We start from the raw sequence: 72,089 nt of genomic DNA, 5'->3' as shown, positions 1-72,089 counted from the left end.
ATCAACCCTCAAGTATGTGAGCACAGAATATTTTTAGAAGAGGGGGCAAGACCTGTCCGTCAGCCCCAAAGAAGATTGAATCCCACCATCTTGGAAGTTGTCAAAAAGGAAGTGACCAGACTATTAGAAGCAGGTATCATATATCCCATTTCAGACAGCGAATGGGTAAGCCCAGTACAAGTGGTGCCCAAGAAATCTGGAGTCACTACAGTGAAGAGTGAGCATGGAGAGCTCATAGCAACTAGACTTCAGAATGCTTGGAGAGTCTGCATTGATTACAGGCGTCTCAGCCAAGCTACCCGTAAGGATCACTACCCACTTCCATTCATCGATCAAATGCTGGATCGCCTGTCAGGTAAGTCACATTATTACTTTTTAGATGGTTACACAGGTTATTTCCAGATTCATATAGCTCCTGAGGATCAGGAAAAGACTACTTTTACATGTCCTTTTGGGACTTATGCTTATAAGAGAATGCCATTTGGCTTGTGCAATGCACCAGCTACCTCCCAAAGGTGCATGATGAGTCTTTTCTTTGATCTTATTGAGGACTGTATGGAAGTTTTTATGAACGATTTTAGCGTTTATGGTGATTCTTTTAGCCTTTGCTTAGATGGATTATCTAGAGTATTAGATAGATGTGTTAATACAAACCTTGTATTGAATTTCGAAAAATGCCACTTTATGGTAAAACAAGGGATTGTATTAGGACATGTGGTATCTAATAATGGTATTTCTATAGACCCAGCAAAGGTGAATATTATTTCTAGTTTACCTTACCCCTCTTCTGTGAGGGAAGTCCGTTCGTTCCTTGGCCATGCAGGTTTCTACCGGAGATTTATTAAAGACTTTAGTAAGGTGGCACTTCCCTTATCCAGATTACTGCAGAAGGATATCGAGTTTGAGTTCAGTGAGGATTGCAAACAAGTGTTTGATAAGCTGAAGACTGCTCTAACTCAAGCCCCAATTGTGAGAGGACCAGACTGGAGTCAGCCGTTTGAAATCATGTGCGATGCTTCCAACCATGCAGTAGGAGCAACGCTGGCTCAGCGCGAAGGTAAAGATCCTTTTGTTATTGCCTATGCGTCTAAGACTTTAGACACTGCCCAGTCCAATTATACTACTACTGAGAAAGAGCTTCTTGCTATTGTTTTTGCTCTGGATAAATTCCGAGCTTATTTACTTGGTACTAGAGTAGTGGTGTATTCAGACCATGCAGCTCTAAAGTATCTATTAGCTAAAAAGGAATCCAAACCAAGACTTATACGTTGGATACTGCTGTTACAAGAATTTGATTTAGAAATAAAGGATAGGAGTGGTAATCATAATCTAGTAGCAGACCACTTGAGTCGCCTTGAACATATTAAGGATGATTCTACTCCTATAGATGATAATTTTCCTTTTGACAACCTGCAAGCAGTATCTGAGGTAGTCCCTTGGTATGCACCTGTCGCTAATTATTTAGTTAGCCGCACATTTCCTCCACATTTTTCTAAACATCAAAGAGACAAGCTGAAAAGCGAGTCTAAATATTATATATGGGATGACCCATATTTATGGAGATGTGGCGCTGACCAGATAATTAGACGTTGTGTGCCTCAATCAGAATTCCAGTCCATTTTAGAGGCCTGTCACTCATCTGAGAGTGGATGACATTTTGGCCCTCAAAGAACAGCTAGAAAGATCTTAGACTGCGGATTCTGGTGGCCTACTCTTTTTAGAGACACTGCTGAGTTTTGTAAATCCTGCCCCCATGCCAGAAATTTGGTAATATATCCAGGAGGGATGAGATGCCTCAACAATATATGCTTTTCTGTGAAATTTTTTATGTTTGGGGCTTTGACTTCATGGGTCCATTTCCAAATTCTAATGGATATTTTTATATATTATTAGCTGTGGATTATGTTTCCAAATGGGAGGAAGCAATTCCTACCCACACTGATGATGCTAACACTGTTGTTTCCTTTGTGAGAAACCATATTATATGTCGCTTTGGATCACCACGAGCGATCGTGAGCGATCAAGGCACCATTATTGTAACAGGAGACTAACAGGATTGATGAAGAAGCATGGGATAATCCATAAAGTTGCAACCGCTTACCATCCCCAAACTAATGGGAAACCCGAGGTGTCAAACAGAGAAATTAAGCGTATCTTGCAAAAGATAGTAAAGCCCCATAGAAAGGACTAGAGCACCAGGCTACAAGATGCACTGTGGGCATATAGAACAGCATACAAGACACCCATTGGAATGAGTCCCTTCTGCTTGGTTTATGGAAAAGCTTGTCATCTCCCAGTTGAAATAGAACACAGAGCCTTCTGGGCAGTTAAGGAGTGCAACATGGGAATTGAGAACGCCGGAGCTGAAAGGAAGTTGCAACTGCAAGAACTGGAGAACCTTCGCCTAGAAGCTTGTGAGAACTCCAGAATATACAAGGAAAAGATGAAGGCTGTACATGATCAGCATATCAAGAAGAAAGAGTTCCAACCTGGAGATTTTGTCCTCCTTTACAAATCTCGACTAAGGCTCATGCCCGGTAAGTTGAGATCAAAATGGGAAGGTCCATACAGAGTAGAGAAGGCTGAACCATAAGGAATTTATCACCTAAGCCATCCTTCAAGCTCTGAACTTATTAAGGTTAATGGACAACGCCTGAAGCTGTACCGTGGTGAGAAGGTGCAGAAAAATAAAGAACTGGAAATCTTCCGTTTGGAAGATCCCCACATCGCAGCAGATTGAGCTAGTGAAGCGTCCAACTTACAGACATTAAAGCAAAGTGCTTGGTGGGAGACAACCCACCACGGTATGATCGTTCTTTTCTTCACTTTTAGTTTTTCTTCTTTAATAACTCTTCTCTTTATTAGTGCTTTCATGCTCTTTCATTTACATGTCTTTATATTTCTTTTAAAAAAAAAAAAAAATTTCGCCACGCGACGCGATCGCATCAGCGACGCGTCCACGTCGCAAAGGGGGTGGAGAAAACAAATAAACAAACAGAGAGTCCGGCTGGAGCGTGGCTGGAGGCGTGCCAATGGCACAAATCGGCCCACGCGACCGCGTCCCTGACGTGTTCGTGTCGCATGGGAATCATGGCCTCCCATGCGACCGCGTGCCCCACGCGGCCGCGTGCCCTGAGTTTTTGACGTAAAAGGGTGCACATCCACATTTTGTGCGAGCGTGATGCTGGAGGCACAATCCTTGTCACGCGACCGCATCGCCGACGTAGCCGCGTCACCCATTTTATAACGCACACTCATGCGATCGCGTGACCCACGCGATCGCGTCACCCCAATTTGGCAATTAAATTAAAATGAACAGAGAGTTGTGCTGGAGCGAGGCTGCACTCGCGCCAGCAGCGTAACATGGGTCACGCGACCGTGTGACCGACGCGATCGCGTCCCCCTACCTGACGCGCGCCTACGCGAACGCGTGCCCCACGCGGCCGCGTCGCATGCGCCGCACAGCTCAACCTAAATTGCCAATTATCTTATCTTTCTCTCTTTCAAATCCTAATTTTTCTTTTCCCTCCTTATTTCTTCCTTCCCCTTTCCCCTTTCTATCTCACCTTTCACTTTCTATCCCTCTCACCACCATTAACAAGGTTTTACCTTCTTCTTCCTTCTTCTCTTTTTCCTATAATTCTTCTTATATTATGTATATATATTATTATTTTCTTTTTCTTTTCAAATTTTTATTTTTCTTCTTCTTCTTTTCTTTTCTTTACATGGTGTTAGAAACTTTTTGAGTTATCATCCCTCATTATATGCTTGTGGATTATTGCAAATTGTTTGACAATTATTCTTCTCCTATTTAAGGGATTGCTTGCATGTTCATCTTCATATTTTCTATACCCTATTCACCATGCATGCTATGTGTTTGTGAAAAAGCTCATGTGGCATTATGCACTTCTCTATGTTGCTATACTATTCAATGCTTGCTTTTCACAACTTTTCCTTATTATTTTATTAATTGAATTCAATTGTCAATACAAACGTGATGGTTTGTTACGAAGTAATGCTTGGTCTATGCTACTCATGCCCTTTGCCAGCATGCCAATAAACACCTTGCATTTACTTGTTTTTATCTGCACTAGCTATTTTCCATTGATGGCTTTCCATATGTACTCGAGAGCATGTGTTAATGTCATCTACATTTTACTGTGCATCATTCACCTTCTTTTCCGTTTCCTTCCTTGCTGTATTTCTCTTTCAATTTAATTTTCTTTCTCTTCCCTTCTTTCAGGATGGCCACCAAGAAAGGAAAGGAGAAAGCAACTTCCAAACCACCAGCAAGAAGAGGAACTAAAAGAGCATTAGTGGCAGAGCCTTCTTCCACCGCAGTCAAGCCCTCAACAAAACGAGTTAAGAGGATAATAAAGGTTGACGAAAAGGATAAAGCCTTTCCAGCAAAGGACGCTACGCGATTTTCCAATCGCTACTGTGAGAAGATGTTCCCTATCTTGGCAGAAAGGAACTATAACAATGAATACCTTCTTATCCTCCCGTCCAATATTGCCACCTTTGTTGATCCGCAAATTGAGCGAAGACAATGGGGTTTCCTACGGAGACAGCCAAGGCAGGTCAATCTTTCTTGGGCAGTTGAGTTCTACTCCAACTTCTACATGCCGACCCTGCAGTTTGTTTATGTCCGGCAGAAGCAAGTTCCCATCACAGAAGAGGCCATTCAGCAAGCTCTGAGTCTTCCCCCTATTCCAGCAGGAATGAACGCTTTTCAAGAAGCCACCCTTCAGCGCCAGATATACCAATTCAACTGGGACTCCGTTCTCGGAGTCATCGCCTTACCTGGCAGCCGTTGGATCTACGGATACCACCGTACCTGCCCTAAGGGAATCTTGGCTTCAGCACTTACCTTGGAGGCTCGCGTATGGGCGCAGATCATGTCCCATTACGTCTTTCCGAGCACTCATGAGTCCTCCTTCACTGCGGACATGGCTGTTCTACTATGGTGCATCCTTACAGACCAACCTCTGTATCTCTCAAGACATATCCGGAATGCTATGGAACATGTACAAATTGCGGGCAACTTACCTTTCCCCGCCTTGGTCTCAGCAGCCGGAGTCTCCTACAGAGTTGGGGACACCAAAGCCATGCTTCCACGGGATGATCAGTATGTCCCTAACGGGAAATACCTCAGACTCTCAGCAGCCACTACAGGCCTTCCTACTGCTCCAGTTGAAGATAATCCTTCTTCAACACCACAAGCATCTACAACTGAGAAATTGCTCCAGCAGATAATCGAACGGTTGGATCGGCAAGAACAGAAAGCAAAGATGCGAGAGCGCCGTAACGAGCGCCGATTCAAACACCTCAAGGAGCTACTCAAGGGACACTTCAGAGACTCAGACACCCCGGACTCCACTTTCTTTACCAGCACAGGGAGCCATGACGGCCCCGACTGTGGAGATACTGCTACCAGCCCACCCCTGTTCCTGACAGATGGCACCGAGGACGGTGCAAAGCCTTAAGTGTGGGGAGGTCGGTCAGTACCTGACTTCCGGAGGTAATTTCTCTTCTCTGGCACCAATAATTAGGATATTTTAGTTAGATTTTCTTTCCTTTATAGAATAGAATAAATTGCATAGGTTAGGATAGTTGCATGCATGTTCTACTTGATTGAAAAGACAATAAGTGTCTTTTAAAAATCTATCTTTGGAACAAAATTTCACTAATTTTCCAAAATTTTTATGATAAATTTGCTTGAGTTGTATTTGGAACATGATATTTGAGTTAAAGAACACACAACCTGTGAAAGATTTGAGCCTTTATGAATGGTTACATTATTTAACCATAATTATTTCATTCTTGTGTGTTTACTTCTCTATGATTGTAATCTATATTTTGTTTTATCTTATATGTCCAATAGTTATTGTATTTGCATGCTTGCACATGATTGAGGCCATTAATTGTTTAAACTCACTCATCCAAATTAAGCCTACCCTTTTCAATTACCTTTGTTAACCACTTTGAGCCTTTAATTCCCATTTGTTCGATATTTTACCACATTACTAACCTTAAGCCGAAAAATAATTGTATATCCCAATTTGAATCTTTGGTTAGCTTAAGATAGAATTGTGTGTGCTAGTTAAGTATGGGAAATTGTGGGAACAAAAGTTGTTAAGGGAATGTGTCATAAAAATTTAAGGGGAATTTGGATACCTACTCATGTGAAAATATAAGAATGAAAAATCTATGTGCATTGATAAGCTTTATTTATTCAAAATAAAAAATAAAAAATCAATAAATAAGGGGACAAAATTACCGCAATGTTAAATTCAGAATTCAAAGATCAGTGAAGAACCAAAATATAAGTTGATACATGAGTATGGATTGAAAAAGGGAATTCTGGGTAGCTAGGTATGAACTTTAAAGACGACATTAAGTGTATACAAGTTATGTTAGAGCTTGGGTTAATTAAAGATTCAATTTATTAGCTCACTTGACCAAATATACACCCCCACCTATACCTTAGCCCCATTATAACCTTGGAAAGACCTCATGATGTTTGCATTGGTATATTAACTATTGTTGATTGGTTAGGAGAAGAACAAAAGTTAGAAAGCATGATTAGAGAAGGATAGAGTGACCACCCTATACACTAGAAATTAGAGCATACATACATTATCAGTGAGGGTTCAATACTTGAATTTTCAAGTTCCCTGCTTTCATGAGCTATCTTCTTGCACTTTTATCCATTTTATTGTGTAATGATAAAATTAGTGGAATTTGAATTGTAATTGTTTTGAAGAGCTTATTTACTCTTGATCAAGTGGATAAGAATCATATAGTTGCATTTATTTATATATATATATGGGTTTGCATTGCATTTCATGAGTTTCTACATGTTCATACTTATTTCCTTATCTCCTTCAATTAAGCATGAGGACATGCTAATGTTTAAGTGTGGGGAGGTTGATAAACCATTATTTTATGGTTTATATTGTGTTTAATTGTGTGGTTTTATCATGATCCTTACCCACTTATTCATTAAATTAGCATGCATTTAGATTTCCTTCCTGAATTTATTACATGTTTGAAAACTGCTTCCAAAAGACTTTAATTATTTACTTTTAATTCTCCTTTATTCCATTCGACGCTGTGATCTGTGTGTTGAGTGTTTCAGACTTTACAGGGTATAAATGAGTTAGAGATTGGAAAGGAAGCTAGCAAAAATGGAAGGAACACAAGAATTTGAGGAGATAACCAGCGAGAAGTGACGCGGTCGCATGGCTCACGCGACCGCGCGAAGGAGAGCAAATCGCAGCGACGCGGCCGCGCGGATTGGAAAAGCTCTGGCGACGCGGTAGCGTGGACGACGTGAACGCGTGGCGAGGAAAAGCGCAAATGACGCGTCCGCATGGATGACGCGATCGCGTGACATGTGCGATCTGCATAATCTGCAGAATTCGTTGAGGGTGATTTTGGACCCTATTTCGACCCAGTTTTCGACCCGGAACAGCAGACTAGAGTCAGAGAACATGCAGAAACAAATAACACATTCATTGAGAGACAGTTTGAGATCTAGTTTTTACTCTCTTAGGTTTTTCTCTCTAGGTTTTAGAATTTTAATTGGTCTTAGCATTGGAACATTGAGAAGAGTTATTTTTCCTCATCAAGACTTCATCATTCTAGTTTGTTTTCTTAACTTGGTTTCATTCTTCCATGTTCCTTGTTTTGTTCAATTTTGTTATTTGAATACTTTTATGATTAATTAATTCAAGGATTATTTCTTTTTAATTCAATTTCAACTCCAATAATCATGTCTTCTTTTAATTCCCTTTCATGTGTTATAGATTCTTTATGTACAATGCGTGAGTAGTTTCCTCACTTGATGGGGAGTTGATTAAAAGGAATTCTTGAGTTGGAAGGATTGAAAAAAAAATTTGTAATTGGGTTAAATGTTGGATTGCTATCCTGTCACCAACGCCAATCCCTTTGAACTAAGTTGGTTGCAACTTGTGAACAGATCTGGCATTCTAGCTTGTTTGACTTTCCCTTACTTAGTAAAGGATAACCAAACAGAACAACCATTAATTATAAATTAATCTTACAATCACTCCACCAATAATAGAAATTCTAACCAATCAACTCCCAGTCAAGGCTTTTATTCATATTATTTAACTTTCCTCAATTTACATTCCAATTTACTTAGCTCAACTTCTTGGAACATCTGATTAATAAGATAGCACACTTTCCTGCAACTCGTTGGGAGACGACCTGGGACTTAAAACTCCCAGTAATTTTTAATTTAATTCTCTGTGACATATTTCTAAATTGATAGGCAGATTTTCGGTGAGTTAAGAACTATACTTGCAACGTAACCATTTTAATAATTTTTAATTCACCAGCTTTTGCGTCTCATCACTCCCAAATCACACAAAGCCTTCTCAATGGTGATGTCTCTTATGATGCAGGGAATTTGGAAACTCCCTGGGTCCTTCAGCTTTTGAGGCAGCTTCTTCTGTATGATGGCGCTGCATTCTTCAGTAAAAATTATGGTTTCTTTTGCTTCTCAGTTCCTCTTTTTGGTTATAATCTCCTTCAAAAATTTAGCATAGAGTGGCATTTGTTCTAATGCCTTAGCAAATGGTATGTTGATTTGGAGCCTCTTGAAGATCTCTAGGAACTTAGAAAACTGGCCATCCTTCCCATCTTTTCCCAGTCTTTGTGGGTATGGTGCCTTTGGCACATAAGGCTTCAAGACTGATTTTGGTGGAGGTGGAGCAGGGATTTCTTCTTCATCTTTGTTACCATGCTTTGCTGCAACTTCTTCATACTTGTCTTTGCTTGGGGTTCCTTCTTCTACAACCTTCCCACTTCTTAGAGTAATGGCTTTGCATTCCCCTCTTGGGTTGGCCATAGTATCACTAGGAAATGTGTGTGTGGGAAGTGGGATTTGCTTGGATAAAATCCCCACTTGTGCTTCCAACTTTGAGATTGCTGTGCCTTGATTTTTCAGATTTGACCTGTATTCCTCTTGATTAGCATCTATCCTTCTATCAGTTTGTGCTTGTCTGTCCATGAGGGTGGAGACTGCTCCTGTAATTTGTGAGGATAGTTGTGCTATTGCAGCTTCCATCTTCTCAAAGTTGCTCTTGATTTCACATGGTTGCATAGTTGAGGATGGTGCATCTTGGTTGAGGTTATTGTGTGTGGGCTGGTTACTATGGTATGATGTATTTTGTGAGTTATGGTAGGGTCTATGGCTCCCTGTTTGATGGTTAGGGTTGTGGTTGAAATGCTGATTTGATGAATAAGGCTTGTTGTGGTCCTAGTTGTGGTTTTGTTGATTTTCCCACCCAAAGTTTGGGTGATTCTCCAACCTGGGTTGTATGTCTTAGAGTGTGGGTTATATGGTGGTCTGGATGAATTGTTCACATAATTTGCTTGTTCCCAGTTACCTTCAGATCTTGGTGTATTCCCTTCTTGTTGGGGAGTTTGGTCCTGAATAACTGAGGCTTGGTTAGCCTCCATCCTTTTTGTTAGAGCTGTTATTTGAGCTGCAAGTGCTTTGTTCTGAGCTAACAAAGCGTCTACAGTGTTGAGCTCTAGCACTCCCTTTTTCTGAGTCCTTTCTGATGTATAGAAATACTCATTTTTAGCTACAGTTTCAATGACATCTATGGCCTCTTCAATGGTTTTTTTCTTGTTGAGTGAGCCTCCTGAAGAATGATCCACAGCCTTCTTTGCTTTATAGGATAGTCCCTCATAAAAGATGTGTAGTTGTACCCATTCATTGAACCTTTCTGGTGGACATCTTCTTGTCAGATCTTTGAATCTCTCCCAGGCCTCATAGAGTGTTTCTCCATCTTGTTGTCTGAAAGTTTGTACCTCAGCTCTCAGCCTAATGATTCTTTGTGGAGGGTAAAATCTTGCAAGGAATCTGTTCATGACCTCCTCCCATGTAGTTAGGCTATCCTTGGGGAATGATTCCAACCACTTTGTTGCCTTATCTCTGAGTGAGAAAGGGAACAAGAGTAGTTTGTAGATGTCAGAGTGTACCCCGTTGGACTTTACAGTATCACATATCCTCAAGAATGTGCTGAGATGTTGATTAGGGTCTTCTTGGGCACTTACTCCATATGAGCAATTGTTCTGAACGAGTGTGATGAGCTGAGGTTTCAGCTCAAAATTGTTGGCATGAATTGTTGGCTTTAAGATGTTACTGCCACAATTTCCTGGATTTGAGTTGATGTAGGAGCCTAAGACTCTCCTCTCTTGCCCATCATGATTTACTGGACCTTCTCTGGCATGGTTGTGAGCTTCTTCTTCATGATGGTTCTCCATGTTCTCCTCCATGTTTGTTTCAAAATACTCTTCCTCTTCCTCAGCACCAACAACTCTTTTCCCTCTTGCTTCCCTCCTTAATATAAGGAAGGTCCTCTCAGGTTCAGAATCAAAGGAAGAAGAAGCCCAGCTTCTTCTACCTGTCATACAACCAGCAAGGCAAAACAAGAGAAGAAAGAAAAAAAATTAAGTAAGGAAGTTACTCATGTTAGAGTGAGTGTTAGTGTGAATGGTGTAATTAATCATACAGTTAGAAGAGTGAAAATACGAGTGATAAAATAATCAAAGAAGAAAGAGATAAAACTCAAAGAAAAATAAAAAAAATGCTAAAAAAAATAAAATAATAAAGAATTTAAATTGCTTAATCTAGCTCTCCAATTGATTTAATCACTGTCAAATTTAAGCCAATCCCCGGCAATGGCACCATAAAACTTGATGCGTCGAATTCACACCCCATTCAAAATTGGTGAATTAGTCCTTTTGGCAAGCGCACCAAAATTATCGTCAAGTAATAACCCACAGTGGAGTGGGATCGTATCCACAGAGATTGGCAAATTCGAGCAGTTTTAATCAATTGATGAATTAGTCAAGCGGATCAATAGGTTGTAGAGTGCAGAATTGTAAATGACATAAATGTAAATGACTAGAATATAAAGAAAAGCAATAAAGTGCAGAAATATAAATGGCAGAAAGTAAAGTGCAAAATCATAAATGACTTGAATGTAAATGGGAATGGGAAATTGCTGAATGTAAAATTAAGCTATAAAGAAATGGATAGATAAGAAATGGATAGATAAGATTGGGAGATGTTGTCTCTTTGAATCAAGTCTAGCTTATATCCTCTTCAATCATGCAACTCATTGACCTCTTGGCAATCATGATTGATTGAGCCCCAATCCCTTGGTGACTCAATCTCTCAGATCTTGATCAATAGCCAATTCCTTGGTCTAATTGCTCATGAAGAGAGATATGCTTGGTCCCTGATTATACCACAGACCATCATAAGTCCAAGTAGAGGGAGGATTACATGTCACATATCCAAACACCAAAACCCAGATTCTACTCTAGTGTGAGAAGGGATTTCAAGCATGGTTTCATGTTTCCTTTCCCAAGGTTCCTATGAAACCCAATTGCATTCAATCTCTTTCCCAAGATAATTGAACACTAAGCATTACGAACGAAATTCCTTCTAGCAAATCAAAGAGAAGATGAAGAGAAGAAGGATTTCACTATCATTCATCCATTAAGTACAACAGAGCTCCCTCTCTCAATGAGAGGGAAGTTAGCTACTCATAGCTCAAAAGGTACTCAAAAGTGAAGTGTAAAGGTGGATCTAAAACTGACTGCTTAACCCCCTTCTTTAGTACTCCTTGGGGGTATTTATACTACTCCTAGTAAAATAAAAGAATTACAAAAGTAAAAAAGGAAAATTATATTTTGGAGGGAAAAGAAAACACTCAATAAGCATGACTTCCCAGCTGGCGTGTGGCTGGCGTGTCACGTGTTCTTCATTTCCAACTTCGCGTGCCATACCTAATCCTTCAAGTGGCACACTCGTCCCTCTTTCAACCTTGGCATGCCATGCCTTCGAGCTCATGTGGCACGCCATAGTGGATTTCTTGTGTTGACGTGCCACGCCTTCGAACTCAAGTGGCACGCCCCTTGCCTTTCTCACTTCTCTTTGCCTCTGGAAACTTGTACTGGCGTGCCACGCCCTAGGTCTAGCATGCCACGCTGGTGCACGAAATTGTGATGTCCAGGCTCGAACAATCCCTGGCAACGTGAGCAACTTGGTACGCGTAATCGTGATTACACTTTAATTATGTAAAATTCATGGCTCTTTCTTTCCCTAGCAATGGTGCCAAGAACATGGTGCCAATACCATGGTTCACAACTTCGATGCAACTAACCAGCAAGTGCACTGGGTCGTCCAAGTAATACCTTACGTGAGTAAGGGTCGAATCCCACAGAGATTGTTGGTATGAAGCAAGCTATGGTCACCTTGCAAATCTCAGTTAGACAGATATAAAATGGTTATGGTGTTTTCGAATAATAATTTAATAAAATAGGGATAGAAATACTTATGTAATTCATTGGTGAGAATTTCAGATAAGCGAATGGAGATGCCTTCGTTCCTCTGAACCTCTGCTTTCCTGCTATCTTCATCCAATCAGTCTTACTCCTTTCCATGGCTGGCTTTATGCAAGGGCATCACCGTTGTCAGTGGCTACATCCCCTCCTCTCAGTGAAAAATATGCTCACATTCTCTGTCACAGCACGGCTAATCATCTGTCGGTTCTTGATCATGCTGGAATAGGATTCACCCTCCTTTTGCGTCTGTCACTAACGCCCAACAATTGCGAGTTTGAAGCTCGTCACAGTCATTCAATCATTGAATCCTACTCGGAATACCACAGACAAGGTTTAGACTTTCCAGATTCTCTTGAATGCCGCCATCATTCTAGCTTACGCCATGAAGATTCTGGTTAGGAGATCTAGGAGATATTCATTCTAGCTTATTTCATGTAGAACGGAAGTGTTTGTCAGACACGTGTTCATAGGGGAGAATGGTGATGAGCGTCACACATAATCATCACCTTCATCACGTTCTTGGGTGTGAAGGGATATCTTAGAAGCGAAATAAGATGAATTGAATAGAAAATCATAGTACTTTGCATTAATCTTTGAGGAACAGCAGAGCTCCACAACTTAATCTATGGAGTGTAGAAACTCTACCGTTAAAAATACATAAGTGAAAGGTCCAGGCATGGCCGAGATGGCCAGCCCCCTAAAACGTGATCACAGGATCAAAATACAATCCAGGATCCAGGATGGTCAAAAAGACTAGTAAAAGGCCCTATTTATAATAAACTAGCTACTAGGGTTTACATGAGTAAGTGATTGATGCATAAATCCACTTCTGGGGCCCACTTGGTGTGTGTTTGGGCTGAGCTTGAGTGTTGCACGTGTAGAGGTCTTTCTTGGAGTTGAACGCCAGCTTTTGTGCCAGTTTGGGCGTTCAACTCTGGTTTTGGCTCCTTTTCTGGCGTTGGACGCCAGATTTGGGTAGAAAGCTGGCGTTGAACGCCAGTTTACGTCGTCTATTCTTGGCCAAAGTATGGACTATTATACATTGCGAGAAAGCCCTGGATGTCTACTTTCCAACGCAATTGAAAGCGTGTCATTTCGAGTTCTGTAGCTCCAGAAAATCCACTTTGAGTGCAGGGAGGTCAGAATCCAACAGCATCAGCATTCCTTCTTCAACCTCTAAATCTGATTTCTGCTCAAGTCGCTCAATTTCAGCCAGAAAATACCTGAAATCACAGAAAAACACACAAACGCATAGTAAAGTCCAGAAATGTGAATTTAACATAAAAACTAATGAAAACATCCCTAAAAGTAACTAGATCCTACTAAAAACATACTAAAAACAATGCCAAAAAGCGTATAAATTATCCGCTCATCACAACACCAAACTTAAATTGTTGCTTGTCCCCAAGCAACTGAAAATCAAATAGGATAAAAAGAAGAGAATATACTATAAATTCCAAACTATCAATGAAACATAGCTCCAATTAAATGAGCGGGACTTATAGCTTTTTGCCTCTTGAATAGTTTTGGCATCTCACTTTATCCATTGAGGTTCAGAATGATTGGCATCTATAGGAACTTCAGATTTCGAATAGTGTTATTGACTCTCCTAGTTCAGTATGATGATTCTTGAACACAGCTTCTTTATGAGTCTTGGCCGTGGCCCTAGGCACTTTGTTTTCCAGTATTACCACCGGATACATAAATGCCACAGACACATAATTGGGTGAACCTTTTCAGATTGTGACTCAGCTTTGCTAAAGTCCCCAATTAGAGGTTTCCAGGGTTCTTAAGCACACTCTTTTTTTGCTTTGGACCTTGACTTTAACCGCTCAATCTCAAGTTTTCACTTGACACCTACACGCCACAAGCACATGGTTAGGGACAGCTTGGTTTAGCCGCTTAGGCCAGGATTTTATTCCTTTAGGCCCTCCTATCCACTGATGCTCAAAGCCTTGGGATCCTTTTTATTTGCCCTTGCCTTTTGGTTTTAAGGGTTATTGGCTTTTTGCTCTTGCCTCTTGGTTTTAAGAGCTTTTGGCTTTTTCTGCTTGCTTTTTCTTTTTCTTTCTATTATTTTTTTTTTCGCCTATTTTTTTTTTCTGCAAGCTTTGTTCTTTGCTGCTTTTTCTTACTTCAAGAATCATTTTTATGATTTTTCAGATTATCAAATAACATGTCTCCTAGTCATCATTCTTTCAAGAGCCAACATATTTAACATTCTTAAACAACAACTTCAAAAGACATATGCACTGTTCAAGCATACATTCAGAAAACAAGAAGCATTGTCACCACATCAATATAATTAAACTAAGTTCAAGGATAAATTCGAAACTCATGTACTTCTTGTTCTTTTGAATTAAAACATTTTTCATTTAAGAGAGGTGATGGATTCATAGGACATTCATATCTTTAAGACAAAGTTACTAACTACTAATGATCATGTAATGAAGACACAAACATAGATAAGCACATAACATGGAAAACGAAAAACAGAAGAGATAAGAACAAGGAATGAATCCACCTTAGTGATGGTGGCGTTTCCTTCTTGAGGAACCAATGATGTCCTTGAGCTCTTCTATGTCTCTTCCTTGTCTTTGTTGCTCCTCCCTCATTGCTTTTTGATCTTCTCTTATTTCATGAAGCATGATGGAGTGCTCTTGATGTTCCACCCTTAATTGTCCCATGTTAGAACTTAATTCTCCTAGGGAGGTGTTGATTTACTCCCAATAGTTTTGTGGAGGAAAGTGCATTTGAGGCATCTCCGGGATCTCATAGTGATGAGCTTCATACGCCTCTTGAGCTCCATAAATGGGCTCTCTTGCTTGCTCCATCTTTTTCTTAGTGATGGGCTTGTCCTCTTTAATGAGGATATCTCCCTCTATGTCAATCCCAGCCGAATTGCATAGGTGGCAAATGAGGTGAGGAAAGGCTAACCTTGCCATAGTGGAGGACTTGTCAGCCACCTTGTAGAGTTCTTGAGGTATAATCTCATGAACTTCCACCTCTTCTCCAATCATGATGCTATGGATCATGATGGCCCGGTCTATAGTAACTTCAGACCGGTTGCTAGTGGGAATGATTGAGCGTTGGATGAACTCCAACCATCCTCTAGCCACAGGCTTGAGGTCCAATCTTCTTAGTTGAACCGGCTTGCCTTTGGAGTCAATCTTCCATTGAGCTCCTTCTACACATATGTCCATAAGGACTTGGTCCAACCTTTGATCAAAGTTGACTCTCCTTGTATAGGGGCGTGCGTTCTCTTCCATGTTTGGCAAGTTGAACGCCAACCTCACATTTTCCGGACTAAAATCCAAGTATTTCCCCCGAACCATTGTAACATAGTTCTTTGGATCCGGGTTCTTACTTTGATCATGGTTCTTGGTGATCCATGCATTAGCATAGAACTCTTGAACCATTAGGATGCCGACTTGTTGGATGGGATTTGTTAGAACTTCCCAACCTCTTCTTTGAATTTCATGTCGGATCTCTGGATACTCATTTCTTTTGAGTTTGAAAGGGACCTCAGGGATCACCTTCTTCTTGGCCACAACATCATAGAAGTGGTCTTGATAGACTTTGGAGATGAACCTTTCCATCTCCCATGACTCGGATGTGGAAGCTTTTGTCTTCCCTTTTCCCTTTCTAGAGGATTCTCCGGTCTTAGGTGCCATCAATGGTAATGGAAAAACAAAAAGCTTATGCTTTTACCACACCAAACTTAGAGTTTTGCTCGCCCTCGAGCAATAAAAGAAAGAATAGATGAAGAAGAAGAAGAAATGGAGGAGAGAGAGAGTGGGAAGTGTTTCGGCCAAGAAGGGTGTAGAGGGGTGTGTTGTGTGAATTTGATGAAGAATGGTGGGCTTTATATAGGGAAGGGAGGGGGGGTTAAGGTTCGGCCATATGGGTGGGTTTGGGTGGGACATTGGTTTTGAATTTTGAAGGTAGGTGGAGTTTATGAGGTAGGTTTATGGGGAAGAGTGGATGGATGTGAGTGGTGAAGAGGTGATGGGGAAGAGAGTTTGAGGTGATTGGTGAAGGGTTTTTGGGGAAGAGTGTTTATGGGGAAGAGTGGTGAGAAGAAGTGAGTGGAGGTAGGTGGGGATCCTGTGGGGTCCACAGACCCTGAGTGGATCCTGTGGGGTCCACAGATCCTGAGTGTTCAAGGATTTACATCCCTGCACCCATTAGGCATGTAAAAATGCCTTTGCACCCAACTCTGGGCGTTCAGCGCCAGGTTGGTGGCCATTTTGGGCGTTCAATGCCCATTTGTGTGCCATTTCTGGCGTTGAACGCCAGAACCATGCCTGTTCTGGCGTTCAGCGCCCAGAAGCTGCCCATTTTGGGCGTTCAGCGCCAGAACCATGCTCTGTTATGGCGCTGAACGCCAGACAGATGCTCCTCCAGGGTGTGATTTTTCTTCTGCTGTTTTTGATTCCGTTTTCAATTTTTATATTTATTTTGTGACTCCACATGATCATGAACCTACAAAGACATATAACTAATAAAAATATAGTTAGATAAATAAAAATTGGGTTGCCTCCCAACAAGCGCTTCTTTAATGTCAATAGCTTGACAGTGGGCTCTCATGGAGCCTCACAGATGTGCAGAGCTTTGTTGAGACTCTCCAACACCAAACTTAGAATTTGGTTGTGGCCTCCCAACACCAAACTTAGAGTTTGACTGTGGGGGCTCTGGTTGACTCTGCTTTGAGAGAAGCTTTTTCTGCTTCCTCTCCATGGTTGCAGAGGGAGATCCTTGAGTTTTAAACACAAGGGAGTCCTCATTCCATTGAAGGACTATTTCACCTCTGTCAACATCAATCACAGCTCTTGCTGTGACTAGGAAAGGTCTTCCTAGGATGATGGATTCATCCTCTTCCTTTCCAGTATCCAGGACTATGAAATCAGCAGGGATGTAAAGGCTCTCAACCTTTACTAACACGTCCTCTACTTGTCCATAAGCCTGTTTTCTGGAATTATCTGCCATCTCTAATGAGATTTTAGCAGTTTGCACCCCATAGATTCCCAGTTTCTCTATTACAGAGAGGGGCATGAGGTTTATTCCTGAACCAAGGTCACACAGAGCCTTAAAGAGCATGGTGCCTATGGTACAGGGTATTATGAACTTTCCAGGATCCTGTCTCTTCTGAGGCAATGTCAGTTGATCCTGATCACTTTGTTCATTGATGAACAAGGGAGGCTCAACTTCCCAAGTATCAATGCCAAATAGTTTGGCATTCAGCTTCATGATTGCACCAAGAAACTTGGCAGTTTGCTCTTCAGTAATATCCTCATTCTCTTCAGAAGAGGAATACTCATCAGAGCTCATGAAGGGCATAAGGAGGTTCAATGGGATCTCTATGGTCTCTAGATGAGCCTCAGAGTCCTTTGGTTCCTCAGAGGGAAGCTCCTTATTGATCACTGGACGTCCCAGGAGGTCTTCCTCCTTGGGATTCACGTCCTCTCCTCTCCTCACAGGTTCGGCCATGGTGCTTATGTCAATGGCCTTGCACTCTCCTTTTGGGTTCTCTTCTGTATTGCTTGGGAGAGTACTGGGAGGGATTTCAGTGATCCTTTTACTCAGCTGGCCCACTTGTGCTTCCAGATTTCTAATGGAAGATCTTGTTTCATTCATGAAACTTACAGTGGCCTTAGACAGATCAGAGACTAAGTTTGCCAAATTAGAAGTGTTTTGTTCAGAGTTCTCTGTCTGTTGCTGAGTGGATGATGGAAAAGGTTTATTATTGCTAAACCTGTTTCTTCCACCATTATTAAAGCCTTGTTGAGGCTTTTGATCCTTCCATGAGAAATTTGGATGATTTCTCCATGATGAGTTATAGGTGTTTCCATAAGGTTCACCTAAATAATTTACCTCTGCTATTGCAGGGTTTTCAGGATCATAAGCTTCTTCTTCAGAAGATGCCTCTTGAGTACTGTTGGATGCAGCTTGCATTCCATGCAGACTCTGAGAGATCATACTGACTTGCTGAGTCAATATTTTATTCTGAGCCAATATGGCATTCAGAGTATCAACTTCAAGAACTCCCTTCTTCATAGGCGTCCCATTACTCACAGGATTCCTTTCAGAAGTGTACATGAACTGGTTATTAGCAACCATGTCAATGAGTTCTTGAGCTTCTGCAGGCATTTTCTTTAGGTGAATGGATCCACCTGCAGAAGTGTCCAGTGACATCTTTGATAGCTCAGATAAACCATCATAGAATATATCCAGGATGGTCCATTCTGAAAGCATGTCAGAAGGACACTTTTTGGTCAACTGTTTGTATCTTTCCCAAGCTTCATAGAGGGATTCACCTTCTTTCTGTCTGAAGGTTTGAACATCAGCTCTAAGCTTGCTCAGCTTTTGAGGAGGAAAGTACTTGGCTAAGAAAGCCGTGACCAGCTTATCCCAAGAGTTCAGGCTGTCTTTGGGTTGAGAATCCAACCATAATCTAGCTCTGTCTCTTACAACAAAAGGGAAAAGCATGAGCCTGTAGACTTCAGGATCTACTCCATTAATCTTAACAGTATCACATATCTGCAAGAATTCAGTTTAGAACTGAAAAGGATCTTCAGATGGAAGTCCATGAAACTTGCAGTTCTGCTGCATCAGAGAAACTAATTAAGGTTTCAGCTCAAAGTTGTTTGCTCCAATGGCAGGAATGGAGATGCTTCTTCCATGTAAATTGGAATTAGGTGCAGTAAAGTCACCAAGCATCTTCCTTACATTATTATTATTTTCGGCTGTCATCTCCTCTTCCTGTTTGAAAATTTCTGAAAGGTTATCTCTGGATTGTTGTAATTTAGCTTCTCTTAATTTTCTCTTCAGAGTCCTTTCAGGTTTTGGATCTGCTTCAACAAGAATATTCTTGTCCTTGCTCCTGCTCATAAGACAAAGAAGAGGGCACAGAAAAAATAATAATAATAATATGGATCCTTTATACCACAGTATAGGGATCCCTGTGTGAGTAGAAGAAGAGGGGGAGTCAAAGAATGTGATATAATGGAAGAAACACAACTGTGAGGAGGGTTGAGATGTGAGATGAGATGTTAGTAGATGAATAAATAAATAGAATAAGATGGGAGAGGGAGAGGGAGAATTTTTGAAAAATATTTTTGAAAAAGAGTTAGTGATTTTCGAAAATGGTTTTTGAAAAATGTTAGTATTTTTCGAAAATTTTTAAAATAAAAAATAAAAATAAGAATAATTAGTTAATTAAAAAGAAATTTTTGAAAAAGAGGGAAGATATTTTCGAAAATTAGAGAGAGAGTTAGTTAGGTAGTTTTGAAAAAGTTAGGAAACAAACAAAAAGTTAGTTAGTTAGTTGAAACAAATTTTGAAAAGATAAGAAGTTAGGAAGTTAGAAAAGATATTTTGAAAATCAAATTTTTGAAAAAGATAAGATAAGAAGATATTTTTGAAAAGATATGATTGAAATTAGTTTTGAAAAAGATTTGATTTTTAAAATCACAATTAATGACTTGATTCACAAGAAATCACAAGATATGATTCTAGAACTTAAAGTTTGAATCTTTCTTAACAAGCAAGCAACAAACTTGAAATTTTTGAATCAAAACATTAATTGTTATTGTTATTTTCGAAAATTTGATATAAAAATAAGAAAAAGATTTTTGAAAAATATTTTTATAGTTTTCGAAAATAACTAAGAAAAATGAAAAAGATTTGATTTTTGAAAAAGATTTGAAAAAGATAAGATTTTTAAATTGAAAATTTGATTTGACTCATAAGAAACAACTTGATTTTAAAAATTTTTGAAAAAGTCAATCCAAATTTTCAAATTTGATGAGAGAAAATGGGAAAGATATTTTTTTGATTTTTTTGAAATTTTTATGATGAGAGAGAAAAACATGAAAATTATGCAATGCATGAGAATTTTAGATCAAAACATGTGATGCATGCAAGAATGCTATGAATGTCAAGATGAACACCAAGAACACTTTGAATGTCAAGATGAACATCATAGACACAATTTTGAAAAATTTTTAATGCAAGGAAAACATGCAAGACACCAAACTTAGAATTCTTTAATGCTTACGCACTAAGAATTCAAGAATGCATATGAAAAACATCATACAACACAAAACAAAAAATCATCAAGATCAAACAAGAAGACTTACCAAGAACAACTTGAAGATCATGAAGAACACTATGAATGCATGAAATTTTCGAAAAATGCAAGATGCACATGCAAATGACACCAAACTTATGACATGACTCAAGACTCAAACAAGAAACACAAAAAATATTTTTGATTTTTATGATTTTCTAAATTTTTTTTTTGGATTTTTCGAAAAATTAATTGAAAAAGAAAAATAAGGATTCCAAAATTTTTAATATAAATTCCAGGAATCTTGCATTCTTAGTCTAAAGCTTCAGTCCAGAAATTAGACATGGCTCACTAGCCAGCCAAGCTTTCAATGAAAGCTCCAGTCCAAAACACTAGACATGGCCAATGGCCAGCCAAGCTTCAGCATGTAAATCAGACATGACATGCTTGACATACCCTACAGTCGTATAACAGCTGATGGTTGGAAGCCTCAGTCCAAAAGAATTTAGACATGGCTTTACAACCAGCCAGGCTTCACATGCTTCATGAAACACTAGAATTCATTCTTAAAAATTTTGAATCTAAAATTTTTTTCGAAAACAGGTGAGAAAATTTTGAAATATTTTTGAAAATTTTTTTTTTTGAAAAGAAAACAAGAAAGAAAATTACCTAATCTGAGCAACAGGATGAACCGTCAGTTGTCCATACTCGAACAATCCCCGGCAATGGCGCCAAAAACTTGGTGCTGTTGCCGGATCAAACTTGGCACTAATGTTACCGGACCAAAAGCTTGCCGAAAACTCGAACAATCTCCGGCAACGGCGCCAAAAACTTGGTGCACGAAATTGTGATGTCCAGGCTCGAACAATTCCTGGCAACGTGAGCAACTTGGTACGCGTAATCGTGATTACACTTTAATTATGTAAAATTCATGGCTCTTTCTTTCCCTGGCAATGGCGCCAAGAACATGGTGCCAATACCATGGTTCACAACTTCGATGCAACTAACCAGCAAGTGCACTGGGTCGTCCAAGTAATACCTTACGTGAGTAAGGGTCGAATCCCACGGAGATTGTTGGTATGAAGCAAGCTATGGTCACCTTGCAAATCTCAGTTAGACAGATATAAAATGGTTATGGTGTTTTCGAATAATAATTTAATAAAATAGGGATAGAAATACTTATGTAATTCATTGGTGAGAATTTCAGATAAGCGAATGGAGATGCCTTCGTTCCTCTGAACCTCTGCTTTCCTGCTATCTTCATCCAATCAGTCTTACTCCTTTCCATGGCTGGCTTTATGCAAGGGCATCACCGTTGTCAGTGGCTACATCCCCTCCTCTCAGTGAAAAATATGCTCACATGCTCTGTCACAGCACGGCTAATCATCTGTCGGTTCTCGATCATGCTGGAATAGGATTCACCCTCCTTTTGCGTCTGTCACTAACGCCCAACAATCGCGAGTTTGAAGCTCGTCACAGTCATTCAATCATTGAATCCTACTCGGAATACCACAGACAAGGTTTAGACTTTCCGGATTCTCTTGAATTCCGCCATCATTCTAGCTTACGCCACGAAGATTCTGGTTAGGAGATCTAGGAGATATTCATTCTAGCTTATTTCATGTAGAACGGAAGTGTTTGTCAGACACGTGTTCATAGGGGAGAATGGTGATGAGCGTCACACATAATCATCACCTTCATCACGTTCTTGGGTGCGAATGGATATCTTAGAAGCGAAATAAGATGAATTGAATAGAAAATAGTAGTACTTTGCATTAATCTTTGAGGAACAGCAGAGCTCCACACCTTAATCTATGGAGTGTAGAAACTCTACCATTAAAAATACATAAGTGAAAGGTCCAGGCATGGCCGAGATGGCCAGCCCCCTAAAACGTGATCACAGGATCAAAATACAATCCAGGATCCAGGATGGTCAAAAAGACTAGTAAAAGGCCCTATTTATAATAAACTAGCTACTAGGGTTTACATGAGTAAGTGATTGATGCATAAATCCACTTCCGGGGCCCACTTGATGTGTGTTTGAGCTGAGCTTGAGTGTTGCACGTGTAGAGGTCTTTCTTGGAGTTGAACGCCAGCTTTTGTGCCAGTTTGGGCATTCAACTCTGGTTTTGGCTCCTTTTCTGGCGCTGGACGCCAGATTTGGGTAGAAAGCTGGCGTTGAACGCCAGTTTACGTCATCTATTCTTGGTCAAAGTTTGAACTATTATACATTGTTGGAAAACCCTGGATGTCTACTTTCCAACGCAATTAGAAGCGTGCCATTTCGAGTTCTGTAGCTCTAGAAAATCCACTTTGAGTGCAGGGAGGTCAGAATCCAACAGCATCAGCAGTCCTTCTTCAACCTCTGAATCTGATTTCTGCTCAAGTCCCTCAATTTCAGCTAGAAAATACCTGAAATCACAGAAAAACACACAAACTCATTGTAAAGTCCGGAAATGTTAATTTAACATAAAAACTAATGAAAACATCCCTTAAAGTAACTAGATCCTACTAAAAACATACTAAAAACAATGCCAAAAAGCGTATAAATTATCCGCTCATCACACGCCCTAGGTCTGGCATGCCACGCCCTAGGTCTGGCATGCCACGCCTTTGCTTTATGCTTGGCTAGGCTTCTCTGGAAAGTTGAACTAGCGTGGCACGCGCAGGGTCTGGCGTGCCACGCCCCTCTTATGGATGAGTGGTTGCTCTGTTTGGCGTGCCACGCCACGAACTCAAGTGGCACGCCCCAATACTTCTCTTCTGAATGACACTTGCGTGCCACTCCTGGCTACTCAAGTGGCACACCTAAGTGAAGAATGGTGAATGGCGTGCCACGCCTTCAATACCAAGTGGCACGCCCCATGTAATTAGCATCCATCATCCTCTCTGGAAACTTATACTAGCGTGCCACGCCCATGATCTTGTCTTGGTTCCAGTAGTTGGCGTGCCACGCCTTAGCCTTCAAGTGGCACGCCATAGTGAAATGCTAATGTTGGCGTGCCACACCTTCGATACCAAGTGGCACGCCCAGTCTTCAATTGCCTTCAGCCCCTTCTCTGGATTGTTGTACCAGCGTGCCACGGCATGCTGCTCAAGTGGCATTCCCATGGGTTTATGAACTCTTCAAGCTTGGCGTGCCACGCCTGGGTTCTCATGTGGTATGCCTAAGTGACTTCTTGGGACTGGCGTGCCACACCTTCGACACCAAGTGGCACGCCATAGTGAAGGTTCTTCTTTGGATGGAGAGTTGGCATGCCACGCCCTTTTGCTCAAGTGGCACGCCCATAGTGGTTGATGAGTCAGGCGTGCCATGCCCAGCTTGGCGTGCCACGCCCTTTTTGTGTCCTCCATTGTAGCTCTCTGGAAATTTTGTATCAGCGTGCCATGCCCAGTCTCTGGCGTGCCATGCCATATGCATGCTTTGAATCTCTTCTCTGGACTTTAGTACTGGCGTGCCACGGCAGTGCGTTTTTGTGGTGTTTGCTTCAAATGTCATGCCAGTTTCACACGCCCAGCTTCCTGTTTGTTTTCTACCCCATTTTTGATGCTTTTCTCACCTAAAATTCAGCACAACTCATCTCAAAGTAGTGTACCATAATATTCATCAAATAATGCATGAATTGTACTGATCAAATGAGATTTATGCTCTTTTATGGTCTTCTTTATGCAAGAAAGAAGGGTAGATGATGCAAGTCATCACCTAGGAACTCAATTCTCAAGCCAAGGTGTGAAAATCTACTCAAAACTTAAGGTTGGCATTTTCACAAACACCTTGTGTGCACAAAAGTAAAACATAGAAAATTGCAAGGAAAATTGCAAAACTATAACTAACTATCAACAAAATCAAACATAAACAAGCAATCAAACATAAAGGAAGCATGAAACATAAAATTAATTGATCAAAACTACAAGAAACACAAAATTGCAAATATGAACAAGTAACTTGAACCAAGAGAAATTGAAAGTAAAAATGCTTGAATTAAAGAGGAAATTGAGAGTACATACAATTAGAGATGACCTCCCAAAATGGCCCAAAAGGCCTCAGAATTTGAGAAGCACGTGCATCATTAATGAAATCACGTGTTGGGACCTGTGCGGACGCACAGATGCATGCGTCCGCACACTTGGCTGAATGTTGACCTGTGCGTATGCACAGGTGCGTGCGTACGCACACATGGAAATTCTTGCTTGTGCACACGCACACTTCGCTGTGTGTGCTTTTCCTTGTTTTCTTCATGTTTTCTCCCTTGTACATGCTTTCTTCCACTTTTGCCCATCCATTCTTGCCCTCAAGGCCTGAAATCACTCACAAACCATATCACGGCATCAAATGACATAAAAGTGGGATTAGAAATCACTAATCTAAGCATTAAAATGCATGTTTTCACATTTAGGATCAAGTTCGGGATCAAACACAAAAGTATGCTATTTTGGTGCTTAAGTGTGAGTTCATGTGCTAGAATCCATCCAAATTGAGTCAAAATATACCATCAAATATGGACTCATCAATTCCCCCACACTTAAACAATAGCATGTCCTCATGCTAAACTATCAAGGAGAATGATCAAAGGGATAATCAACTTATTAAATGCAACTACCTATATGCATGCAAGTATGTAAACACTATATATTGATCTATCTATCTATCTATAGCATCTATATGAAATTGGTGAAAACAGACAATCAATTTTCCAAGCAAGTATGGACAAATAGGGCTAAGCAAGGATATAATCCAATACATCCAAAATCTAAAGAATTGAATACATGATAAGAAGTACGAAAACATAGAATTGAGTAATTGAAGCCTCATTAGGTGTGTATACACTCTATTCACTCGATGTTTAGGGTTTCAATCACTCAAGTCTACTCTAATCATGCTTTTAAGGAATTGCTTTTCATCTAACAATCAACAACAAGTGATGCATGAATGCAATCCTAACCTTCCATCATTTCTTTTCACTAACTCATGTATGCTTGTCTCATAAACATCACATATGCAATTCTTTATTTATTTCTTTTCACCTTAGGGTAACCTTCATCCCCTTTTTATGATGAAGGTTTTTTTTTAAGAATTGCATATGATCAAGTAGCTCATACATGAATGTTCCCATTTCCAGAATTTTTTCAATAAATACCCAAATTAAATATTTTCATTCATTACCAATGTTTCCCAAAGATTTCCCCCACACTTAAATGATACACACTCCTCAACCTAAGCTAATCAAGGATACAATCCAAGGTAAATCATAATTTTCAGCTTAGGGTTGTGATGTGGTGATATTGCAAACAATGGGGTCAATTAAGGCTCAAATAGGGTTTAACAATGGTAAATGCAAAAGGGTAGGCTATATGGGCAAAGTGAGCTTTTAAACAAGAAATGGCCTGAATCATGCTCAATGCAAATCAAAACATCAATCATTGGAAATAAAGAATTAAGCAAAACCAAGATTGCAATCATAGAAGAGACATATCACACAATGAACAAAATTAGTGGTTAAAATGTGTAACCACTGAATATAGCTCAAAAACTCACAATGTAATTGTTCTTTACTCTTCTATGTTCCAAAAAGAAATCATTCAGGAAAGTTTGAAAAGAATTTTCTTAATCAATTCAATAGCATGCCCTTGAAATAAAATTCTTGGAAAATTTGTTGTTTTTCACCAAAATTATTTCCTATATGTATGTCTGATGTGATGGATGCAAAAATTTTTCAAAATTTCCTAGTTCTTTTCCTAATTTTCAACAAGCGAAAAGATAACTAGGCATATGCGATTCACATCCTCCAATCACAATCCATATCTATACTATATAGCAGCAATATAAGGATGCAATATATATACCAAAACTAGAAATGCAATGCTAAAAATAACTAAAAGCAAGCTAATATATATATACATCAAAGTACTAAACAGTTAGCAAAAAGTAAAGCTGTCAATATCCACAAAAGCATAATAAAACTGAAAATAACTAAATGAGAGTGTTCGGAAAGAATATTTACACCCAAAATTAGAAGATCCTCCCCCACACTTAAGTTATGCACTGTCCTCAGTGCTCAAATGAATCAATCGAGGGAGTCAAGCATGTGAAGCTCCACTGCCTGGCGGTGGTGGGTGGTGATGACGCTGGTAGACAATGAGGGTGCTGGATAGCTGTGTGGTGGTCTGTGATGCTGGCTGGTCAACTGCCTGGTCAGCTATCTCAGCTCTCGGCTCGGCTACAGCTGTCGGCTCATCAACTCTAGTCTCCTCAGCTCTCTCAACTACTACCTCCTCAGTTGTGGGCTCCACCAGTCTCTGGTCTGGGTGCTCGACTACCTGGCTAGCTTCAGCTGCTAGCTCCTCAAATGCAGGCTCCTCAGCCTCTGGCTCTGGTGTATCTGGAGGAGGTGACCCAGGGTCTCTACCCTCAAACTTTGCCACTATCCACTGGAAGCGGCGATCGTTGCGGCGCTCGGATCGGTGGATGGCCTGAAGGAGCTCCCGGCACAACTCATATGGTGTCTGAGGTCGGGGTATGGGTGCAGGTGCTGAAGGAGGTGCTGATGGCTCTGCTGCTGCTGAAGGAGGCTCAGTAGTCTTCCTCTTCTTCTGAGGCAGCCCGTCATAGTCTCCGTATGGCAGAAATGGCTGCTTACTGATGTAGACAGACGTCCGGTCTGTCAAAGGTCTCTATACACCAGATAAGGCTGCTAATTTGGTGATGAGTGATGGGAAGGGAATGTTGAATTTCTGCTATTGGTTCACCTTCGTCATCTACTCTCTGATAAGGGGAAGAACAGAGATCCTCTTCCCCTCCAGAATGGCCCGCAGTAAAACTGCCACACGAATTCTGATATGTGTGGCATGCGTGCTCGGAATGATGTAATCGGCAATGATCTGCTGCCAGATCCTTGCCTCTGGGTTGAGGTCCGTGCACGCAATGCTCAAGGGTACAGGCTGCTCTCCCTTGCTGTATTTCCATGTAGCCTCAGGCTGGCCAATCTTTTTCAGGACCGCATCCAAAGAAATTTTGCACGCTGTCACGTCCGTCATTATTTGAGTGTAAGCGTCCCTACCCGGAGGAATATGCAGAATATCTATGAGGGCCTCTAAAGTAGTATTAGAGGTGTCCAAGGTGACACCTCTTAGAAAGACATTTTGGGCATCCCTTTTGAGGAGATTGGCGTAAAATTCCTTGACCTAGTGTTCATTTACTTCCACCGGGTCGGATTTTATGAATCCCCAATGATAAAAATTTATTCTGTCAAGTATCGCATCCACATATTTCTCGGGCAGGTTTAGCTTCCTCTCATAATAAAAGGCGCGCTTTTCTAGCTTCTTATATTGTTCTTGGGCCTCAGAATTAATGAAAGTGTCCGGTTGGTCACTTGGCAGCACGGGAGGAGGACGAACCAAGGGATTGGCTTTCTCCTTTCCCTTGCGGGGCATCCTGAAAAAGACAAAAATAGAATACAGCTCAGAGAACAGATAAAATCACAGCAAGAAGAAGGATATAATCAAACAATTCAATTAAGAGCCAGTCAGATAAATAAATACTCAATTAGGAAAAACATGTGTAAGACAGTAGAATGTTCAAAAGAGAATGCATTTTCCCAAAATCAAGCAACCTAAGTAACAAATGAATGCGTGAACAAACAAAGGAAGCATGTATATGACTTAGGTGCATTATGTATGTGAATTGAGTTCAAAGAGATTGATTAGTGCCATTGTGCCTTGGAAATTGGAAGAGTTTGGAAAAATTAGCACAAAGGGCAAAAATCAAAGTCAGAGTGAAAGCTTGCACTTATCCATGTTGAGAAAGTAGGAATTGATCATATATACATAGCCTTTTGTCCAAAGCAGTGCTTGATTGAAAAACAAAGTGCATTGCTCAAAAACCTCAAGGAACAAGTGGCTAAGTCTATGGTCATTAATGTTAAACACACTTGGATAAGCATTTGATCAATTCACATAGAAAGCGATGCATGTACTGCTGCCAATGACACCAAACAGATTTCAAAATTGGAAGTTTCAGGCTGGCTTGGTGTTTAAGCAAAAGGGAATGAGCAGTAAGTACATGTTGTAGCAAATTAGCATGCTATGCACTTGCAAAATGCATCAAACATAATGAATTTCAGCTTGTAATTGCAGTTCGATGTGTCCGTGAGAATAATCAAATAAGTGCTCAGCTAGCAATGCATCTAGTGGAATCTAATATGCATAGGAACAATGAACACCAACAGAAGAAACAAGGCTATAAATTTCAATTTCAAAATGGTGTTGAAGCATGTATAAGGCAGAGTGCATAAACAATTCCATCTCAGGTAGCATTTATATTAAGCAGAAAGTCGAACTATATGAAAATAAAATGCCAAACGGAAGCAAAATCCAAGCTCTTATGCTGATCAGACAAAGAAATCAGACCAAAAACTTCATTAAGGTATTTCAACAAGCATAATATATGCAAAGGATGTGCAGACTATAGTTCAGCATTCATGGCAGTATTAACAGAAATAGTAGGTACATGTTATACACAGCAACATTCCTAGTTCCAGAAAAATCTAAACAATCATCCAGCATCAATCAGCATTCAATCCTCAAAACAAAAGTCATCTAGCCTATAACCACCTAGTTACTAAAACAAAATTCAAAAGCAGAATTAAAGAGCAGCACTAAAAAGAAGCAGTAAAGAAAATGCAGCAGAAAAGAAATGGAACAGGGGAGCGGAAACAGGGGTCAAACCTGCAATATAGAGGGGGAATGGGAGCAGATGGAGAGGGAGAAGAAGGGTGTGGTCGTGGTGGCACAGAAGCTCGCCACCACTAATGGCTGGTCACCGGACAGGCCGACGTGGCCAAGGGCTGGAGGCTGCGCGGTAACAGAGATAGGGAAGAGAGAGAGAGAAGAGAAAATGTAGAGGAGAGAGAGAAGAAGAAAGAAAGAAAGAGAGAAAGAGAGAGAGTGTGGTGGCGAGGGCATGGTGGTCACTGGCCATGTGGTGGCGTGAAGGGACGAAGGGCTGAGAGGGGTTGGGTGGTTTCAGAGAGAAGAAGAAAGGTTTGGGGGGGTTGTGGTAACTGAAGCGTGAGTCCCCTTTCTTTTCGAATTAACGTTCGAAAAACGACCTGTGTGGACGGACACAAGGAGAAAGAAAGGGTTATGTGCCTGCACGAGGTCGTGCGGGCGCTACAAGCAGAAGGTGGAACGTGGCCTGTGCGGTCGCACACAGGGTGTGCGGACGCACAGAAGAGGGAAAAGGGGACCTGTGCACACGCACAGCCTGTGCGTGCGCTGCGACCAATGGGTGTTGTTCAAGCTGTGCGGGTGCACTGAGTGATGTGCTCGCACAAGTGACCTGTCTCTTTCTTTCTTTCTTTTTGAGCGTGTGCGGACGCAATAGAAGGGAAAAGAAAGTGGTGAGCACACGCACAAGCCATGCGTGTGCTGCGAGCAGTGGGAGTGTTGAGGGTCGTGCGTGCATACGCTGCTGTAAAAGGGAATTAAAAGGGAATTATAAATAATTGTAAATTAAAAGGGAATTATATATTCTAATTAAAAAGCCTTGACTGGGGGAATGATTAATTGGAAGTTCTATCCTTGTTGGAACTCTCTCAAGTGTAGTATAAAGAGGTTGTTATTTTCACTTAGTTAACCCTTACTAAATAAAGGAAAGTCAAGTGATTGAGCTAACTCTTATTCACAAATCCTAGTCCTCTCCCTTGGGAAGGTCTAGCATTAGTAAATAGAGAATTAGCCAACAACTTCCAATTTAACTAATCACTTAAGCATTCCAACTCAAGTGTCTCTTTTTAATCAACCCCCATATCAAGTTGGGAATCTACTCTATTGACATGAAAATTAATTGCATAGAATTAAATAGGGAATAAAAGGAAGACATGATAAACAATAACTACAATTTAATTAAAAGTAAAAGTAATCTTTTGCATTAATAAATTCTAAGAATAATCCAATTATAACTCTAAACAAGAATTAAGAATATGGAATAATAAGAGAGTAAGAAAACAAATTAGAATAATATCTTCAACGGAGGTAATGACTCTTCAATATCCAAAGCAAAAGCATAAAACTAAGAATATGTGAATGTAAAAGAAAACCTAGAGGAGGAGTAATTTCTCTCTAGATTCAGATCTAAAAACTAAAACTACGCTAATGAGAATCTGTGTTGAGTCTCTGCATGTTCCCTGGCTCTAGTCTGTGTTTCTGGGCCGAAAACTGGTTCAAAACTCGGCCCGAAATCGCCTCCAACATTTTCTGTTATTTCTGCAGATCGCGCATGTCACGCGTATGTGTCAGTCACGCGTGCACGTCGCTGTTGTCTTGGCGTGTCACGCGTGCGTGTCATCCATGCGCACGCTGGTGCAAGAAATTGTGATCTCTGAAACGGCGCCAGAAACTTGGTACGCACGATCTTAATCTCAATTATTTTTCAAAACTCCGCACAACTAACCAGCAAGTGCACTGGGTTGTCCAAATAATAAACCTTACGTGAGTAAGGGTCGATCCCACGGAGATTGTCGGCTTGAAGCAAGTTATGTAATTCATTGGTGAGAATTTTAGATAAGCATATGGAGATGCTTTGCTCCTTCTGAATCTCTGCTTTCCTACTGTCTTCATTCAATCATTCATACTCCTTTCCATGGCAAGCTGTATGTTGGGGGATCACCGTTGTCAATGGCTATCGTCCATCCTCTCAGTGAAAATAGTCGAAGTGCGCTGTCACTGCACGACTAATCATCTGTCGGTTCTCACTCATGTTGGAGTAGGATCCATTGATCCTTTTGCGTCTATCACTATGCCCAATGATAGGATATTTTCGTGGAAAAAACCGAATTTCTCCAAAACACCCAAACTTAACCGGCAAGTGCACCGGGTCGCATCAAGTAATAATAACTCACAGGAGTGAGGTTGATCCCACAGGGATTGAAGGATTGAGCAATTTTAGTTTAGTGGTTGATTTAGTCAAGCGAATCAAGATTTGGTTGAGAGATTTGTGATTTGCAGAATTTAAATTGCATAGAAAGTAAAAGAAATGGGTAAATTGCATGAAATTAAAGAGAACTGGAATTTAAAGTGCTGAATCTTAAAGAGCAAGAAATTAAATGGCAGAAACTTCGAACGCAAGAAATGTAAATTGCAGAATCTTAAAGTGCAAGAAATGTAAATGGCTTGAATTGTAAAGGGAATTGGGAATTGGGTTTGTAGAAATTAAACAAGGAAAAGTAAAATTTCAACAAACGGAGAAGTAAAGGATGACTTGGATTGAATCGGATCTAAAACAGAAAAGTAAATGAGCATGGAGAGCAGTAAACAGAGGATGTAAAATTTGAATTCAGATCTCAGGACCCAAGAGACTAGAAAACCAAGTCTAGATCTCAATGCCTTCCTAGATCCAACAAGCACAATTGCAAAGGAAATTGTAAATTGCAAAGAAATTAGATGAAGAAGCAAGTAATCGAAACTGAAATTCAATTAAGCAGAAAATTAAACAAGCTCCTAAGGTGAAATTGAAATAGAATTTCTTCAATTCTCCACCCAAAATCCAAGACAAGAAAAGTGAAGAATGCTGGGCAAGAACAAGGAAGAAGAGAGATCAATTCTCCTCCCAAATTCTCTTGAATTAAAACAACAATGCTAAGAAGTGTAAAAGTGAGCTCTAAGCAAACCGAAAAGAAAACTATTCTGAAAAACTAAAAGGGAAGCTCTCCGAAAAACTTAAATCCTATGCTATTTATACACTTTCTTCAAATGGTCTTCAAGCCTTCAATTGGGCCTTTGCTCTTAATGGAATTGGGTTGAGAGAGGCCTTGGTTGATTGCTCTTGGAGTTTGGAGAAGAACCGAATTGAACCGGGTTGGAATTATGAAAGCTTGAGTAAAAGTTGGAGTAAAAGTTAGGGGCTAACTTTTGCTCCAACTTTTCACATCAGCACCCTTCCTTGCTGATACCAACGTTGGGGCAAAAGTTAGGGGTCTAACTTTTGCTCCAACGTTGGCCTCCCCTTGCTTATTCATGGCGCCAACGTTAGCCAAAAAGTTAGGGGCTAACGTTGGCGCAAACTTTTGCTAGTCCAGGGAGTGTTTTTCATGCGCCAACGTTAGCCAAAAAGTTAGGGGCTAACGTTGGCGCAAACTTTTGCTCTCCAGGGTGTTGATTTGTGATGCCAAAAGTTAGCCAAAAAGTTTGAGGCTAACTTTTGCTCCACCTTTTGCCCAAAAGTTTGCACAAAAGTTTGAGGCTAACTTTTGGTCCAGCTTTTTGCTCCCTGGTTCATTTTCAATTAATCCAAAAGTTTGAGCTAAAGTTTGAGGCAAACTTTTGCTCAAACTTTTTGTCCTCTCTTTCTCCTAGCCATTCCTTCTTGCTTCAACCTTTCTCCAAGCTTTCTTCACCTATCATTAATCAACCAAACACATCAAAGCTATGCTCAAAATCATGAGATATTCATTCTTTCATAATATGTGACAATTATAGCATAAAACCTCATGAAATTGCATGAATTCATACATGGTTGATTAAATCAAAGGAAATATGAAAATCTACCCAATTGGCTTGCTTATGGCTCAAGAAAGTGCATAATTCAATTGAAAACAAAAGAAAAAGGCTAGTGAAACTAGGCTAAGATGACTTGTCATCACCCAACACTCGCGAGTTTGAAGCTCGTCACAGTCATCCCTTCCCAGATCCTACTCGGAACGCCACAGACAAGGTTTAGACATTCGGATCTCAAGAATGGCCGCCAATAATTCTAGCCTATACCACGAAGACTCTGATCGTAAACCAAGAGGCTAAAAGATATGCATTCAAGCTTGTTTTCATGTAGAACGGAAGTGTTTGTCAAGCACGCGTTCATCAGTGAGAATGGTGATGAGTGTCACTTGATCATCACATTCATCATGTTCTTGTGTGCGAATGAATATCTTAGAATAAGAATAAGCTTGAGTTGAATAGAAAAATAATAGCACTTTGCATTAATTCATGAGGAACAGTAGAGCTCCACACCTTAATCTATGGGGTGTAGAAACTCCACCGTTGAAAATACATAAGTGAAAGGTCTAGGCATGGCCGTGAGGCCAGCCTCCAAACGTGTACAATGATCTATGATAGCATAAAATTGATCATGGATATAAAATAAATCACTAAAAGTAGTTTTTATACTAAACTAGTAGCTAGGGTTACAGAAAATAAGTAACTATGTGTAGATAGTGCAGAAATCCACTTCCGGGGCTCACTTGGTGTGTGCTTGGGCTGAGCATTGAAGCTTTCACGTGTAGAGACTCTTCTTGGAGTTAAACGCCAGCTTGGGTGCCTGTTTGGGCGTTTAACTCCAGCTTGTAACTCAGTTTTGGCGTTTAATGCCAAAGAAAGTTGGCGTTTAAATGCCAGTTTGCGTCATCAAAACACGGGCAAAGTGTGGACTATTATATATTTCTGGAAAGTCCAGGATGTCTACTTTCCAACGCAATTGAGAGCGCACCAATTGGGTTTCAGTAGCTCCAGAAAATCTATCTCGAGTGCAGGGAGGTCAGAATCCAACAGCATCTACAGTCCTTTCAGCCTCTGAATCAGATTTTTGCTCAGGTCCCTTAATTTCAGCCAGAAAATACTTGAATTCACAGAAAAATACGCAAACTCATAGTAAAGTCTAGAAATGTGAATTTTGCTTGAAAACTAATAAAAATATACTAAAAAGTAGCTAGATCCTACTAAAAACTACCTAAAAATAATGCCAAAAAGCGTATAAATTATCCGCTCATCACAACACCAAACTTAAATTGTTGCTTGTCCCCAAGCAACTGAAAATCAAATAGGATAAAAAGAAGAGAATATACTATAAATTCCAAAATATCAATGAAACTTAGCTCCAATTAGATGAGCGGGACTAGTAGCTTTTTGCCTTTGAACAGTTTTGGCATCTCACTTTATCCTTTGAAGTTCAGAATGATTGGCATCTATAGGAACTCAGAATTTAGATAGTGTTATTGATTCTCCTAGTTCAGTATGTTGATTCTTGAACACAGCTACTTTATGAGTCTTGGCCGTGGCCCTAAGCACTTTGTTTTCCAGTATTACCACCGGATACATAAATGCCACAGACACATAACTGGGTGAACCTTTTCAGATTATAACTCAGCTTTTCTTGAGTCCCCAATTAGAGGTGTCCAGAGCTCTTAAGCACACTCCTTTTGCTTTGGACCACGACTTTAACCGCTCAGTCTCAAGCTTTTCACTTGACACCTTCACGCCACAAGCACATGGTTAGGGACAGCTTGATTTAGCCGCTTAGGCCAGGATTTTATTCCTTTGGGCCCTTCTATCCACTGATGCTCAGAGCCTTGGATCCTTTTTATTTTACCCTTGCCTTTTGGTTTAAAGGGCTATTGGCTTTTTCTGCTTGCTTTTTCTTTTTCTTTCTTTTTCTTTTATTTTTTTCGCCATTTTTTTTCTGCAAGCTTTGTGTTCACTACTTTTTCTTGCTTCAAGAATCAATTTTATGATTTTTCAGATTATCAAATAATATTTCTCCTTTTTTATCATTCTTTCAGGAGCCAAAAATTTTAACATTCATAAACAACAAATTCAAAAATATGCAATGTTCAAGCATTACATTCAGAAAACAAAAAGTATTGCCACCACATCAAAATAATTAAACTAATTTCAAGATAGAATTCGAAACCATGTACTTCTTGTTCTTTTGTAATGAAAAACATTTTTCATTTAAAAAAGGTGATGGATTCATAGGACATTAATAGCTTTAAGGCATAGATACTAAGATACTAATGATTATGTAATAAAGACACAAATAAAACATAAAGCATAGTAAACGAAAAACATAAGTAGACAAGGAGATTAAGGAACGGGTCCACCTTAGTGAAGGTGGCTTCTTCTTCCTCTTGAAGAACCAATGGTTCTCTTGAGCTCCTCTATGTCTCTTCCTTGCCTTTGTTGCTCCTTCCTCATAGCTCTTTGATCTTTTCTAATCTCATGGAGAATGATGGAGTGCTCTTGGTGCTCCACCCTTAGTTGTTCCATGTTAGAACTTAATTCTCTTAGGGAGGTGTTAATTTTCTCCCAATAGTTTTGTGGAGGAAGGTACATCCCTTGATGCATTTCAGGGATTTCATGATGAGGAATTTCCTCATGCTCTTATTGAGGTCCATGAGTGGGCTCTCTTGTTTGCTCCATCCTTTTTTTAGTGATGGGCTTGTCCTCTTCAATGAAGATGTCTCCCTCTATGACAATCCCAGCCGAATTGCAGAGGTGACAAATGAGGTGAGGAAAGGCTAACCTTGCCAAAGTGGAGGACTTGTCAGCCACCTTGTAGAGTTCTTGAGGAATAATCTCATGAACTTCAACTTCCTCCCCAATCATGATACTATGGATCATGATAGCCCGGTCTATAGTAACTTCAGACCGGTTGCTAGTGGGAATGATTGAGCGTTGAATGAACTCCAACCATCCTCTAGCCACAGGCTTAAGGTCATGCCTTCTCAATTGAACCGGCTTGCCTCTTGAGTCAATTTTCCATTGAGCTCCTTCCACACATATGTCCATGAGGACTTGGTCCAACCTTTGATCAAAGTTGACCCTTCTAGTGTAGGGGCGTGGGTTTTCTTGCATCATTGGCAAGTTGAACACCAACCTTACATTTTCCGGACTGAAATCTAAGTATTTCCAACGAACCATTGTAAGCCAATTCTTTGGATTCGGGTTCATACTTTGATCATGGTTCCTAGTGATCCATGCATTTGCATAGAACTCTTGAACCATTAAGATCCCGACTTGTTGAATAGGATTGGAGAGAACTTCCCATCCTCTTCTTCTAATCTCATGTCGAATCTTCGGATACTCATTCCTTTTGAGCTTGAAAGGGACCTCAGGGATCACCTTCTTCTTGGCTACAACTTCATAGAAGTGGTCTTGATGGACCTTTGAGATGAATCTTTCCATCTCCCATGACTCAGAGGTGGAAGCTTTTGCCTTCCATTTCCTCTTTCTAGAGGTTTCTCCGGCCTTAGGTGCCATAAATGGTTATGGAAAAACAAAAAGCAATGCTTTTACGACACCAAACTTAAAAGGTTTGCTCACCCTCGAGCAAAGAAGAAAGAATGAAGGAGAAGAAGAAGAAAAATAGAGGAGATGGACGGAGAGGGTGAATTCGGCCAAGGGGGTATAAGGTGTTTGTGATGTTTGAAGTTGAAGGAGAGATGATAGGTATATATAGGAATAGAGGGAGGGTTAGGTTCGTGTATTTGGGGTTGGATTTGGGAGGGAAATAGGGTTTTGAATTTGAAGGTAGATGGGGTTTTGGGGAAGAGTGAATAAGGTGATTGGTGAAGGATATTTGGGGAAGAGTGTTATGAAAAGGTGTGGAGAAGAGAGAAGAAGAGGTGGGGTAGGTGGGGATCCTATGGGGTCCACAGATCCTGAGGGGTCAAGGACTTAGCATCCCTGCTCTATTTAGGCGTGCAAAACGCCCTTAGAGTGCACTTCTGGCGTTAAACGCCAGGTTGCTGCTTGTTTCTGGCATTTAACGCCAGCTTTTCTCCCTTTCTTGGCGTTTAACGCCAACTTGGTGCCCTGTTCTGGCGTTAAACACCAGTCTGGTGCCTATTTCTGGCGTTAAACGCCCAGAATGGTGCCAGATTGGGCGTTTAACGCCCATTCTGCTACTCTTACTGGCATTTAAACGCTCGTAAGCTCTTCCTCCAGGGTGAGCTATTTTTAATGCTATTTTTCATTCTATTTTTGATTTTTCAGTTGTTTTTGTGACTTCGCATGATCATCAATCTAAAGAAAACATAAAATAACAATGGAAAATAAATAGATATAATTAAATAACATTGGGTTGCCTCCCAATAAGCGCTTCTTTAATGTCAATAGCTTGACAGTAAGCTCTCATGGAGCCTCACAGATAATCAGAGCAGGGTTGGGGCCTCTCAACACCAAACTTAGAGTTTGGTTGTGGCTTCCCAACACCAAACTTAGAGTTTGGTTGTGGCCTCCCAACACCAAACTTAGAGTTTAAATGTGGGGGTTTTGTTTGACTCTGTATTGGGAGAAGCTTTTCATGCTTCCTCTCCATGGTTACAGAAGGAGAACCTTGAGTCTTAAGTACAAGGTAGTCATCATTTAACTGAAGGACCAACTCTCCTCTGTCAACATCAATCAAAGCTTTTGCTGAGGCTAGGAAGGGTCTGCCAAGGATGATGGATTCATCTTCATCCTTCCCAGTGTCTAGGATTAGGAAATCAGCAGGGATGTAAAGGCCTTCAACCTTTACTAGCACGTCCTCTACTAGTCCATAAGCCTGTTTCATTGATTTATCTGCCATCTCTAGTGAGATTCTTGCAGCTTGTACCTCAAAGATTCCCAGTTTCTCCATTACAGAGAGTGGCATGAGGTTTATCCCTGACCCCAGGTCACATAGAGCCTTCTCAAAGGTCATGGTGCCTATGGTACAAGGTATGAAGAATTTTTCGGGATCCGGTTTCTTCTGAGGTAATGTCTGCCTCATTAATGCATTCAGTTCATTGGTGAACAAGGGGGTTCATCTTACCATGTCTTAGTACCAAATAACTTGGCATTCAGCTTCATGGTTGCTCCTAAATATTTAGTAACTTGCTCTTCAGTGATGTCATCATCCTCTTCAGAGGAAGAATATTCATCAGAGCTCATGAATGGCAGAAGGAAGTTCAATGGAATCTCTATGGTCTCTGTATCAGCCTCATATTCCTTTGGTTCCTCAAAGGGAAACTCCTTTCTGTCCAGAGGACGTCCCATGAGGCTTTTCTCACTGGGACTCACGTCCTCCTCACTCTCTCTAGGTTCGGCCATGTTGGTCATGGTTATGGCCTTGCACTCTCTCTTGGGATTTTCTTCTGTATTGCTTGGGAGAGTACTGGGAGGAGTTTCAGTAATCTTCTTACTCAGCTGACCTACCTGTGCCTCCAAATTTCTAATGGAGGACCTCTGTTCATACCCAGGGTCGAGCTATCCGAACCGGGATATTCAGTAGCGAAGCGATCGACTTATTCAGGTCAAGCGGACCGACTTCTTTATGAAGAACTCGGCCAAAACGACAGCAAAGCCCAATAAAAGGGCCCAAATAGAGGAACACGACCCAGAATCCAAAGGCAATCCCAGCCTATAGAGATAAAGGCGGTTCCCTTGAAGATAAGCTGACTTCACTCAAGATAAGATAAGATAAGATAAGATAACTAACTTATCTTATCACAAAGATCAGCCCACGCTACTATAAATACGCTGGAGCACCCAGGTATAACTCATACTCTGATTCTACATAAAAAACCTGCTTAATACCCGTGCTAACTTAGGCATCGGAGTCTCTTGCAGGTACCCCCCACCCTCCGGTGGCCAAGGATCAGCAAGGCAGTAAGTCCAACAAGTCGGACCCAACAGCTCCGGCCGTCATCAGGTAACCCACGGAACATTGGCGCCGTTGCCGGGGAACCTAGAAGTCATCCCAAAACCATGGCGGACGGCCATGACAACGACCACGATTCAGATTTGGAGAACAGAACGCCACACAAGAACGCGGACACTACGCTAAAGGATACCCCAGAATCCAACGGAGACAAAAACTCACCAAATCCGGGAGCCATGGAACCACTCCAAGATCGTTTGAAGCAGCTAGAGAAAAAAACCCAGCAACAACGGGAGATCGGAAAAGATCTACAAAGAGAAGTACGATGACGTCGAGAACTAGAAGAAAAACTACAGCAATTAGAAGCCGACCTCAAAACAAAAGCTCCTCGGACCACTCCTGAAGAAAAACCACGCAAAGAACAGGACCCATTCACCAGGGAAATCATGAAGACCAAAATTCCAAAGGACTTCAAGCTTCCGGATATGGTTTTGTACGATGGCACTACAGATCCCAACCATCATCTTAGCAATTTCAGAAGCAGGCTGTACCTTACCGATGCCTCGGATGCCGTTCGCTGCAAAGCTTTTCCAACAACTCTCACAAAAACGGCGATCAGATGGTTCGACAACTTACCTCCGAGGTCCATCTCGAACTTCGACGATCTGGCCAAAAAGTTCTTGGCCAGATTCTCCATCCAGAAGGATAAGGCCAAGCACGCACCCAGCTTACTAGGGATCAAGCAAGGAGATCGGGAAAGCCTCCGCAACTACATGGAAAGATTCAACAAAACTTGCATGGACATACAAAGTTTACCAACAGAGGCCGCCATCAAGGGGCTTATCAACGGCTTACGAGAAGGACCTTTCAGCCAGTCCATATCAAAAAAGTATCCCACCTCCTTAGACGAAGTACAGGAGCGAGCAGAAAAATACATCAACATGGAAAAGAACGCTCGGTTGGGAGAAACCTCAAAATCTGGAACCTCCTACCGAGACAGAGACAAGGACTCCAAAAGGAAAGAAGATCGACAGGGTGAGAAAATCAAAAAGTACCACAACTACACTCCTCTCAAAGTATCCCTGGTCGACATATACAAAGAAGTTTGCCATACTGAGAAAATCCCCCCAGCGCGACCACTCAAAGGCAAAAGGGGAGGAGAAAATCGGAAGGAATATTGTGACTACCATCGAATTCGGGGACACTCTACCAACGAATGTTTCGATTTAAAAAACATCATAGAAAAATTGGTAAGAGAAGGAAAACTAGATCGATTTCTGGCCACCCGGGATGATGACCAAAGAAAAAGACGGAGAGACGAAGATGACGGACGAATTGAACGGTCACCTCGGACACCAGAAAGACACGTCCACATGATACATGGTGGATTCGCAGGAGGTGGGATCTCCAAATCATCCCGAAAGAGATACCTTAAAGAAGTATACCACGTTGAGGGAAAGGAGGAAGCACCCGACATCCCGGCGATTACATTTACTAAAGAAGACGCATCCGGCATCATCTCAGGACACGACAACCCCATGGTCATCACAATTATACTGGAAAACGCCAATCTACACCGCACACTAATAGACCAAGGGAGTTCTGCCGACATCTTATTCAAAACAGCTTTTGACAAACTCGGCTTAGACGAAAGGGAACTAAGAGCATACCCGAACAATCTGTTTGGACTAGGAGACACTCCGATACAACCGTTGGGATACGTATCGCTACACACTACTTTTGGAAAGGGGAACCAATCTAGGACTCTCAAAATAGACTACATTGTGGTCGACGTAAGTTCAGCCTACAATGCTCTCATAGGTCAGACAACACTCAATCAACTCGGCGCAATAGTCTCAACTCCACATCTATGCATGAAATTCCCAACTACAGAAGGGATAGCCACGGTAAAAGCAGATCAAAAAATGGCACGTCGCAGCTATAACGAGAGCTTAAACCTCAAAGGCAGAGGAGAAGAGTTTCATACAATTGAGCTTGGTGGAGCTCAGCGTCGAGAAGAACTCCGTCCGTACCTAGAAGGCGAGATAGAAAAGGTTCAGATTGGAGACACCTCGGATAAAATGACTAATATCGGCACGGTCCTAAGAGGAGACTCAAAAGAATCATTGATACAATTCTTGCGAGATAATGTCGACCTCTTCGCATGGAAAGCCGCAGACATGCCAGGAATAGATCTTAAGTTAATGTGCCACAAGGTAGCGGTCTATCCAGGATCTCGGCCAGTGCAACAGAAACGAAGAAAACTCGGACCAGAACGATCCCGAGCTGTGGAAGAACAAGTACAAGCGTTATTGGAGGCATGATTCATAAGAGAAGTCAAGTATCCGCTATGGCTAGCAAACGTCGTTTTTGTGAAAAAGTCAAATGGGAAGTGGCGCATGTGTACCGATTACACCGATCTCAACAAAGCCTGCCCAAAAGATCCATATCCACTCCCAAGTATTCACGCTCTGGTAGATGCTTCCTCTGGATATAGATACCTCTCATTTATGGACGCCTATTCGGGATACAACCAAATCCCCATGTATCCACAAGATCAAGAAAAAACATCGTTCTTAACACCAAAGGCGAACTACTGCTACATTGTGATGCCTTTCGGTCTCAAGAACGCGGGAGCTACTTATCAAAGGCTAATGAATAAAGTCTTCTCAGATTACATCGGGAAAATCATGGAAATCTATGTGGACGACATGTTGGTGAAAACACAGAACGAAAATACATTATTGTCCGACCTGTCCCAAGTATTCGACACTATAAGGAAGCATGACATGCGACTCAACCCCGCAAAATGCACCTTCGCAATTGAAGCAGGAAAATTCTTGGGTTTCATGCTCACGCAAAGGAGAATTGAAGCAAATCCAGACAAATGTCAAGCTATACTCGACATGAAGAGCCCAACCTGTGTCAAAGAGGTACGGCAACTCAACGGGAGATTGGCCGCCCTATCCCGATTTTTAGCAGGAGCTGCGGTAAGATCTCTCCCATTCTATGCTACTTTAAGAAAGGGAAAACAGTTCGAATGGACGACAGAATGTGAACAAGCTTTCCAAGACTTCAAGGAGTTCTTAGGACGGCCACCTATCCTATCTCGACCACAAGAAGGAGAACCACTTATATTATATCTCGCAGTAGGAAGCCGGGCGATAGCCTCAGCACTAGTCAGAGAAGACAAAAATGGGCAACAACCCGTCTACTTCATTAGCAAAGCACTACAGGGATCCGAGCTGAACTACCAGAAAATAGAAAAATTTGCCTATACTCTCATCCTAACATCTCGACGACTCCGCCCGTACTTTCAGGCTCATACCATTAAGGTTAGAACTAACCAGCCCATAAAAGAAATACTACAAAAAACAGATTTAGCAGGCAGAATTCTACAATGGGCAGTCGAGTTATCGGAGTTCGACCTCCAATATGAAGCTCGGACGGCCATCAAATCACAGTATTTGGCCGACTTCATCGCAGATTCACAGATACCCCGGAAACTCCCGCAGAGTGGAATCTCTACGTGGACGGTTCCTCAAATAAAACTGGAAGCGGCGCAGGCGTGATAATAGAAAGCAACCAAGGAACCCAAGTTGAGCTTTCCCTCAAGTTCAGGTTCCCGGCCTCCAATAACCAAGCGGAATATGAAGCACTATTAGCTGGTTTGAAGATGGCTAAAGAGATCGGAGCTCAAAAACTCAACATTTACAGCGATTCACAAGTGATCACATCACAAATAACAGGGAGCTACCAAGCCAAAGACCCCACCATGAAAAAATATTTAGACAAAACCAAGGAACTACTCAGACAAGTCGGGGAATATAAGATCTGCCACATACCCCGCGAACGAAATGCCCGAGCTGATGCACTCTCAAAACTAGCCAGCACCAAACCAGGGGGCAACAATAGAAACCTCATCCAGGAAATATTGCAAAACCCATCAATCTCGGAAGAAGAACAAGTCCTGGCCATAACAAATCAGGACCAAGGATGGATGACCCCCATAGTCAACTACCTCAAAGAAGGAACACTCCCCGCAGAAGAAAAGGAGGCGAAAAAATTAAAAAGGGAGGCACAATACTACACCATCATAAACAACATCCTGTACAAAAGAGGAATCTCAATACCTTTACTAAAATGCGTGCCGACCTCCAACACAAAGGAAGTGCTAGAAGAAATACATAGCGGCATTTGCGGCAATCATCTCGGAGCACGAGCTCTCCCCAAAAAAGTACTCCGGGCAGGATTTTATTGGCCAACTCTACAGAAAGAAGCCACATAATTTGTAAAGACATGTCCACCATGTCAAAAACATGCCAATTTTCACATAGCCCCGCCAGAAGAGCTCATCAGTGTGACTTCACCTTGGCCATTTGCAAAATGGGGACTCGATCTTCTCGGCCCCTTCCCACAGGGATCAGGACAAGTTAAATTTCTCATAGTGGGAGTAGATTACTTTACAAAGTGGATTGAGGCAGAGCCCCTAGCCAATGCCACCGCTCAAAGGAGTCAAAAATTTTTATATAGAAACATTGTCACGAGATTCGGGATTCCATATTCGATAACTACAGACAATGGCACTCAATTCACGGATGCAGGTTTCAGAAAACTAGTAGCCGACTTAAATATAAAGCACCAGTACACCTCAGTTGAGCATCCACAAGCCAATGGACAGGCCGAGGTGGCTAACAAAGTCATATTGGCTGGGCTAAAACGGAGATTACAAAATGCAAAGGGAGCCTGGGCAGAAGAGCTCCCACAGGTCCTGTGGGCATATCGAACAACGCCACATTCCACCACGAAGGAATCCCCTTCCGATTAGCATACGGAACAGAGGCGATGATTCCAATAGAGATTGAGGAAGGGTCGCCCAGAGTAGTTCACTACAATGAGGAAGCAAACTTCCAACTTCAGAGAGAAGAGCTCGACCTATTACCCGAAATCCAAGAAAGAGCTCGGATCAGGGAAGAAGCTCTAAAACGCCGAATGGCTTCCATGTATAATCAAAGGGTAGTGATGACAAGTCATCCTAGCCTATTTTAGCTAGTCTTTTTCTCTTGTTTTCATTAGAATTATGCACTTTCTTGAGCTACAAGCAAGCTAATTGAGTAGATTTTCATGTTTCCCTTGATTGAACCAACCATATATGAATTCATGCCATTTCATGAGGTTTTATGCTATATTTGTTGCATATTGTGAAAGAATGAATATCTCATGATTTTGAGCATAGCTTTGATGTGTTTGGTTGATTAATTATAGGTGAAGAAAGCTTGGAGAAGGGTTGAAGCAAGAAGGAATAGCTAGGAGTGAAGAAAGGACAATGGAATAAGTGAAATTGAACCAAGAAGCAAAAAGCTGGACCTAAAGTTAGCTTCAAACTTTTGCACAAACTTTTGGTTGAAAAGTTAGCCCCAACGTTAGCCCCCTAACTTGGAGGCTAACGTTGGAACTTGAAAATTCTGCCCTGGGCTTCAAAAGTTTGCGCCAACGTTAGCCCCCTAACTTTGAGGCTAACGTTGGCACATGAATTTCTCCCCTGGGCACCAAAAGTTTGCGCCAACGTTAGCCCCCTAACTTTGAGGCTAACGTTGGCACATGAATTTCTCCCCTGGGCACCAAAAGTTTGCGCCAACGTTAGCCCCCTAACTTGGAAGCTAACGTTGGCACATGAATTACAAGGGAGAGGAGCAAAAGTTTGCGCCAACGTTAGACCCCTAACTTGGAGGCTAACGTTGGCGTCACTAGCACACAAGGCAAGGCCAACGTTAGGGTCAAAGTTAGACCCCTAACGTTGGCACCAACGTTCATACCAGCAAATTGTGCTAGCTGATATGAAAAGTTGGAGCCAAAGTTAGACCCCTAACTTTAGCTCCAACTTTTGGTCCAACTTTTGCTAACCTCAAAACCGGTTCAATTGGTTCACTTTGGTTCTTCTCCAAACTTCAAGAGCAATCAACCAAGGCCTCTTTCAACCCAATTCCACCAAGAGCAAAGGCCCAACTCAAGGCTTGAAGATCATTTGAAGAAAGTGTATAAATAGGATAAAATTCAAGTTCTTCGGGGAGCTTTCCTTTTGGAATTTTCATAATAGTTTTCGGAGAGCTTTTGTTATTGAGTGAAATTTAATTTCTTTGTCTTGGGGAAGGAGAATTCACTTCTCTTCCTCTTAGTTTTATTGCTTTCAATTTCAATTACACTTGTCTTAGATCTTGGATTGGAGAATTGAAGAAATTCTGTTTCAATCTCAATCTTGGATCCCTCTGCTTTACTCACTGCATAATTGAATTTAATTTTCTGTTAATTGCTCTTCATCTCTTTTCTTTGCAATTTACATTTTCTTTGCAATTGTTCTTGTTGGATCTAGGAAGGCATTGAGATCTAGACTTGGTTTTCTAGTCTCTGGGTCCTGAGATCTGAATTTCCCATTTCACTTCTCTGTTTACTGCTTTCTATGTTCATTTACTTTTCTGCTTCATATCCAGTTCAATCCCAATTCCCTTTTACTCTTCTGTTTGATGCAATTTAACTTTTCCTTGTTTAATTACTGTAAATCCACATCCCAATCCCCTTTACATTCCGAGTCATTTACATTTCTTGCACTTTAAGATTCCGCAATTTACATTTCTTGCACTCTAAGTTTCTGCCATTTAATTTCTTGTCCTTTACGTTTCAGCAATTTATTTCTTATTCTCTTTACTTCAATGCAATTTAATTCTGCAAGTCACAAAACCATCAACCAAATCTTGATTCGCTTGACTAAATCAACCACTAAGCTAAAATTGCTCAATCCTTCAATCCCTGTGGGATCGACCTCACTCCCGTGAGTTTTTATCACTTGATACGACCCGGTACACTTGCCGGTTAGATTTGTGTGTTTTGGGAGAAATTTATTTTTCCTCCAAAATACTCATCAAGTTTTTGGCGCCGTTGCCGGGGATTGATTAGATTGACAATGATTAAGTGAGGTGGTGATCTAGATCAAGCACTTTTTCTTTATTTTTCTCTAATTTTGACTAACCCACTAACTGTTTGAATTTTTGCTTAAGCTAACTGGAACTTCATTCTAGCAATAGATTGAAGTGCCACTGATTCTGTGCGTTTCTTATGTTCTGCTTGTATGTCAGGTACAAGAAGAACCATACCCAATTTTCATGAACAAGACGAAAGAACTCTCAGGAGGTTAAGAAGAGCTGAAAGAGGGAAAAATATTGTTGGAGAAGAGGAATCAGACGAAGAATTCCAAGAGATGGAGGAACATTTAACCAATCCACCAGGTGGAGAAGACAACAACAATGGCAACCCACCCCAAAGGAGAGTTTTGGCTTCCTATACCTTTGCAAATCCTAGACATTGTGGGAGCAGCATCTTGGCTCCAAATGTCAATGCTAACAATTTTGAACTCAAGCCACAACTCATCACTTTGGTTCAGAACAACTGCTCTTTTGGTGGAGGACCACTTGAGGACCCGCACCAACATTTGTCCACTTTCTTGAGGATATGCAACACTGTCAAAACTAATGGAGTACCCCCTGACAGTTACAAACTGATGCTATTCCCATTTTCTCTCAGGGACAAGGCCACTCAATGGTTGGAATCGTTTCCAAGGGACAGCATTAACAACTGGGATGATTTGGTAACTAAGTTTCTTGCCAAATTTTATCCACCTCAGAGGATTATAAGGTTAAAAGCTGAGGTACAAACATTTACACAAATGGAGGCCGAACCCATCTATGAGGCATGGGAGAGGTACAAGGCTCTTATAAGGAAATGTCCCCCTGCCATGTTTAATGAGTGGGAGAAGCTTCAAAACTTCTATGAAGGCTTAACACTAAAATCCCAGGAAGTTTTGGATCATTCAGCTGGAGGTTCCTTGCAACTCATGAAAACTGCAGAGGAGGCTCAAGAGCTCATTGATATGGTGTCCAACAACCAATATTTCTTTGCTCATCAAAGAGGCCGCCAACCATCACAAAGGAGAGGAGTAATGGAGCTAGAAGGAGTGGATTCAATCCTGGCTCAAAACAAGATGATGCAGTAGCAAATTCAACAACAATTTGAGCAAATGGCCAAGAGGATTGATAGTCTCCAAGTTGCAGCAGTCAACACCAGCCAACCATCAACCACATGGGGACAGAGTGAAGAAACTCAAGAAGAACAACAACAAGAGCAAGTACAGTATATGCACAACCAAGGACCAAATGAAGTGTATGGTGATACATACAATCCATCTTGGAAGAACCACTCAAACCTTAGATGGGGAGATAACCATACCCAAAACCAACAACCATGGCAGAGGAATTCAAACCAACACAACCCAAGAAGCAACCAAAATCACAACCAGCAGCAGACTAACCAAAACCCCTACAGAAAACCTCAAAACAACTACCCCAACCTCAACCAATACCAATCTAATAACCAACCCACCAACCAAAATGCCTACCATCCACCACCCACACCTCATAACCCACCTCAAATATCACCTGAAGCCCAAAGAATCACTCACTTGGAGGCCATGATAGACAAAATGTTGAAACACCAGAAAATGGTAACCAAGAATCAGGAAGCCTCCCTGAAGAGCCTAGAGAGACAGATGGGGCAACTCTCCAAGCAAGTATCTATTGAGAGACCTTCAAACTCACTGCCCAGTGACACAATTCCAAATCCCAAGGAAGAATGCAAGACAATACAATTAAGGAGCGGGAGAACATTGATAAGCAACAATGACACTACAAGGAAGCAAGCAGAGAACATCAAAGAGCCAACGGAGGATGAGAAGCAACCAAAGGCAGATGAAGCTAAGGAGCAAGTTGTGATGCCAAACAAAGGCACTGAGAAACTTAAAGAGAAAGATAACCAGCCACATAGCTCAAAGGAAGTAGCTCAGGGACAGCAGCAAATAGGAAAGAGCATCACACCTCCACTGCCATATCCCCAGAGGTTCAACAAAGAGGTTAAAGACCAGCATTTTCACAAATTCCTTGAGATTTTTAAGAAGCTGGAAATCAATATTCCCTTGGCTGAAGCACTTGAGCAAATGCCTCTATATTCCAAATTTCTGAAGGATCTTATCAACAAGAAAAGAAGCTGGGATGAGAAAGGAACCATAATGATTACTGAGGAATGCAGGGCCTTGATTCAAAAGGGACTTCCTCCCAAGCTTGAGGACCCAGGGAGCTTCCTGCTGCCTTGCACCATTGGGGAATTGACCATCACTAAAGCAATGTGCGATCTCGGAACAAGTATTAACTTAATACCATCCTCCTTGGTGAAAAAGCTGCATATAGAGGAGGTCAAACCAGTACAAATGTCTCTGGAGCTGGTAGACAAGTCAATGGTATACCCCAGGGGTGTAATTGAAAATCTTTTGGTCAAGGTGGACAGTTTTATATACCATGCTGATTTTGTGGTTCTAGAATCAAACGATGATGATGGTGACTCTGTTATACTGGGAAGGCCATTCTTGGCCACTGCTAGAGCTATCATAGACGTAGAGGAATGGGAATTAACTCTAAGGATGCATGACCAGAGTGTCACTCTGAAGGTATTACCAGAAGCACAATTTAGCAAGGAGAAGAAAGACTATATGAAAAATGACCAGGAAAGTCACAGCAACATCCCAATGCTAAGGATTATGCAGACTGATGAAAAAATCCAAGAGGGTATTAGAGTATTAGCCACTGAAAAGAGAGGTTCCCAAGGAAAGCCTATGGCCAGAAAAGAAAGATCAACAAAAGGAAAGATGAAACGCAGAAACAAAGCAAAAAGGGGCTGGAAGAATAGAAAGATTCCAACAGAGGGGCTTTCCAAAGGTGACAAAGTGCAACTGATATATCAACAGCTGGGGGCAAATCAACAAACCGAGGATTACTACACTGTCAACAACATACTATCATTAGAGCATGCTGAAATTGAACACCAGAAAACAAAGAAGAGGATCACGGTCAGAGGAGACAAATTGAGGCCCTACAAGCACCAACCACCATAAAAGAAAGCCTCAATGTCAAGCTAATGACAATAAAAGAGCGCTCCATGGGAGGCAACCCATGCTTTAAGATTCATGTCATTTTAAATTCAATAAGTTATGATCAATTGAGCATGAATTCTTTTCTCTTTTCATGAACATGTCCATTGACTGCATGCACTATTTTGAAACATATGCTAAGTTTGGTGTACTTTCAAGCACACTTAACCAATATTACAAAGGATTTTGTTTCACATGCTTAAAATGTTTTGATAGAGCATATGGCCGAACACTAAGTTTGGTGTCCACATAGCTTCATGAAAATTTGAAACTCATGCATCAATAATCATACATTTGTTATTTTCCAAAACCTTATAAATAGAAAAATTCTTATTCGGTAATGAAGGCATTAATTGTGATGTACCCTTTGACAAGAAACAAGTTTGGTGTTCATCAAACCTTGATGCACCGATTCAAGGATACAATTAATCCTTCATGAAAAAAAAAAAGAGAAAAAGAAAGTGTAATGGAAACAATTCTTATGAACATTTAACGTTGGAACTTCACTCATTGGAGGAAGAGACTCATTTTCTTTATACATTACCAAACATTAAGTTTGGTGTCCTCTAAAGAGAGTGTCACGGTTCAAATAAGATAAGAATTGATGGTTCACATAGTATTACTAAAAAGAACACTCTTGCTACGGTTGGATAAGACTAATGTATGTTGTCTTGTTGTGATGACTAAGAGGTCAAAGAATCTTCAATGAAAAAGACAAGACAAAGGAAAGTATAGCATAAGGACAAAATCCCATCACATGCTTCAAGGAAGAAATCTGCCACTCCTTGAGAATGATCACGGCAAAGGCAAGGGAAGGAGCAAACTTTGTCTTCATTCATCCATACATGCATGCCTTTGATCTCCATAAATCTAATTGCATCCCAACCCTTCATTGCTCATTTAAAAGCATGCCACCTTCAAGCCATGCACATGACCGAATCACTCCTCAACATAACAAGCTTTGTGCAACCTTTCTCTTACTTTAAACTCCAACCACTTAAACTTCTCTTCATAATTTCTTGTCATAGCAAGTCCGGTCCTAATTTCTTTTTCCTCCAAACACACATCAAACTCTCCAACATTCTTCACATTCCCTCTCAACCAACCAAGTGATCATGGCATCCTCCTCAAGAACCAAACGACGAAAAGGAAAAGATCCAATAGTGGAGGAAGAAACACATGAATATGACCAACGGAGGTTCAAGTCTTGGTTTCATCAAATGCAAATTCAATGGATGAACGAGAAAAGAATCTATCCTGAAATTCCATTCATGTTGCCGGATGATGGATGTCAAGAAATGAAGAACAAAATCCGGAAGAGGAGATGGGAGGAACTTACATCACCAGCCACCCAAATTAATACCAATATCATAAGAGAGTTCTATGCAAATGTCCCAAGGCTTGACATGCGTGAGCCCCCAACGTACAAGAGCTATGTGCGGGGGGTGGAAGTAGACTTTAGCCCGGACGCAATCAAGAAAGTCTTGAAACTAAAGTCAGTCCGCTTTGATGAACCGGGATACCAACAAAGATTGAAAGAAGATCAGGATTATGAGGAGATTGCGAGAGACATTTGTTTTGAGAACTCAGAATGGGAAGGAGGCAACAAGAACAGATACAAGTTCCTGAAGAGATGTAACCTCACTCCGGAAGCAAAAGGATGGTATGAGTTGATGAAAAGGTCAATTCTGGGCACAGTGAACACCTCAGAAGTTAACAGGGAGAGAGCCGTGATGCTGCATTGCATCATTGTGGGAGGAGAGATAAGAGTTCATGAAATCCTTGCAAGAGACATTCAAAAGCTAGCTGAAAAGAATTCGGCCGGATCTTGGTTGTACTATCCGAGCACCATTTGGAGGTTGTGTGCAAGGGCTAAGGTTCCAATGGAAGAGGAGAATCCAATGTGGTTAAGCCAAGGCATGCCCATAACCATTGAACGGATGATGATGCCCCTTGAAGCACATCAAGGCCGAAGGCCACATGGAGGAAGGGAAGTAGAAGAACCAATGGAAGAAGATGAGCCACACATAGAAGAAGAGCCACAAGAGGAGGAGGAACAGCCACACTTTTTCCCACATGGCAATATGGATATGACTCAAATGCAAGAAGCAATAGGGAGATTGTCTCAACAGTACACAAGAATCCAAGAAAGGCAAGAGGAATACCATTCTCTGTACATGAAAAACCAACAAGCACAAGAAGAAAGGGAGCTAAGAATAATGAACAAACAAAATGAATTCGAGTCAAGATTCCTTGTGATGCAAGAAGAACATGCCTTTCAATCTCATGAATCTTTTGGGAAGTTGGAACAAATGCAAGCTGAAAATTTGAAAGCTCTTAAAGAGTTCACAACACTCCAAGATGCAAGGTATGAAGTGCAAGCCGATTACAACGTCAATAGCCAAATCAAACTAAACTATATTGGAGAACATTTGCACAACATGGATCCGGCGTTCCCAACTTTTGATGAATTCTTCAAAATGAGAAGTGAGGTAGAAGTAAGCAGGGCTATGAGACTTGAAGATAGAGTGGAGGAGGCTATGAATAAGGCTGGCTTTTGGCAAGATCAACAGGCACCAAACAAGGATGGTGGGAACACTAGCAGCCAAGTGTATGAAAGGAGAAAGAAAAGGCATGACAAATGAAAGGTGGACTTGCTCCTTATTCATCACTACAAAATCTATCTGTTCTAAGTTGTCTTTGCATTTTTAAGTAGTCCTTTAAAAGTCTTTGCATTATGTTTGTTTCTTTTAAAATAAGTAAACTAGCTTATGTGTGTGCTTGTGTGTTTACTTTCACTTAGCAAAAAGCATGTTTGTCCCCTGCACTTTTAATTCAATAAAAGAACAGTTTGAATGTGAAGCAAGATATTCTCTGTTAGATAGAAGTAGAATAAAAGTAAGTGGTGGTATGTGTGTGATTGTATAATAGCTCACTTTTAGTGAATAAAGAGCCAGGATATCTCCTTCTAAGTAAAGAGTGGCTTACTGTCTATGAATCTCAATTGAATTAAATTCCGTGGTTAGAAAGAAAAACAAAAAGAAGGAAAGAAAAAAAAAAGATAGCCAAAAAAGTGGCAGAACAAAAGGAAACAAAAAGAAACAAAGCTGGACACCAATAGCTTGAACTTTAAAATATATGCCTGTGATGTCTTTGTACTAGGATCTGCTTGGATTAGTAAGCTCTTAGGAGTGCCTCAACACTCGGTGACTTGGGTTAACTAATCCGGGATCATCAGCTGAAAGTCCACTATCAAGAGCAACCTAACTACAAGGCATTTAGTAACCCAAAGAGGTGCTGGGCATCAATGTTTTAAGAAGGAATGTGAGCCAAGTGTCTATGGTGAATAATGTGTCAAGTATAAAGAAAAGAAAATGAACTTGCTACACATGACACTCAAATAAAGCTTATAAACAAAGTAATAGCCAAGGATAAAAGAATAATGAGAGGTCATAGCAATATGTCACTTGAAGCTTGAAGGAGACTTTCTAGGCCTAGGAGTCAATAAGAAGTGAGTATTTGCATATCCACACAAAACCCCATGAACTATCAATAATACTCTGCTAGCATGAACATCCTCTTCCAATTCATTCTTTCTTCTCAATAAATCTTTTCTTGCTTGGGGACAAGCAAGCTTTAAGTTTGGTGTTGTGATGACAAGTCATCCTAGCCTATTTTAGCTAGTCTTTTTCTCTTGTTTTCATTAGAATTATGCACTTTCTTGAGCTACAAGCAAGCTAATTGAGTAGATTTTCATGTTTCCCTTGATTGAACCAACCATATACGAATTCATGCCATTTCATGAGGTTTTATGCTATATTTGTTGCATATTGTGAAAGAATGAATATCTCATGATTTTGAGCATAGCTTTGATGTGTTTGGTTGATTAATTATAGGTGAAGAAAGCTTGGAGAAGGGTTGAAGCAAGAAGGAATAGCTAGGAGTGAAGAGAGGACAATGGAATAAGTGAAATTGAACCAGGAAGCAAAAAGCTGGACCTAAAGTTAGCTTCAAACTTTTGCACAAACTTTTGGTTGAAAAGTTAGCCCCAACGTTAGCCCCCTAACTTGGAGGCTAACGTTGGAACTTGAAAATTCTCCCCTGGGCTTCAAAAGTTTGCGCCAACGTTAGCCCCCTAACTTTGAGGCTAACGTTGGCACATGAATTTCTCCCCTGGGCACCAAAAGTTTGCGCCAACGTTAGCCCCCTAACTTTGAGGCTAACGTTGGCACATGAATTTCTCCCCTGGGCACCAAAAGTTTGCGCCAACGTTAGCCCCCTAACTTTGAGGCTAACGTTGGCACATGAATTTCTCCCCTGGGCACCAAAAGTTTGCACCAACGTTAGCCCCCTAACTTGGAGGCTAACGTTGGCACATGAATTACAAGGGAGAGGAGCAAAAGTTTGCGCCAACGTTAGACCCCTAACTTGGAGGCTAACGTTGGTGCCACTAGCACACAAGGCAAGGCCAACGTTAGGGTCAAAGTTAGACCCCTAACGTTGGCACCAACGTTCATACCAGCAAATTGTGCTAGCTGATATGAAAAGTTGGAGCCAAAGTTAGACCCCTAACTTTAGCTCCAACTTTTGGTCCAACTTTTGCTAACCTCAAAACCGGTTCAATTGGTTCACTTTGGTTCTTCTCCAAACTTCAAGAGCAATCAATCAAGGCCTCTTTCAACCCAATTCCACCAAGAGCAAAGGCCCAACTCAAGGCTTGAAGATCATTTGAAGAAAGTGTATAAATAGGATAAAATTCAAGTTCTTCGGGGAGCTTTCCTTTTGGAATTTTCATAATAGTTTTCGGAGAGCTTTTGTTATTGAGTGAACTTTAATTTCTTTGTCTTGGGGAAGGAGAATTCACTTCTCTTCCTCTTAGTTTTATTGCTTTCAATTTCAATTACACTTGTCTTAGATCTTGGATTAGAGAATTGAAGAAATTCTGTTTCAATCTCAATCTTGGATCCCTCTGCTTTACTCACTGCATAATTGAATTTAATTTTCTGTTAATTGCTCTTCATCTCTTTTCTTTGCAATTTACATTTTCTTTGCAATTGTTCTTGTTGGATCTAGGAAGGCATTGAGATCTAGACTTGGTTTTCTAGTCTCTGGGTCCTGAGATCTGAATTTCCCATTTCACTTCTCTGTTTACTGCTTTCTATGTTCATTTACTTTTCTGCTTCATATCCGGTTCAATCCCAATTCCCTTTTACTCTTCTGTTTGATGCAATTTAACTTTTCCTTGTTTAATTACTGCAAATCCACATCCCAATCCCCTTTACATTCTGAGTCATTTACATTTCTTGCACTTTAAGATTCCGCAATTTACATTTCTTGCACTCTAAGTTTCTGCCATTTAATTTCTTGTCCTTTACGTTTCAGCAATTTATTTCTTATTCTCTTTACTTCAATGCAATTTAATTCTGCAAGTCACAAAACCATCAACCAAATCTTGATTCGCTTGACTAAATCAACCACTAAGCTAAAATTGCTCAATCCTTCAATCCCTGTGGGATCGACCTCACTCCCGTGAGTTTTTATCACTTGATACGACCCGGTACACTTGCCGGTTAGATTTGTGTGTTTTGGGAGAAATTTATTTTTCCTCCAAAATACTCATCAGGTAGTACCGAGAAATTTCACAGAAAATGATCTCATCCTAATCCGAAATGATATCGGAACAACTCGACCAGGAGAGGGAAAGCTGGCAGCAAACTGGAAAGGACCCTACCGAATTATAGAAGTACTTGGAAAGGGCTACTACAGACTGTCTGAACTCGACGGACGAGAGCTTCCCAGGTCATGGCACGCCTGCAACCTCAGAAGATATTCTACAAAGATTTCAAGACGCATTAATCTGAAGCATTCATCGTCCGATTATAAAGCAACAGATCGGCAGAAAGTGAAAAATAATTTCACTGCACGATCACGATAAAGACAACCGTCCGATAAAGGTGAAAACGCGATTCACCCAAAGGGCGATCTAGAGATGACAACCACTTTCTACAAATCGGCAAAGATGAACACAGAATAATGTAAGAAGTTATCGAAAGTGATCCAAAAAAGGATCTGACGAGGTCTTACGGATTGCTAAAATAATAACTTAAAGACTGGCCGACGTTGAGAAGTCGGACCAAGTCAACACAAGTTATAAGTAAACCCTGGAAAGAGGTCTGGCCAACCCTATTAAAGAGGATTACTTTAACTTAGAAGGGCTCGACACGACAAAGTCAGCCCAAAATGAGAAGTTATCAAAGTAGTCCCTGAAAAGAGATCTGACAAAGATCCAAGAAAGAGGACTACAAATAACTTAAAGGAGACCGATATAATCAAGTCGGACTCCTACTACTTAAAAGTTATCAAAGTAGTCCCTGAAAGAGATCTGACAAAGATCCAAGAAAGTGGACTACAAATAACTTAAAGGAGACCGATATAACCAAGTCGGACTCCTACTACTTAAAAATTATCAAAGTAGTCCCTGAAAGAGATCTGACAAAGATCCAAGAAAGAGGACTACAAATAACTTAAAGGAGACCGATATAACCAAGTCGGACTCCTACTACTTAAAAGTTATCAAACTAGTCCCTGAAAGAGATCTGACAAAGATCCAAGAAAGAGGATTACAAAAATAACTTAAAGGAGACCGATATGACCAAGTCGGACTCCTACAACTGGAAAGTTATCGAAGCAATCCCTGAAAAAGACCTAACAAAGATCCAGGAAAGGGATTACAAAAATAACTCAGAAAAGGACTGCGAAAACAACTCGGAGGACTAACTTGAAGAAATCGGTTATAAATTGTCGAAAATACAAGCCGGAGCGGGAACAAACCAAAAATCAAGTTAGACCTACCTAGTCACAACCTCGAAGGATTCAAGATACAAAGTACAAAGCAATCCAAAAGAGATACAAGTCAAGCACAAAAGCACGATATCATCCACAAGGTTATAAAAGCCTCAGAGGCCACCAAAATCTATCTCAAAAAAGCTAAAGCATGCTACCATTTATTTTTCATAAAAAACAAAAGTTGCTGGGCAAGCAACGAGAAAGTGTCAGCAATCAACAAAACATAAAGAGTTTAAAAAAGCCCACAAGCCGGGCCAACTACATATCCAGAATAAAGATTAAAACTAAGGGTCAGAAGATTTCTTAGTAGCATCAGGCTGAGGAGACGGAGGCCGAGTCTGGAGAGGAACGGCATCTACAGTACCGTCATCCCAGTTCAAGATCTGGCAGTCAGGGTCGGAAGCGGGAGGACCAACCTCGGCAGGGACAGCAGAAGGCGACACCTTGGTAGAGGCTACAGGAGGAGGATCAACATCATCCTCATCCTTGTCATCAGGGACAACCTTGCCATCCCTGACAACGTTCTCCAAGCTAAAGAGGGTCAGGTCGGCCTCGGGAGCAATAACCCGAACTTGTTCCCTCAGGTTCTCATAGGCAGCAGTTACACTGCCAACAAGATGACTTTGGAGTTCGGAATAATCAGCCCGGGCATTCTCTAACTCTTCTCTCAGACGCAACACCTCCCGGTAAGACGTCAAATAACTGTCCTTATGCCGCATAGCCGTGTCCTCGGCCAGTTTCAGAGAGCCAGCCAAGGAAGTAGAAATAGCCTTTTCATTTTCCAAATCTTTCTCCAACCTGGCCACCCTTACTTCAAGCTCCCCCTTTAAATCCTTCATCCGGTCAAACTCCTGTTTGGCCTCCTCCATAAAAGCTTTAGTGGCATGGAGAGGAAGACTTTGAGCAGTCCGATATAGGGTCGCCCCCATGTGTGCCAACTTGATACCACTCCGGGTGATATAATCAAAATGATGAAGAATCGACACGTCATCCATAGGAAGAACACCATAAGGGCCGATTTGTTGATCTACAAACCCAACTGCATCAAAGTCAGGAGTATCAAGGTTGAAAGATTCAGTTGTTCTTTGCTTCTTACTAGGAGGCGGACCGGAAGCAGCAACGGAAGATTGCGGAGGATCGACCTGACGGACCCAAGGAGTAGGAATTGCTCTCCTCGGCCCGGGAGAACTCGGTATAGGAGGTTTAACCAGAGGCTGAGAAGACCCCTCTCCGGCCGCTTTGGTCGAGAGGTTTAGTGCTGCGGTCGCCTTCTTCGCCTTCTTATAGGCTCTCATGGAATCATTATTCTTCGACATCTCTGAAAAACACAAAAAACAAAGAACAAGTTACAACACAGGAAAAACAAAGCCCGAGAGCAAGTATAAAAACAAATCAGGCAGTACCCAAAGCAGCCCGAACCAAAGATGGATCATTCAAAAATCTCTTCGTGTCCAGGTGGGGTGGCTTCCCCCACTAAGCATTTCCCACGTGTAACGTGGCACTCTTACATTCTTTTGCCACTCCAGAGGAAAAGCAGGTTCATCATTTTCATCAAGAAAAAAGGGGCGAACCCCCTCAATGGCACGGACTCGGAAGAAATAGTTCTTAAAATCTTTAAACGACTCATCATACATGGCAAAAACTTTATGCCCCTGGGCCGACCTGAAAGAAACCCAGGAAGCTTTCTTTTTGGAGGAACCCCCAGGTTTGGCCGAGACAAAAAGATAAAGGAAAAGAGTTTCAGAAGGTGTTATATCCAACTCCTGACAAAGAAGTTGAAATATCTTGATAAAACCCCAGGAGTTTGGATGCAGCTGGGATGGGGCAATATTGCAAGACCACAACAAGTCAGTTTCAAAGGCAGTAAAAGGGAAAGTAACGTTCAATTGGCTAAAAAAGTATTCATAAGCATAGAAAGAGGGACGCTCCCCCCCCCCCGACGGAAGTCGGAAAACAAACTCTCTCATCAGAGTCAGGAGCAACAAGCTCATAATCACCCTCGCAGGAACTGTTAGCACAAATCCTATGGCGCTTCCTCAGCTCTGTGCAAAATTCAGCATCCACAATAGAAACACACAACAAAACAAGGGAGTCCAGCCAATCGGACATCCCCTCGGGAACTCTGGAAGACATCTCTACAATATTATTTCGAGAAGACATGAGGCCAACTGAATCCTACAAGTAAGAAAAGAAGAGGGGATTACTAAAAACATCTCGGACAAGGGAGAAAACAACTCAAAACGATGCAGGATATCACACAGAAAAGGAAAACCCCAAGACTCAAACCAAAATCTTGGGGCATCCTTTGGAGGCAATAATCAGGCAAAGTTTCCAAGAAAAATCTACAGCTCGCACCCCGACATCTCTCAGAAAGAAAACAAAAGAAAGCGAAAATGCAAAAAAAAAAAAGATCACCCTCATACAGTTTATCAGAAGAAAGCACTATTTCTACAGTTTAGTAAAAATAACCAAGCGGAAAGGCGCAAACTTTTTTCAAAATCAAGCAAAAAGCAAGCACCAACACCGAGCATACCAAACAAGAAATCATCAAAGACACCAGCCCCTTTTCCAGAATCAGATACATTATCATCAAAAGCACAAACGAGAAATAACATGCAGAAGCCCTAAGCACATTAAAGCAATAGGAAAGGCGAAAAAGATTCAGAGCACGCATTACGACTATAACCAGGCACAGTAGAAGCAGAAAGATCCAAACTTCCCTCAAAGCAAAATCACAATTTAATCACGAAAAGCCAAAAGCAGCGAAAAAGAAAGAAAATGCGAATGGAACTCACCTGGAGAAGAGAAAAGCTTCAAAGGAAATAAGGAGAGGCAAGTTGTCCCGAGAATCGTCAAGCGACACCGCCACGAAGGAAAAGAGGAAACGAGGGCGAAAAACAGAGAACGAGAAAAATGGAGGAAAATGGTGAAGAAGTTACGAAAGAGCAAAGAAGAGAAACCGTCTCTGAGCTTTCAAAAATCAAAATAAAGAGCCAAAGGAGAAACGGAGCAATTAATACTAATTAATTAGGGTATTAAACCCTCGCACGTTCCCCAGGACAAAGCGCTAATACAAAAGGGCGCGCTTTTAGAAGGAAAACGTTCTACATTCAAAAAAGCTTCTGCAAAGGAATCGACAAAATGCTTGAGTTTGGCTTCACTAAAGAAGGACCGAAGTCAAAGAACTCAACCTCAAACGGAAGACCGAGCTCAAGCAGGGGCACTGTTCATACCCAGGGTCGAGCTATCCGAACCGGGATGTTCAGTAGCGAAGCGATCGACTTGTTCAGGTCAAGCGGACCGACTTCTTTATGAAGAACTCGGCCAAAACGACAGCAAAGCCCAATAAAAGGGCCCAAATAGAGGAACACGACCCAGAATCCAAAGGCAATCCAAGCCTATAGAGATAAAGGCGGTTCCCTTGAAGATAAGCTGACTTCACTCAAGATAAGATAAGATAAGATAAGATAACTAACTTATCTTATCACAAAGATCAGCCCACGCTACTATAAATACGCTGGAGCACCCAGGTATAACTCATACTCTGATTCTACATAAAAAACCTGCTTAATACCCGTGCTAACTTAGGCATCGGAGTCTCTTGCAGGTACCCCCCACCCTCCGGTGGCCAAGGATCAGCAAGGCAGTAAGTCCAATAAGTCGGACCCAACAGCTCCGGCCGTCATCAGCCAGCCGGACACGTTATCTCCGACCAGTACAGAAGATCTCATCCGAGATCGACCTCCAGTTTCAGGTAACCCACGGAACAACCTCGTTTCATTTATAAAACTTAGTGTGGTCTTGGATAGATCAGAGACTATGGTTTCCAGGCTAGAATGGCTCTATTCAGAATTTCCTATCTATTTCTTCCTCCATTATTGTTAAAACCTTGTTGAGGCTTCTGTTGGTCCTTCCATGAGAAATTTGGATGATTTCTCCATGAAGGATTATAGGTGTTTGCATAAGGTTCTCCCATGTAATTCACCTCTGCCATTGCAGGGTTCTCAGGATCATAAGCTTCTTCTTCAGAAGATGCTTCTTTAGTACTGTTGGATGCAGCTTGCAATCCATTCAGACTTTGAGAGATCACATTGACTTGCTGAGTCAATATTTTGTTCTAAGCCAATATGGCATTCAGAGTATCAATTTCAAGAACTCCTTTCTTTTGAGTTGTCCCATTATTCACAGGATTTCTTTCAGAAGTGTACATGAATTGGTTATTTGCAACCATTTCAATGAGTTCCTGAGCTTCTTCAAGCGTCTTCTTCAGATGAAGAGATCCACCAGCAGAGTTGTCCAAAGACATCTTAGACAGTTCAGACAGACAATCATAGAATATGCATATGATGCTCCATTCTGAAAGCATGCCAGAAGGACACCTTCTAATCAATTGCTTGTATCTTTCCCAAGCTTCATAGAGGGATTCGCCTTCCTTCTGTCTGAAGGTTTGGACTTCCACTCTAAGCTTACTCAATTTTTGAGGTGGAAAGAACTTTGCCAAGAAGGCATTGACCAGCTTTTCCAAAGAGTTCAGGCTATCCTTAGGCTGTGAGTCTAACCATGTCCTAGCTCTGTCTCTTACAGCAAAAGGGAAAAGCATAAGTTTGTAGATCTCAGGGTCAACCCCATGAGTCTTAACAGTGTCACAGATTTGCAAGAACTCAGCTAAAAATTGATGAGGATCTTCCAATGGAAGTCCATGATACTTGCAATTCTGCTGCATTAGAGAAACTAATTGAAGCTTAAGCTCAAAGTTGTTTGCTCCAATTGCAGGAATTGAGATGCTCCTTCCACAGAAGTCAGAAGAGGGTGCAATAAAAGTCACCAAGCATCTTCTGTGCATCTCCACCATTGTTGTTGGGTTCGGCCATTTTGTTTTGTATGCTTCCTTTTCGAAAATTTCTGTCAGGTCCTTTTCAGAGTTTTGTGCCTTAGCTTCTCTTAGCTTTCTCTTCAAGGTCCTTTCAGGTTCAGGATTGGCTTCAACAAGAATGCCTTTATCTTTGTTCCTGCTCATATGATAGAGAAGAAGACAAAGAAAGTATGGAATCCTCTATGTCACAGTATAGAGATTCCTTGAGGTGTCAGAGGAAAAGAAAATAGAAGAATAAGGTAGGAGAATTTGAACTTATTAAGGTGATCAGTCTTAACACTTCAAGTCAAGTGTGAACATTCCCAGAATGAAAACACAGAGACAATCATGCAACACATATCACATAGATATCCTATAAGCATGAGACACACAACAGAGTATGCAATGAAGCATAGTCAGTCCACTCCCCAGGCTCTATTGGGAACGAACTGCTCTGATACCAAATTGTAACAACCCAATTTCTGGTACGTCATGATCATACTAGAAACTGAGCGCTACCAACTTGTCTTCCTAATTATTATCTATTATTTATCATATGAGCCTGATTCGTTGTTAAAAACGTAGTTAATTTGCGAGGTACTTTTTTTTTTTAAACGCTTGGATTAATAAACAGAATCATTAATAATCAAGTCACAAATGATAACAGATAATACAGTTATAAACAACCACACATAACTACATCACAAGTAGTTGACAATATTCGGTGATCCAGCCTTTATTAGAGTATAGACTTTTAGTTAGAACACCCTTAGATATAGCTAAATAATAACTATATACATATATATACAAACAATATCCCAGGTCCTGACCTGTTCAAGAAGTCCCTAAGCTGGCACCCAGGCTAACCTAGACTCTATAGTCACCTAGTCCCTCTAAACTACTAGAGCGAGGGAAAGTACATTCTAGGTCTTCAAAACTCAAGTCAGGTGGAACGTCATCAAAAGGTGGAAGGTCGTCTACTACTCCTCTGCACGATCATATGTTATCAAAGAGCGTCTCTCAAGTACTTCATCGAGTGGCCACATAACAGCAACATCGTATGGAGGACTTAGGCTAAAGTTTGTAGATAAGCAGGGTGCAGACGTTGGCTGGCCTCACAGTATATACATATAAACAAGTAACGGAGTTCACTCTAGACTCAGAAGACTACCTAGAGCGGAATCCTCTTTGTAGAACAGTCATTAGTAAACTACGGAAGGGTACTCATGCTTCCATCTGAAGGGGGAAGGGAGAAAGAAGGGGTAAGAACTGGGGAATTCTTAGTAGGGCCGGGGTTATTAGTTAAGTTCATTAATTATATGTTGTTTTGCAAATATATAGCAGACTACCGAGAAGTAGTGAATAGAAGATACAGATAAATAAATAAAATAGAGAAAACAGAAAGCAAAACACAAACAAAAGAATACAAGAAAACAAAACACAGACACAGTGAATAGAATACAAACAAAGAAAGCATACATTCATTCAACAATCATAACAGAGGAAATGCACAACCAAGTATGATGCATGTCTGTCCTATGCTGGCCATGAGCTCATGTGTCGGTTTACACCCTGCAACCCGACATTACCCAGGAACTAGTCCTAGATATGGCTTTATTTCTGTAGGTGAACTTCGGCCTACAGAAACAACACTCCTGTAAGTGAACTTCGGCTTACAGGAATAGTCTAAACACAACAGAACAACTTTCTGTAGGTGAACTTCGGCCTACAGAAATGGCACCTCTGTAAGTGAACTTCGGCTTACAGAAATGGCGCCCCTGTAAGTGAACTTTGGCTTATAGAAATAATATAAACACAACACAACAACTTTCTATAGGTGAACTTCGGCCTATAGAAATGGCACCTCTGTAAGTGAACTTCGGCTTACAGAAATGACAACTCTCTGTAGGTGAACTTCGGCCTACAGGAGCAATACCCTGGGATACACAATTGATATTCACTGCATGTGAACTTCGGCCTACAGGAATAATAACTCACTGTAGGTGAACTTGGGCCTACAGGACCTCTAGGGCCAATGGAAAAGCAGCAGATGAACATACAACAGAACATCATGCCACAAGGCTTAACACTTTATTCTTATACTCTTCTCCTCTATTCTTTTTGTTATATTACTCTTTTCTCATTGTCTCTTTACTCTGCTCTGATTACTCAGTTCTCTGTATCTCTCTACTCTGCTATGATTTTTCTGTTTAACGTATGTATTTAAAGCTTATGTAAATTTTGGTATGAATAGTTAGCATGTCCCAAGTATAGGTTCATTAAGTCTATACTGAAACAATTTAACTTTTCATATAATACCTAACCCTAGTCGCGACTCAAGTACTAACTAAGTTGCCCTAGTTCGTTCACTAGTCTCTGTCTGTTTTTCTGTTGTTAAAACTTTACAGACTTTTCTTTCAATTTTTATCTTTTCTTCAACTTTTTATCTTTTATTTATCTTTGCCTCACTAATATCTTTTTACCACTCCCTAAGTGTTTTATGAAGGTAATTATGAGATTCTGCGCTTAAAGTTGTCTTTCTAAAGCTTTTACAGAAAACAGCCTTTTCCGCATTATTTTATTATTTTTATTAAAATATTATTTTTAATTAAATATTATTATTTAATATTTTATGATTTTTTATTATTTTATTATTAAATTTTCGACAATTAACTTACTTTTACTTTTAACCTTTAAAATTCACTTTTTACCACCCGTAACTTTTAATATTCCTACTTTAACCACCCTAACTTTCAGAAATTACAAAATAACCCCCCAAACACCAAAATATTTACTTCCTTGCCCTTTTATGGATCAAAAAGGTGTTCTTCATTATTCTTCATCACACTCAAAGTGTTCTTCATGTTCTTCATAAATTCTTCAGATTCTTTCTCTGCTTTTACTCGTTTTTCAGTCTTTTCAGCAACCGATTTTTACCAAAATTCAAAATAAATTAGCAGCCACTAAAACCCCATCTTTTCTACATGATTTTAATACAAATTGAACCTCAATTCAAGCCTAGGGTTTCATTTTTCCAGCTGCCCCAAGAACATGAACTTAAAGCTTGAATTTCATCAAATTTCATCAAAATTTCACCAAATTTTCACCAAGAATCAATCATATAAGCAACAAATTTTTAGCACAGCCAATTTATACAACATTCACACAACTCAAACACAAATAATCAAGATTAATTTCGTGACACCCTACCTGGTTTTGCTGCTCCTAATTCAATTAAACTTTCAGGTGGTCCTTAAGCACTTTTTCCTCCTAAATCACATCAAGAAAACACATATTTAAGGATGTTCGCTTGAAAACGAATCAAAAGAGAGATGGTGCAGCCAACTCACCTTGATTCCAGCCTTGATAAGTCATATGATCATGTAAAGAAAGAAGAGAGGATCATTTTGGTCGGATTGGAATTTTGATTTGAGTTTTAGTTCAGCAGAAATCAAGCTTTGAATATTTGGAACTAAGAACTTTTCTCTCTTTTTCTCTCTACCTATTTTCGGCCACAAAGTGAAAATGAGCCAGCCTTGGGGATTTTGGGGGTGTAGGGTGAGTTGTGATTGGTTGGCTTGGAGGTGGATTAAAATAATATTAAAATATCTCAGGTGTATAACTACTAAAACTAGATGTATCGGAACACTTGCAAAAACATCTCTAAAAATTATTCTTTGAGCTACTAGCATAAATGACACTAGTAACATATTTATTATGAGAATAAGACATGTCTAATGAGGCCTTAGCATTGCTAAAGTAATCAGAGAGTGCTGGTGCTAAGCTGCACCAGTAAACTGTGAACCCGGTTAAACCGATTTTCTATTTTTAACTAAAACTGACCAGGTAACCTTATAATATCATTCAAAAAGCTTCTAATACTAATATAACGATAATATTATCCTATTATCTCTCTTCTCTCATGAATCAAGTCCGGTTCGTCAAACTGAGACTATTTACGAAAAACAGAATCAAAACTCCTAACCGATACGGTTCAAAAACTAGGCTCTTCGTGACTGCGTTGTCGAGCTTGCCTCAAAAGAGGTTTTGGCTTAAAGATGACATAATGACAATGAGGATTGAGATGCTTGATGATACTGCAGAGGTGTTCCCTTTACTGATCTTCCGGAGAAATCCGTGCCTGTAGAAAAGATCTCGCGTACTCAGAAATCGGGGTTGTTACATTCTACCCTCCTTAAAGAAAATTTTGCCCTCAAAATTTAACATGCGCATAAGAAGTTATAGTATTATCTAGCACAAACAAAACCATAGTGTGGTACTCACCTCGAGTGGAAGAATTATATGCATTTGTGTTGCCAGCAGTTATGGTAAAAACCCTTCCTTGTTGTTTTGGCCTTGCTGGATCTCGAACAAACCTCCTTGGGCAAATCCTAGCTATGTGTCCAGGTTCTCCGCAAGCATAACAATGGTTTGTCCCATACTGACATGGTATGTTACCATGATCTTTCCCACACCTTGAGCATACTGAAATATCCTGAATTTCTTGAGGTTGACCTCCTTCTTCCTCTCTCAGATTATTGTTGTCGTATTTGCCATTGTTACGAGCGAAAAAGTTACCATTTCGTTGATTCCTATTTTGGCAATGGAACTGACCACTGAACTTAAAGTTACGACCTTGAGGGGCTACATCTTGAATAAAGTCTCTTCCTGAGGTTTCCCTACGATTTGCTCAAGCTATCGCCACCTTTTTCGAACATTCTTCCACTAGTTTACTTTTATTCACCAATTCAGCAAAATTTCTTATCTCTAATGGAACTACTGAACTCATCAGATCCTCATGAAGGCCCCTTCGAACTTCAAACACTTCCATTCTTCAAAGTCAGCAGGATTCCCTTGGCAGATCTTGGAGAAACGGCACAAGTCATCAAACTTACGGGCATATTCTGCAACAGTTGTGTTACCCTATTTCAGCTGCATAAGTTCCATCTCATTAGCGTCACGAGCTGCCCTCGGAAAATACTTCTTATAAAATTCATCCTTAAAAGTATTCCAAGGAATATCGCCTTCATCTTGTTGCAACAGTCGCTGTATCCCCTGCCACCAATGCTCAGCTTCTCTTTCCAGCATATAAGTAGCAAACTCCACGTGTTGGCCTTCTGGAACATGCTGCGCTCGCAGTGATCGTTCAATAGCTCAAAACCAGTTGTCAGCATCAGTCGTAATGAGTGTACCTTTAAACTTAGGTGGTTTAACCTTCAGAAAAGTCGCAAGGGTCATAGGTCTTTCGAGATGCCCCAAGTTATTCTCATCATTTCCACTATCTTCTCCATGCTCATTCTCATTCCCGTTTCTCACTCCAAGACGATCAACAGCCCTAGCCGCTGCTACTGCAGCCTCATGCACTGCCTCAGCCATAGCGTTCATAGTAGTCATAAATGTTTCCTGTTCTCTCTCTCGGTTATCACTAGGGGTTCCTTCTCGCGCACTCCGCCTCCGTGGTCTCATTGTAGTCCTGTTCACACCAAACAATCGTTATTAAGGTGATCAGTCTTAACACTTCAAGTCAAGTGTGAACATTCCCAGAATGAAAACACAGAGACAATCATGCAACACATATCACATAGATATCCTATAAGCATGAGACACACAACAGAGTATGCAATGAAGCATAGTCAGTCCACTCCCCAGGCTCTATTGGGAACGAACTGCTCTGATACCAAATTGTAACGACCCAATTTCTGGTACGTCATGATCATACTAGAAACAGAGCGCTACCAACTTGTCTTCCTAATTATTATCAATTATTTATCATATGAGCCTGATTCGTTGTTAAAAACGTAGTTAATTTGTGAGGTACTTTTTTTTAAAACGCTTGGATTAATAAACAGAATCATTAATAATCAAGTCACAAATGATAACAGATAATACAGTTATAAACAACCACACATAACTACATCACAAGTAGTTGACAATATTCGGTGATCCAGCCTTTATTAGAGTATAGACTTTTAGTTAGAACACCCCTAGATATAGCTAAATAATAACCATATACATATATATAAATACAATATCCCAGGTCCTGACCTGTTCAAGAAGTCCCTAAGCTGGCACCCAGGCTAACCTAGACTCTATACTCACCTAGTCCCTCTAAACTACTAGAGCGAGGGAAAGTACGTTCTAGGTCTTCAAAACTCAAGTCAGGTGGAACGTCATCAAAAGGTAGAAGGTCGTCTACTACTCCTCTGCACGATCATATGTTATCAAAGAGCGTCTCTCAAGTACTTCATCGAGTGGCCACATAATAGCAACATCGTACAGAGGACTTAGGCTAAAGTTTGTAGATAAGCAGGGTGCGGACGTTGGCTGGCCTCACAGTATATATATATAAACAGGTAACGGAGTTCACTCTAGAATCAGAAGACAATCTAGAGCAGAATCCTCTTTGCAGAACAGTCATTAGTAAACTACGGAAGGGTACTCATGCTTCCATCTGAAGGGGGAAGGGAGAAAGAAGGGGTAAGAACTGGGAAATTCTTAGTAGGGCCGGGGTTATTAGTTAAGTTCATTAATTATATGTTGTTTTGCAAATATATAGCAGACTACCGAGAAGTAGTGAACAGAAGATACAGATAAATAAAGAAAATAGAGAAAATAGAAAGCAAAACACAAACAAAAGAATACAAGAAAACAAAACACAGACACACTGAATAGAATATAAACAAAGAAAGCATACATTCATTCAACAATCATAAAAGAGGAAATGCACAACCAAGTATGATGCATGTCTGTCCTATGCAGGCCATGAGCTCACGTGTCGGTTTACACCCTGCAACCCGACATTACCCAGGAACTAGTCCTAGATATGGCTTTATTTCTGTAGGTGAACTTCGGCCTACAAAAACAACACTCCTGTAAGTGAACTTCGGTTTACAGGAATAGTCTAAACACAACAGAACAACTTTCTGTAGGTGAACTTCGGCCTACAGAAATGGCGCCCCTATAAGTGAACTTCGGCTTACAGGAATAATATAAACACAACACAACAACTTTCTATAGGTGAACTTCGGCCTATAGAAATGGCACCTCTGTAAGTGAACTTCGGCTTACAGAAATGACAACTCTCTGTAGGTGAACTTCGGCCTACAGGAGCAATACCCTGAGATACACAATTGATATTCACTGCAGGTGAACTTCGGCCTACAGGAATAACAACTCACTGTAGGTGAACTTGGGCCTACAGGACCTCTAGGGCCAATGGAAAAGCAGCAGATGAACATACAACAGAACATCATGCCACAAGGCTTAACTCTTTATTCTTATACTCTTCTCCTCTATTCTTTTTGTTATATTACTCTTTTCTCATTGTCTCTTTACTCTGCTCTGATTACTCTGTTCTCTGTATCTCTCTTCTCTGCTCTAATTTTTCTGTTTAACGTATGTATTTAAAGCTTATGTAAATTTCGGTATGAATAGTTAGCATTTCCCAAGTATAGGTTCATTAAGTCTATACTGAAACAATTTAACTTTTCATATAATACCTAACCCTAGTCGCGACTCAAATACTAACTAAGTTGCCCTAGTTCATTCACTAGTCTCTGTCTGTTTTTCTGTCGTTAAAACTTTACAGACTTTTCTTTCGATTTTTATCTTTTCTTCAACTTTTTATCTTTTATTTATCTTTGCCTCACTAATATTTTTTTACCGCTCCCTAAGTGTTTTATGAAGGTAATTATGAGATTCTTCGCTTAAAGTTGTCTTTCTAAAGCTTTTACAGAAAACTGCCTTTTCCGCATTATTTTATTTTTTTTATTATTTTATTATTAAATTTTCGAAAATTAAATTACTTTTACTTTTAACCTTTAAAATTCACTTTTTACCACCCGTAACTTTTAATATTTCTACTTTAACCACCCTAACTTTCAAAAATTACAAAATAACCCCCCAAACACCAAAATATTTACTTCCTTGCCCTTTTATGGATCAAAAAGGTGTTCTTCATTGTTCTTCATCACACTCAAAGTGTTCTTCATGTTCTTCATAAATTCTTTAGATTCTTTCTCTGTTTTTACTCGTTTTTCAGTCTTTTCAGCAACCAATTTTTCACAAAATTCAAAATAAATCAGCAGCCACTAAAACCCCATCTTTTCTACATGATTTCAATACAAATTGAACCTCAATTCAAGCCTAGGGTTTCATTTTTCCAGATTCCCCAAGAACATGAACTTAAAGCTTGAATTTCATCAAATTTCATCAAAATTTCACCAAATTTTCACCAAGAATCAATCATATAAGCAACCAATTTTTAGCACAGCCAATTTATACAACATTCACACAACTCAAACACAAATAATCAAGATTAATTTCGTGACACCCTACCTGGTTTTGCTGCTCCTAATTCAATTAAACTTTCAGGTGGTCCTTAAGCACTTTTTCCTCCTAAATCACATCAAGAAAACACATATTTAAGCATGTTTCCTTGAAACCGAATCAAAAGAGAGATGGTGCAGACAACTCACCTTGATTCCAGCCTTGATAAGTCATATGATCATGTAAAGAAAGAAGAGAGGATCATTTTGGTCGGATTGGAATTTTGATTTGAGTTTTAGTTCAGCAGAAATCAAGCTTTGAAGATTTGGAACTAAGAACTTTTCTCTCTTTTTCTCTCTACCTATTTTCGGCCACAAAGTGAAAATGAGCCAGCCTTGGGGGTTTTGGGGGTGTAGGGTGAGTTGTGATTGGTTGGTTTGGAGGTGGATTAAAATAATATTAAAATATCTCAGGTGTATAACTACTAAAACTATATGTATCAAAACACTTGCAAAAATATCTCTAAAAATTATTTTTTGAGCTACTAACATAAATGACACTAGTAACATATTCATTATGAGAATAAGACATGTCTAATGAAGCCTTAGCATTGCTAAAGTCATCAGAGAGTGCTGGTGCTAAGCTGCACCAGTAAACTGTGAACCCAGTTAAACCGATTTTTTGTTTTTAACTAAAACTGACCAGGTAACCTTATAATGTCATTCAAAAAGCTTCTAATACTAATATAATGATAATATTATCCTATTATCTCTCTTCTCTCATGAATCAAGTCCGGTTCATCAAATTGAGACTATTTACGAAAAACAGAATCAAAACTCCTAACCGATACGGTTCAAAAACTAGGCTCTTCGTGACTGCGTTGTCGAGCTTGCCTCAAAAGAGGTTTTGGCTTAAAGATGACATAATGACAATGAGGATTGAGATGCTTGATGATACTGCAGAGATGTTCCCTCTACTGATCTTCCAGAGAAATCCGTGCCTGTAGAAAAGATCTCGCGTACTCAGAAATCGGGGTTGTTACAACTAACAACTTGAGAATACACATGAGAAACAACAAAAGACACAAAAAAAGAGAATTTAAAGATCAGACCCAAGTAAATCATCAAGAACAACTTGAATATTAATGAAGAACATAATGCATATATTTAAAAAATGCAAGAGAATTAAAAATATGCAAGACACCAAACTTAAAAATAAACACTAGATTCAAACATAAAATTTTTGGTTTTTTGGTTTTATAATTTTTTTTGTATTTTTCAAAAATTAATTGGAAAGAGAAAATAGGGAATTCAAAGTTCTTAATAAGAATTCCAGGAATCATGCAATGTTAGTCTAAAACTCCGGTCCAGGAATTAGACATGGCTTACTAGCCAGCCATGCTTTTAGTGAAAGCTCCGGTCCAAAACTCTAGACATGGTCAATGGCCAGCCAAGCTTTAGTAGTTCATTACATTCAACAGCAAGATTGATAGAAATCAACAAGCTCTTGTGATGATAAGTTGAAATCTCGGTCCAAAAGTTTAGACATGGTTTCACAACCAGCCAGACTTCAACAAATCATCATAAAACTCTAGAATTCATTCTTAAAAATTTTGAAGACATAGAATAATTTATTTTTTGAAAATTTTTCAAAAATAAAAATAATAAAAACAAAAAAGTTTAAAATCAAAATAAAATTACCTAATCTGAGTAACAAGATGAACCGTCAGTTGTCCAAACTCGAACAATCCCCGGTAACGGCGCCAAAAACTTGGTGCACGAAATTGTGATCTCTGAAACGGCGCCAGAAACTTGGTACGCACGATCTTAATCTCAACTCTTTTTCACAACTCCCACAACTAACCAGCAAGTGCACTGAGTCGTAAAAGTAATAAACCTTACGTGAGTAAGGGTCGATCCCACGGAGATTGTCGGCTTGAAGCAAGTTATGTAATTCATTGGTGAGAATTTTATTTAAGCGTATGGAGATGCTTTACTCCTTCTGAATTTCTGCTTTCCTACTGTCTTCATTCAATCATTCATACTCCTTTCCATGTCAATGGCTACCGTCCGTCCTCTCAGTGAAAATGGTCCAAGTGCGCTGTCACCGCACGGCTAATCATCTGTCGGTTCTGACTCATGTTGGAATAGGATCCATTAATCCTTTTGCGTCTGTCACTATGCCCAACACTCGCGAGTTTGAAGCTCGTCACAGTCATCCCTTCCCAGATCCTACTCGGAATACCACAGACAAGGTTTAGACTTTCCAGATCTCAGAAATGGCCGCTAATAATTCTAGCCTATACCACGAAGACTCTGATTGTGAACTAGGAGGCTAAGAGATATGCATTCAAGCTTGTTTTCATGTAGAACGGAAGTGTTTGTCAGGCACGTGTTCATCAGTGAGAATGGTGATGAGTGTCACTTGATCATCATATTCATCATGTTCTTGTGTGCAAATGAATATCTTAGAATAAGAATAAGCTTGAGTTGAATAGAAAAACAATAGTACTCTGAATTAATTTTTGAGGAATAACAGAGCTCCACACCTTAGTCTATGTGGTGTAGAAACTCCACCGTTGAAAATACATAAGTGAAAGGTCTAGGCATGGCCGTGAGGCCAGCCTCCAAACATGTACAATGATCTATGATAGCATAAAACTGATCAAGGATATAAAATAAATCACTAAAAGTAATTTTTATACTAAACTAGTAGCTAGGGTTACAGAAAATAAGTAACTAAGTGCAAATAGTGCAGAAATCCACTTCCGGGGCCCACTTGATGTGTGCTTGGGCTGAGCATTGAAGCTTTCACGTGTAGAGACTCTTCTCGGAGTTAACGCCAGCTTTGGTCCTAGTTTGGGTGTATAACTCCAGCTTGTAACTCAGTTCTGGCGTTTAACGGCAGAATAGGGCAGGAAGTTGGTGTTTAAACGCCAGTTTGCATCGTCAAAACTCGGGCAAAGTGTGGACTATTATATATTGTTGGAAAGCCCAGGATGTCTACTTTCCAACGCAATTGAGAGCGCCCAATTGGGTTTCTGTAGCTCCAGAAAATCCATTTCGAGTGTAGGGAGGTCAGAATCCAACAGCATCTGCAGTCCTTTCAGCCTCTGAATCAGATTTTTGCTAAGGTCCCTCAATTTCAGCCAGAAAATACCTGAAATCACAGAAAAACACACAAACTCATAGTAAAGTCCTGAAATGTGAATTTTGCATGAAAACTAACAAAAATTAACTAA

At 40.6% G+C, this 72,089-nt stretch overlaps 2 non-coding genes across 2 annotated transcripts; both read left to right on the top strand.

Moving 5' to 3' along the window:
* The first annotated feature begins 18,645 nt into the window (after positions 1 to 18,645).
* On the top strand, positions 18,646 to 18,753 carry LOC148576926 (small nucleolar RNA R71). Its single transcript, XR_015903247.1, has one exon. It is a non-coding gene; the product is annotated as a small nucleolar RNA R71 (small nucleolar RNA).
* A 41,339-nt stretch (positions 18,754 to 60,092) lies between these two features.
* Positions 60,093 to 60,196, top strand: LOC148576925 (small nucleolar RNA R71). The gene has a single exon (XR_015903988.1). It is a non-coding gene; the product is annotated as a small nucleolar RNA R71 (small nucleolar RNA).
* Positions 60,197 to 72,089: the final 11,893 nt, after the last annotated feature.

This window comes from Arachis ipaensis, chromosome B1, assembly GCF_059453495.1.
Source record: "Arachis ipaensis isolate K30076 ecotype BB chromosome B1, ASM5945349v1, whole genome shotgun sequence".
Classification (NCBI taxonomy): domain Eukaryota; kingdom Viridiplantae; phylum Streptophyta; class Magnoliopsida; order Fabales; family Fabaceae; genus Arachis; species Arachis ipaensis.
Note: the sequence above shows the minus strand (reverse complement) of the source record. Positions and strands in the feature narration are given on the sequence as shown.